The 60,948-nt window shown below is 46.8% G+C and overlaps 2 protein-coding genes across 2 annotated transcripts; one reads left to right on the forward strand and one right to left on the reverse strand.

Annotated features, from left to right (window-relative positions):
* The first annotated feature begins 1,759 nt into the window (after positions 1-1,759).
* LOC125429616 (keratin, type II cytoskeletal cochleal-like) lies at positions 1,760-17,985 on the forward strand. Its single transcript, XM_048490891.1, has 9 exons — positions 1,760-2,230; positions 5,002-5,210; positions 8,490-8,550; positions 10,624-10,719; positions 11,988-12,152; positions 12,626-12,751; positions 16,552-16,772; positions 17,578-17,612; positions 17,714-17,985. Exons 1-9 carry the CDS (start codon positions 1,760-1,762, stop codon positions 17,983-17,985), a joined length of 1,656 nt encoding a protein of 551 aa, XP_048346848.1.
* A 13,752-nt stretch (positions 17,986-31,737) lies between these two features.
* Positions 31,738-59,944, reverse strand: LOC125427917 (keratin, type II cuticular Hb5-like). Its single transcript, XM_048487484.1, has 9 exons — positions 59,591-59,944; positions 54,231-54,439; positions 49,757-49,817; positions 48,014-48,109; positions 40,017-40,181; positions 37,863-37,988; positions 34,531-34,751; positions 33,350-33,381; positions 31,738-32,024 (listed from the first exon to the last, which is right to left on the reverse strand). The coding sequence occupies exons 1-9, from the start codon at positions 59,942-59,944 to the stop codon at positions 31,738-31,740; spliced, it is 1,551 nt and encodes a 516-aa protein (XP_048343441.1).
* Positions 59,945-60,948: the final 1,004 nt, after the last annotated feature.

Below are 60,948 nucleotides of genomic sequence, written 5' to 3' on the forward strand. Positions count from 1 at the left end.
GCAAACATTTTAGGTGATGTGCAGAAAGGGCTTCTGAGTAAATATCTAAAGCAGGAGTAGGGAACCCACGGCTCGAGAGCCGCATGCGACTCTTCTGCCCTTGCACTGTGGCTCCCATCGAAGGCCGAGGCCGCCCCACGGCCCACATCCTTGCCATACGCTGCGAATGGCAGCAGGGCCCGGGCGCACTCAACTGCCCATATCGGCATCGGCTGGCCGCGCACCGCGAGCCTTCTTGCCCGATCCCATTGGAGTGCGCGGGCCGGGTGCTTTACCCGGTGGTCGGGCGAGGTCACGAGCAACCCGGCTTCATCGCTTGCTCCGCCACTGCAGGCAGCAGGGCGGGCGCATCCATGCGCTTCTCAGAATGAGCGGAGTAAAAGGTTAAAAAAAAACCCTATATATATAGTGTTATCTTTATTTTAAATGTCAAACATTATTTGCGGCTCCAAGTGTTTTCCTTTCCCGTGGAAAACGGGTCCATATGGCTCTTTGAGTGGGTGCTGCGTGGTTTCCTGGCTGTATGGCCGTGTTCTAGCAGCATTCTCTCCTGACGTTTCGCCTGCATCTGTGGCTGGCATCTTCAGAGGATCTGATGTTGGGAAAGCAAGTGGAGTATATATATCTGTTGGAGTGTCCAGGGTGGGTGGAGAAACATAGTCTAGTGAGTAACAAAGAAGGCAAATCCAGTCCAATAGTTAGAGGAGCATCTGAATAGAAGTATGAGTAACAATGAAGCACTATAGCATGGGAGTGTCAATGGAGTATAGTAAGGTCACTGGTGGGAGCATCTGGAATAGAAAGTATCCTGGCCTTTGTTTCTTTTTTGTCTATGGTCATCCTGTGTTTTGTGTGGTGGAGATGGTTAGACACTGTCTTGACTCTAGTATTTTTGAACACTGGCAGCCAAGTTCTGTTCATTTTCATAGTTTCTTCCTTCCTGTTAAAATTGTCCATGTGCTTATGGATTTCAATTGCTTCTCTGTGTAGTCTGACGTAGTGGCTTTCAGAGTGGTCCAGAATGTCTGTTTTTTCAAATAATATTCTATGTCCAGGTTGGTTTATCATGTGTTCTGCTATTGCTGATTTTTCTGGCTGAAATAGTCTGCAGTGCCTTTCGTGTTCTTTGATACGTGTCTGTGCGCTGCGTTTGGTGTTTGGCTCTTTGAGTGTTAAAGGTTCCCTACCCCTGATCTAAAGGGTTGGGCTCCCTCTTTCAGTCAGCATAATTGATTTCCAGTTCTAACCCCGTGCTTTCACAAACATCAGGCATTCTCAGGGCCAAAGCACCAACTTCATAAACAACATGTTGCTTTTTTCCCACGCATAAAATGAAACAATCGCCCCTTGCCTGGCTTGAAACATGCTGGGCACATCAAAAGGATCCCTTTTTTTTGCTTTTCTCTTTTAATCATCACTATTAAAAAGGGAGGTTTGCAGGCATGGCTTTTATGGAACTGGATTTCCCGGCCGTTAAATTAGAAGCTACAGTAGAAATGCTTTTAAGTATAGCCCTAGTTTCTATTCAGCAAAACGGGTCAGCGAGAGAGTGTTACCCAATACCCCAAGCTAATAAATAGAATTTGAATAGCTGTTCGGCCAATCAGAGAGCCGAGAGCCATTCATCCCACGAATAAAAAGGTGAAAGTGCTAATTCTGGTTTCAGAGAGAAGCAACCACCCGTGGACCCTTTCCTGCCTGCTCCTGCATTGAGTGTCTGAAGCCACGTTATCGTCATTTCTACTCTCCATTAGCCACAATGTCTACCCGATCCTACCATGTCAATCCTAGGGGTGGTACTTCAGTCAAGAATTATAGCTCAAGCTCGGCTGTGGTACCGAGGAACGTGAAACGCTACAGCGCTGTCAGCACCATCTCATACAAAGGGGGCAACAACGCTGGCCCCCAAGGCTTTGGTTTTGGAAGCAGGAGTCTCTGTGGGGTCGCCTCCTGCAGGCCCAAAATCGCCATCGGCAGCTATCGCCCTTCGAGATATGGATATGGTTTGGGAGCTGCTGGTCTCGGACACAGCTATGGATCTTCTGCCTTTGGATATCGAGTCGGTGGGATCAGTGGGCCCTGCTCACCTGCCATCGCACCTGTCACTGTCAATCCTCACCTTCTCCAGCCGCTCCACCTGGATATTGACCCCAGTGTCCAAATGGTGAAACAACAGGAGAAAGAGCAACTGAAGACCCTCAACAACAAATTTGCAACTTTTATTGATAAGGTGAGTTGTGAGATCACAGAGTTCGATTGTTTGTAAACATTTGAAATAGTTGTAGGGTTATAATATTTCTAACATCCTCCAGTGGGAAGAGAATGATAATATGTCTCAGCTTGAAGAGCAAGAGAGCTCTAAATGTGTCCTCCTCTGAGGCAGAGACTTGCTACCGTGAAACTCACTAAGTTATACTTCTAAGTTATACTTCTAGCTGTATTATTACAGAGTTTCTCATGTGCTTTTTAGAACTTAAGACATATGAGGGGTCCTTACCTAAGCTAGAGTATCGCACTCAATATAGTCTATTCTGATTAGTACAGGTTCTCAGAAGGGGAAAGGATTTTCTCACATCTGCTACCTGAGATTTTTTAATCATAGGCCCTTTCTGCACGGGCCAATAACAGCGCCCTAGGGACAGCAAAAACGCTGTCCCCGGGGAGCTGTTCACATGGGGGGTGCAGCTGCATCGCAGCCACGCCGCCCTCGCTCCCCCCCAGCAGTGTGAAGCCGCTGTTTTGGGAATGTTTTGGGAAACAGCAGCTTCAAACCGCTGCCGTGCAAACGGCAGCAGCTGGAAGGCACCATTTCCCCCCCTTTCCCAAATGCCTTACCGTGTCCTCCGGCCTCCGGTGTGTCGCACAGGCCAGGGGACACACACACCCTGCACTGTGACTTCCGAGCTGTCGCGCAGGGCAGGGGGAGCATGTCCCCTAGCCTGTGCGATGTGCCGGAGGCCAGAGGACACGGTAAGGTGTTTGTGGGACGGCGCAGCCTGCGCAGAGGCTGTGCCGTCTTTCCCACCGCAACGTGCCGTCTTTCCCACCGTTCATGTGAACGGTCCCGGGAGGGTTGGGTCGGCGTCATGTACGCCGACCCAACCCCCAGCATGGCCGTGCGGAAACGGCCACAGATACTAGAGGAGAGCCTTGGCTATTGCAAGATTTAAGAATATAGAACATTCTAAAAGGGTTTGTTCTTGTGATCTGGTTATGGTTGAAGATTTAAGAATATAGGGCATTATAAAAGGGTTTGTTCTTGTGATCTGGTTATGGTTGAAACACTTGACCGTTCTCTGTTTGTATGCGCTAAATATGATAAGATACGCATGAAATACATGAATTCCATTTCCTTGCAATGCTCTCAGTGGCAAGAGTGTTACAAGATACCCAACGTCCTGAACAGCTCTGATGTGCTCTTTTGTGAAACGGTTGCAAATTTTATACTGGAAATTAGTAATTTTAATTTTCAATCTTGTTTTTTTAATCTTGTTTTACTTTGAAATGTTGTCCTGTTTTGTATGCCAATAAAGGCTTCTTGTTGTTGTTGTTGTAGGAATCACAGATACCTGAAATTAAACTGTGATTTTCCGCATCCCCTACATTTTGCTGAGCAGTGACTCTACCTTTCTAATTTCTAATGCTGTCTCATGGGGGCAAGATAACAAGTGTATACATCCCAGCAATAGCTGAAATCACTCGTAGTCCCAGATTTTGTGGGGGGGGGGGAAGGGTTGATGGTGAATTTGTTAACTGGAAGCAGCAATTGACTGCCACGGTTTTTAGCAATTGGTTTGTTTTTCTAGTAAACTTATTCTACGAAAATAGCGTATTCTTAGGAACCAAAGTACTGGGGGAAAATTTTATTCTTCCACTGACCAAAAGCTGTCTGGAACTGTATTATAACAATACAAGGCTGAGAATGGTTAAGGAACGGAACTTGGGATATTTATAATATCTGTGCTGCTGCTGATGAGTGGGCTTCAAGTCTGACTCCCAATTACTAAAATGTTCAGGACTCGGGAATTTTTCACACACTAGAGAAGATATTAGAGCCTACCCCACAGAGAGAAATCTGCCATTCTGCCAGCCAGATTGGTATGTTGGGGCACATAATTGAGAGCAACTATAGTGCAGTATAGAAACTGATAAATGCAGGGTGTCCCCTTTGTATCCCATGTGAAATATTACGAGGTTGCTAAAACACCACCCTGAGAAATGATGGATGGCCATCTATAAACCTGTACTGCAGATTACAGACCATCACACTATAGATCAGTGGTGGCGAACCTATGGCACGGGTGCCAGAGGTGGCACTCAGAGCCCTCTCTGTGGGCACGAGCAAACAGAGTGCCCCCCACATCGAGGCTGGCCTGGGCCACTGGGCTTGATTAGTAGCATTAAATCTAAGACCTAGTTTTCGGGAAGCAGTGTAGGTAACCCTGTTAAGTGCTGTTAAACCCCACTGATTTTCATGCAAAGAACTAAAGCATGATCCTTTACCTGGGAGTAAGCTTGGTTGCTGGCAATGGGGCTTACTTCTGAGTAAACCCTTCTAGGGTCATGATTCACCAGTTGGAAGAGTTGCACGGTTGCTTCAAAGCAAAGCCACCGACTACCACCAAGCTTACTCCTGAGTAACGGACGATTCGGAGCCAACCGTTTTTTCTAAACTAAAACCTCAGTATTCAGGTTAAATTACCGTGTGAGCACTTTGCGATAAATAAGTGGGTTTTGGGTTGCAATTTGGGCACTCGGTCTCGAAAAGGTTTGCCATCGCTGCTATAGATCAATAACCTGGCTGTTCCTAGATAACAACAGGAACTATCGTTTTGTAATGAGAGACTGAAACTCTCTTAACAAAAATCTCAGCATATGACCAAGCTATAGTGCCTAGGATTCTTTAGGGGGGCAGAGCAGAGGGCGTGCTCTTGCAGAGGCTCCGCTTTTAATCTGTTTTGATCATCACAAGTGAAATGTTTCTGGTTGTGTGGGAGTTAGGTTCGGTTCTTGGAGCAACAGAACAAGGTGCTGGAGACAAAATGGAACTTACTGCAAGAGCAGAAACGGGTCAGGAGCAACATCGAGCCGCTGTTTGACAGCTTCATCAGTAACCTGAGGAGGCAGCTGGATGGCCACGGGTGTGACCGAAGTAAGCTGGAGACAGATATGACCAACGCAAGGGACGTTTTAGAAGATTACAGGAGAAAGTAAGCAGAGATGTAGGGATGTTTGTTCAACATAGTTGTGTCATGTTCAGTTCTGGGCACCACAATTTAAGAAGGATATTGACGAGCTGGAACATGTCCAGAGGAGGGCAACCAAAATGGTGAAAGGTCTGGAATCCAGGCCCTATGAAGAAAGACTTGGGGAACTGGGGATGTTTAGTCTGGAGGAGCGAAGGTTAAGGGGGGACATGATGGCTATGTTTAAATATTTGAAGGGATGCCATGTCGAAGCAAGCTTGTTTTCTGCTGCCTCAGAGACTAGGACACGGATTCGGGGTGCAGGAAAAGAGATTCCACCTAAACATTAGGAAGAACTTTCTGACTGGGCTGTTCGACAGTGGAATTCACTGCCTCGGAGTGTGGTGGAGTCTCCTTCTTAGGAGGTTTATAAACAGAGGCTTGATGAACATATGTTGGGGGTGCTTTGATTGTGTGTTCCAGCATGGCAGGGGGTTGGACTTGATGGCCCTTGGGGTCTATTCCAACTCTATGATTCTATGCTGCTTCTCTTATGAAATGACATTTCTGTTTGCAGAAGAGGGGGCATCAATTTCTGCTTCTACTGCAGACTCCCTCTGCCTCCTGTGCTGTTTTGAGGGTCCAGTGACAGCCTGGAACAAACTTGCAGGAGGCTGAGGGGGCTCACACGAGCAGGAAGACTTGGTAGACTTTGCAGATGGTTTGATATGATCCCCCTTCTTTTAGAACCCTTGCCCCAATAACCTGCCCCCTTTTATCTGGTGATACCACCCAATGGCTGCTTGGTGAGGAATGATATGGAGAGCCCCAGTGTACTGCAAGTCTTCCACTTGCTTCCAGCCATCACAGATGCAGTAGTAGGTTATGGCTGTACCTTGTTTTGTTGCCAGACCAACCTACTGTGGATCAGGGGGACCCTGTTTGGAACACAGCGGCATCTCTACCACCTCAGCCGACCCTTGGGGTGTCCAGCAGTGCAGTCCCCAAATGGGGTGGCCATTCCTTGCATTGGCTCAGTGCACCCAAGGACTATGTCTGGACTGGTCTCCCTCCACTGCAGCTTGCACAATGCCTGTCATACTCTCCCTTACAGGATTAAGTCAACACAAAGACCTTGTCCTGGAGAGAGATTCCATTTGCTATTGTGGACCCTATACCCTGCTCAAGACAATGGATGTGCTAATGTGCTTACTTGCCCAGTGTTATACTAACTAATGTTTCTTCCTCTGACTAATACCTTTAACGACCACCTTATTTTGCACTGTCATTGTTTCACAGCTAACTTCTCTTTTGAAGACATTCCTGAGCCTGGATCCTCAGGCTGATGTCTCAACCCTTTAGACCAACGCCCAAGCATTAAGGTTGATGTCTGTCTTTTATGCTTCCCAGGAAAGGCAGGAATTTTCTTTGTCTAGGGAGATTAAGGATCACTCTGCATAGCTCTGAAGGTCCATTTTTCCCTATAAGAAGTCCACTCTCCCAACAGACAGTGTTCAGTATCTCTGGACATCTCTCTGTCTGTGATACTCTTCCATAGCGCTGTTCTTCCAGAGCTAAGCACGGGTTGCTCAGTTTTGTTATCAGACCATTCCACTCCAAGATCAGTTGACTATGGGCGTTTTCGCACACACCGTTTGTTGCAGATCCAGCATGTGAGTTCGTTGCTGTTTCCCACATGTTTTCGCACACACTTAAGCCGAAATGTGTCCCGACCCCCCTTCTGTGCCACATTCCAGCCGTTGTTGCACATTTTTCCTGTCGCTCGATACTTCTGCAACTTTCTTGGAAAAACCGGTTTCCCCCCACAATCTGGTGGCTAGGTGCGAAACAAATCTGGAGTAAGCGACAGTCAGGGGTGACGCCCACAGTGTGGCGATTTGATCCAGCCAATGGGAGTAGCGATTGGGCTTGCCTTGCGGTTATGCGCGCGCACATCCCATTGTTCAGCTTGAAGTCTCACTTTCGACTCCCTCCCCTCACCTACAGCGTTGATTTGTGTGCGCCTGATAAAAGCTCGAGCTACCAGAAGTCCCCATGGCACCGTTGCTTTGATACGATTTGCAAGCCACGGTGGCGACTCATTCGGTCGATTTCGCCTCCGTTAACCACGGTAGCTCAACGAAGCCCGATCCGCGAGGAAGCGGGATGGGGAAGCAATTTGGAAGCCCGCCCCCGGACCCGGACCCATGATGGCGCGACAGCCAATCAGAAGCTGGTGCGTTTTGCGCCGCATTCCTGGGCGATGCAGAAACCCGGGAGTTGCGAAGCAGGCAGAAGATGCGTGACTACCTGGCCATGTGTGAATGCCATCAAGCGACGAAACTGCATCAAAAAGGTCAGGAATCAATGCGGTTTGCTTTTATTCTAGAATAAAAAGTGTGTGCGAAAACGCCCTATAACTTTTATTGCCCCTCCCCATATATTCCTCATCTATTCCAGATCAATCCCCTCAATAACTGTTTTTTTTTATCCTAGGACTGTGTGAGTGTTCTTCTGTTGTTATTGCGTGGTTGTGTATCCCTGTTGTCCCATAATAGAAACTGTTAAACTTTCATTCTCTTTCCTGCAAGTTTCTTGAAAAAGCTGACTCTCATATACAAAGGCAATCAAGGTCTCATGTTACCCAGCCTTTAACCAAGCTTAAAGTCTGCTCCTGCTAATTCCCCACTCTAAAAGGGAGAGACGTCCCTCCACTTCAGACAACAGTTTAGGGCGTCAAACTACCTTGAATCAGCACTGTACCCTGTGTCTTCCAGCAGTGGCATAGTGGTTAAGAGAAGGTATACTCTAATCTGGAGGAACCGGGTTTGATTCCCCGCTCTGCTGCTTGAGCTGTGGAGGCTTATTTGGGGAATTCAGATTAGCCTGTGCACTCCAGCACACGCCAGCTGGGTGACCTTGGGCTAGTCACAGTTCTTCTGAGCTCTCTCAGCCTCACCTACCTTACAGGGTATTTGTTATGAGGGGGAAAGGGAAAGGAGTTTGTAAGCCCCTTTGAGTCTCCTTGCAGGAGAGAAAGGAGGGATATAAATCCAACTCTTCTTCTTCTTCCTTTGGTTTTCTTTACTTCAGAGATGATAGGGAGTGAGTGATCAAGATTCCCAAGTCAGATGAAAGAATCTGACTCTTGTCCACCACCATCTTTCAAGTCCTGATGAAAAAAGTGCTGATTATATGAAAGAACAACTACAAAAATGTTCCCAACGACTGAGGCATTGTTGCAAATTCACAATCTTTTTTCTGGACTAAGAATGGTTCCAAACTGATTTGCCTTCTTGCCAGGTATGAAGAGGAGTGCAATCGGCGAACGTGTGCTGAGAATGAATTTGTAACTCTTAAAAAGGTGAGTCACTCAGTGGTGCATAGCTGGTAAACCCAGTCTGATATAGACAGTGTCCATTTACTCACTGCTTTACTAAAAGTTGGACTATTTAAGCCAGGGGTCTTCAAACTATGGCCCTCCAGATGTTCAGAGACTACAATTCCTATGAGCCCTACCACTTGGCCATGCTGGCAGGGGCTGATGGGAATTGTAGTCCATGAACATCTGGAGGGCCATAGTTTGAAGACCCCTGATTTAAGTTCATGTGAAATATAGCTGATGTTGGAATTCCCACCCCTGGCCAATTTTAATATTATTAAAGCTGGATTGGATGCTATCAGTGGCGAAGCTACAAGGGGACAGGGGTGCGCCGTGCACCGGGCGCATGCCTGGGGGTGCAGAAAATTGCTCCCATGCTCTTCCCCCTTTCCCCCGCCCCCCTCTGCAGTGCCCCCCATGGCACACACACACCCGTGGTGCCCCCCCTTCCCCCCTTTCCACACTTACCTTAGTTCCTTTCCTTTTTGAGAACTTTTTCAGGCTGCAAAAGGCCCGTTTGCAGTAAAAACAGCCTGTGGAACTACAGTTCCCAGGAGACCTTGGGGCTCACAAGGTCTCCTGGGAAGTATAGTTCCCATCAGGGGGAAGGGGGGGCACTGCAGGGGAGCAGAAAATATAGTATGCGCACCGGGCGCAGTTTGGCCCAGCTACGCCTCTGGATGCTATTGAGAAAGTTTGGACCCTGCTGTTCCAAGATGCAGAGGTTGTAGGGAGTCCCAGAGAAGCAATCAACTCTGTAGCCAATGTACACACTGCGGCCAAATTTCACCCCATGTTGGTTCACGGACAGAGGTGGTAGAAGCACAGAAACTGTGAGTTCCTGTTAGACCAGAGTTCAAATGGAAGAAGAGGAGTTTGGATGTATACCCTGCCTTTTGTTTCTGCCAGAAGTCTCAAAGTGGCTTTTAAACTTCTTCCCTTCCTGTCCCCACAGTGGAACCTTCTGAGGTAGGTGGGGCTGAGAGAGTTCTGAGGGAACTACGACTAGCCCAAGATCACTCAGCAGGCCTCGTGTGTTGGAGCAGGGAAACAAATCCAGTTGACCAGATAAGAGTCCACCACTCATGTGGAGGAAACAAACCCAGTTCTCTGGATTAGAGTCCACCGCTCTTAATCACTACATCCTGCTGTGGCAAGTGTCCTCAGGAGGGCTAAGGCAAACTGTGAAGACAGGCAGAAAAGAGAGGAGGAAAGTTATAAAGGCACATACCTGGGAAACTTTTAAAGAGCCATGGGTGTGTGTAAAGTTCCTCCAAGTCACAGCCCGCCCACGGTGACTCCAGCAAGGGGCTTTCAAGACACGTGAGAAGCAAAGATGGTTTACCATTTTCCTCTACAGAGTTTAACTTGGCGTTTTCCTTCCAAGTACTGACCCTGCTTGGCTTCCGAGATCTGGCAAGATCAGATAATATTAAGCCACCTTCCCCCCCAAAGAGCCACAGGGACAAGGAAATAATTATTCATACACATTGGGAAACGTGGTGGGTTGTTAGAACAGTTTCTGCCCTTCATATAGCTGGTGGCAGATCACATTTTGGAAACTCTCCTATGTTAAAAAGTATCTTCCTTCCAAATAGAACATCTGCCCAGCAAGCAGGGAAAGGGTGGGATGACTTTGCTGTGCTAAGTTTCTTCTGACATGGGGTCTTTTTTAAAAGGCAAAGGTGTATTCAGTGATGGAATTTATCATCTGCAGTTTATTTATTTTATTTATCATTGAATTTATATACTGCCCCTTCCCCGAAGGGCTCTGGGCGGTGAACATCAGAACAAAACCACAAACAAATGGAGCAGAAAAAAATTATAAATTATAAATAAATAACATAGGCTCCATAGACCATAGTTAAGCATACAGCTTATTCTATCACCTCAGAACTATGCCACTTCATATGTCAAAGAGTTAGTAGAGCTATCTGACTATCATGGCCCCCTTTCTGGTATGGACAAAGAAATAGAATTCTCCGATTGCTGCTGTTAAATAATAAGTAGAAGTGCCCTGACTTACCATTTGTTTTTTGTTTGTTTTTAAATTAGGATGTTGACTGTATATATATGAACAAAGCAGATTTGGAAGCCAAAGTAGAGAGCTTAATTGAGGAAATCACCTTCTTGAGATGTCTGTACGAGGCGGTAATGTCATTTCTCATTCTGCAAGTAGTCATACATTTCATTTTTTTTTTAAAAAAAAATCCATGCTGCTCTTTAAAACCGGGAAAGAAAATAAGGTACTAATGAGAATGTGCCTATATGGTTACAGAAGCGCGTTGATTTTTGACCTGTGAGATGTCACTTGCAAAGTCCACATCAATCGAGTAAAAAATAAAGGGCAGATGTTACTGGTGATTTCTGGATGGACATAATATCCCGGGGGAAAACCGGGATCATACATACCGGAAAGTTTGCATCTTGGTTTCTCCCTCCGCAGGGCAGCCCTTCAGCGCATTCAGGCAGGGAGGAAGAACTCCAGGTGGTTATGACCGGCCCCAGTTTAGTTTCATTTTCCTCGCCAACGTTACCGCGCATGCGTGGACTGTCCCGTTTTTCCGATATTCCGATTGTCTGCAGGTGGTGAGGTGGGATATATAAACCAGTCCATCTCCCATGGTGTTTTAAAAAAAGAACCGCCAATTTTTTGAAACCCTGGGATAAGGGAAATCTCCTGGGGTGGGCTTGAGTTAGACAACCATGAGGAGATCCGCGATGAGGAAGTCAGGGATGTGCCTCCTTGAAGCGGAAAGATGTTTCACCTCCTCTTATCCCAGGATATATGCCATCGTATTGTCAGCGAGGAAAACACCATTCAAACCTTATTGTGTGTGTCAAATGCCTGTCAAGTTGCAACCAACTCGTGGTATCACCTTAGGGCCGTGGTGGCGAACCTTTGGCACTCCAGATGTTATGGACTACAATTCCCATCAGTCCCTGCCAGCATGCCCAATTGGCTGGCGGGGCTGATGGGAATTGTAGTCCATAACATCTGGAGTGCCAAAGGTTCGCCACCACTGCCTTAGGGTTTTCATGGCAAGTAAGCAAAGGTGGTTTGCCATTGTCTTCCTCTACAAGGTCTTCCTTTTACCAACCCTGCATAGTTTTTGAGATCTGACAAGATCAGGCTATTATTATACAATTTCACATCCTTCAAACCTCTATGCTTATCACAGAACCAAATTACCCATCTACCACTTTTTTATTCAGCCCTTCCTTTAAGATGCTCTCAGAAGCTCCCATATCCTCTCCCCTCCAATTTGATCCATGTAATAAATTTACAAGGCTATATAGGCCACTTTATAGAATAGCGGGGAGTTGAACCTAGACTGCTGAGTCCAACAGTTTAATCGCTGTGCTGCAGTAGCCAAACTTTCAGCAAATGAACAACAAATCTTATTTGCTTTTTTCAGGAATTGCAAGAGCTCCATGCCTGCATCTCGGACACTTCTGTGGTTGTGCAAATGGACAATAGTCGAGGCCTAGATTTGGATGACATTATTGCTGACGTCAGAGCCCAGTATGAAGACATTGCAAACAGAAGCCGCTATGAGGCAGAGTCGTGGTACCAGTGCAAGGTGAGAATTCCTTGCAAGAAAAGCATAACTAATCGTTGTAAGATCTGTGGAATACTGATCTCATCCAGAAAGCAATGGGTTAAAAATGGAGGAGAACTCTGGGAGCATAAATGTTGTCTAACATAAAAGAAAAAAGAGGAACAGGAAACTGGGACCGGTATCAACATTGTTGAAGTTGGGACTGGCACAATAATAGCAAAGGAGAGGGGAAAAAATCTTCAATTGAGCTAGTCAGATTGATACCAGCTGAAGATAATGTCTTAAACTACTGACTGTGTATATTCATTGAAAACAAAACCCTGGATCAGTGTATCCCCACAAAAGATGTATTCTCATCACAGTGCTGTATAGTTGCATTGCCCTGATCACATTAGACCAATTTCAGCAATTTCTACATTATCTGGGCTAAAAAGTAGCGTTGATGATTAGAAGACTGACTATCACAAACATTAATTCAACATTTTCTTTTCAAGTATGAGGAAATGAGGGTGACAGCTGGAAAGCACTCTGATAACCTACGCGACACGAAAAATGAGATCATGGAGTTGAACCGTGTGATTCAGAGACTGAAAGCCGAAATCGACAGCACCAAAGGCCAGGTAACTTTGCCCAAACTGAATGATTGAATGTGGGTAACTAATGGGAAATCCTCAAAAACTCAGGGAATCTTATTTCCCATTCTATCCTTTTCTCCATGCTATTTCCTGTTTCCATGTCCTTGGCAGTGACTACAGCCTCTCCCCTTTCTCTGCTTCCTTCTCTAACACTACCTTAACTAAGTCTTCAGCTTTCTCTTCTTCACTCCCCCACCAGTCCCTGAAGACTCTCCCCTTTTCTCCCCCCCTTTTCTCTCCCCCTTTCATTTGATTGGCAGTAACTGATGGATGGAAGACTGGCAATATTGTCTAGCAACGCCCACATGGCTGCCAAGATCTCACAATGTCTCATATGGTAATCTCTGGTTGATTCCCCACTCAAGATTAGATGCGTGCTTGTCACTCCAAATATACAGGTTTCCTGCAGAACTCCCCACTACACCAGCGCTGAATGCACATTCACCCCGTTTCTATGCCCCCCCCCCCAGCACACGTTATTTTAGAACCTGGAACAAAGTAGACCTTTTCAAAGTAGACCTTTTCGAAAAAAATGCGTGGTCAATCTCGAGTGGTGGGGAAGTTGGGGGGGGGGGAATCCGGATTCGAGCTACCCGCCCTTGCGAGTGACATGGAGCCTCCCATCCGATGCGCGCGCAGCCCTTTATTTTATTTTATTTTTATTTCACATAGCGGAAATCCACGTGGATACGTGGCGACATGGGGCTGGTTTAGAATGATTTTCTGTGTGAAAGGCAACACAAAGGAATGTTACACGTCGTATCCATGTGGATACGAGGAAGCAAAGCAGCACAGAAACGGGGCATTGCTTTAAATGCCTGTTTCCCCGTTTCCGCGTGCAGTACTTCTGTGCATGCTCGCGCAGACGAAGTGTAAAAGATAAAAAAAATTCCCACCCCAGCACAACGCAGCAGCCAATCAGGAAGCCCCTGACCAGATCGCACGGCAGATCCACGAAAAGTGGGGAATGTTGCCTGGCTGCTGCATTGCCAGGAGCAGGGGTCGTTTGGGGGCCACAGGCTGCAGTGGGGACCATGAAACCGAGCTGAAAAGGTCCTGAATCAAACCAAACCGGTTTGTATCCACTTTCATTTTTCCAGTGGGAAATCGGCCTGTGCGGACTTTCATTCTTAAAGCTAAAGATGTTTCTACAAATTTGGGTGGTTTGACCTCCTCCTGAGTGTTTTTTTTTTCAAGATTTTAAAATGATTTTTTTCAATTTCCATTTTTTTCTGTAAACCAGGTGTTCCCCACAAGTTTAAAGAAAAATACCCCCTCTCTATCTGTACTCTGGGACAGATTTACACTGTAATTATTCCATATATGTACATTTGGTATACCACTTGGGGTTCATCATGATGAACATTAGAGATTAGGAATTCTACCCTTTCCAATCTGTTATTTTTGTAATGTTCTGGCTGCCTGCAATCTATCCATAAAGTCTTTTAGGCCTTATCAAATTAACAATATTTTCCCCACAGCATAGTACATGTTAGCATAATAAGGCCAACAACAACCTGGACATTTGGCTAATCAACAGAGGTGAGGATTAAAATATCTGAGTCTAATTTTTTCATTGGATTTTGAATTTATCTGACCTTTTTGATTTATTAGGTTCTTGTCTTATCTGGAGCTATGTATAAAATACACCTTTATTTTTTTAAAATAAAACAGTCAAGTTTGGGTCAAGATAATATTAGGAAGACTGAACATTTAAAACAAATGTATGACCTGACATAAACCCAACTCCTACAATCTCTTTTGAGGTGATGTGAAGATTATACCTCATTAGTAAAAATCATATGAACTTTTGTTAATGCATCCCAGCATACTGACAGCAGGTATTCACTGCATTTGCCATGTCAGGCAAAATATTTTTTTGAAAAAAACACATACTTTGTGGTGAATTCCAACATTTTAAAAACTGTCCCCACTTGTCATTAAACACCATTCAGCATCTGAAATTACTGTATATACTCGAGTATAAGTCGACCCGAATATAAGTCGAAGCACCTAATGTTACCACAAAAAACTGGGAAAACTTATTGACTCGAGTATAAGTCTAGGGTGGGAAATGCAGCAGCTACTGGTAAATTTCAAAAATAAAAATAGATACGGTTGGGTGCTATTTGGGGGTCTCTGCCACTGACCCCCCATCTCACCAATCCCATCTCTGTCATCAACCTCTCCATCCCGCAGCTTGTCCAGCTCACCCAGGTCGACTGGCTGTCACCTGCCGAGAGTCAGGGGCTGGCTGCTGCTGAGAAGAAGGCAGAGGCAGAGAAAGAGGCTGAAAGGGGGAAGGCAGAGAAGAAGGCAGAGGAGAGCAAAGCAGAGGAGGCTGAGAAAGCGGCAGAAAGGGGGAGGCAGAGAAGCAGGCAGGAGAGGGCAAAGACAGGAGAGGGGAAACGCCAACAAGAATTAAGTGGGACCCTCACTTGCGTATAAGTCGAGGGGGGGCTTTTTCAGCACAAAAATGTGCTGAAAATGTAGACTTATACGTGAGTATATAAGGTAACAGTACAACATGATTCTCTGTTAACTGAACTTGAGCACTTGGAATATCATTGTAATGCTGTAACTGGATTTCAAGCAGTAGGTAGCATTTATATAAGATATGACTATGACTAGAAACATGTAACCCAGTCATGTGCCAGTCACAGTTCTGCATATTTAGACTGGAGATAGGGAGATTTCCAACTCCCTCCTCCCCCCAGCAGGTGATGGGGAAGTGGGTTTTCCAGATCCTGGTTGGGAAACTCCTGGAGATTTGGGGGTGGAGCCAAGGCCATCGCCAGCATGGTATAGTAGTTAAAACTGGTGGGCTCCACTCTGGAGAGCCAGGTTTGATTCCCCACTCCTCCACACGGGTGGTGGACTCTTATCTGGTGAACTGGATTTGTTTCCCTGCTCCTACACATGATTCCTGATGAGTGACCTTGGACTAGTCACATTGAACTCTCTCAGCCCCACCTACCTCACATGGGTTATGTTGTGGAGAGAGGAAGGGAAAGGAGTTTGTAAGCTATCTTGAGTTTCCATACAGGAGAGAAAGGTGGGATATAAGGAGCAGCAGTGGCGTAGGAGGTTAAGAGCTCGTGTATCTAATCTGGAGGAAACGAGTTTTCCCCCGCTCTGCCGCCTGAGCTGTGGAGGCTTATCTGGGGAATTCAGATTAGCCTGTGCACTCCCACACACGCCAGCTGGGTGACCTTGGGCTAGTCACAGCTTCTCGGAGCTCTCTCAGCCCCACCCACCTCACAGGGTGTTTGTTGTGAGGGGGGAAGGGCAAGGAGATTGTCAGCCCCTTTGAGTCTCCTGCAGGAGCGAAAGGGAGGATATAAATCCAAACTCTTCTTCTTCTTCTTCTTCTTCTTCTTCTTCTTCTTCTTCTTCTTCTTCTTCTTCTTCTTCTTCTTCTTCTTCTTCTTCTTCTTCTTCTTCTTCTTCTTCTTCTTCTTCTTCTTCTTCTTCTTCTTCTTCTTCTATAAATCCAAACTACTACTGCTGCTGCTACTCTCCTGCTCCTCCTCCTCCTCCTGCTCCTCCTCCTTCTTCGACAGAGACCTCAGTGGGTTACAATGTCATAGAGTCTACCCTCCAAAGCATCCATTTTCCCAGGGAAACTGGTCTCTGTAGCCTGGAAATGAGACGCAATTCTGAAGGATCCAGAGGTCCCCCAGTGGCTGGCATCCCTAGGTGAATATCATGCTGTCAAATGTAGCCATGGTAGTTTACATTGTTGAGTCCATGTCAGAAAAGGCCTCTGGGTTTCACCTCTGCAGCGCAACAAACTGGAAGCAGCTGTAGCTGAAGCTGAGGAACGTGGAGAGATGGCTCTCAAGGACGCTAAACACAAGGTGACAGAGCTGGAAGATGCCCTAATCAAGGCCAAGGCAGACATGGCTCGACAGCTGCGGGAGTACCAGGACCTGATGAATGTTAAGCTGGCCTTGGATATTGAGATTGCCACATACAGGAAGCTGCTGGAAGGAGAAGAGAGCAGGTGGGCACATTGAGAACCTCTGGCGGTTTCTGCACGGGCTGAAAGCAACGGCTTCAGCCTGGTAAAACACCGTTTTGGCAGGGACCCTTCGCACAGGCGCCACTGCCAAATCGATGCAGCAGCGCTCTGTACCTGCCCAAACGGTGTATTCAAAACTCACTTGGGGAGCGAGTTTTCCTGCAAATGCCGGCTTCCATCCGCTGCCATGCGAATGGCAGGGGGTGGAAGCCGGCGTTTTCCCCTCCCCTCCCTGGCCCCAAACGCCTCGTTACCTTCTGCTGGCAGCCTCCTCGCTCTATTGTCGCTCTGAGGAGGGAAGGGGACACGCCCTGGTCTCCGGTAAGCCTTCAGCCGCCGCTGTGGCCATGGGGGCGGTCCCCTTCCCCTCCTCAGAGTTTACGATAGAGCCTACGGCTGCCAGCAGAAGGTAACGAGGCTGCTTGGGGCCAGGGAGGGGAATACGCTGCTACAGCGGAGCTTGCTCCCTCACAGAAGGCAAGATCCCACGCAACGTATTTGTGCGAATGGCCCCAGAGCCTGCTTCGGCATGATTAATGCCGATGCAGGGTCTCTCCCTTGGCTGTGCGGAAACCGACTCTGAGAAATTGTTTCACCATATGCGTAAGAGCAGCCTGCTGTTCATATTACTGCCGCCATTTCAAATCACAATGTGAAGCAGCCACCACGAGATGACCTGTTTGTATGGCATGCCTCCCTATATGGACAGCAGTAACCATTTCAGTTTTCACAACTAAATGTACAGGACTCAATGTAAACCCAAGACTTTTCTCTTTCATTCGAACAGGTTGTGTGGAGAAGGTGTCTGTCCCGTGAATATTTGTAAGTCCTTGCATCCATTTTGCCTCGGTTATGAAATTCATGGCAATTTTTCTGATTGGGGTTTTGGCTGGTGAACCGATATTATTTTCTTGTCATTGCAGCAGTATGTCGGACCCAGGGAGGAGCTGTGTGTGATCCAGATCCCTGTATCGGAGGGGGGTATGGTTCTAGCAGCAGGACCATTGTGAGAGGCGGAGGAATTGTTAGCAGTGGAGGAGGAGTGTGCGGTCCCAATATCGGAAGAAGCATTGTGGCAAATGGGGAAGAATTGGGAGGCCCTTGCCTGCCCGCAGGAGCGTACAGCACTGGAAGCGTGAAAGGCTCAAATGTCAAGTTTGTGTCGACTTCCACATCTTTTAGAACAAAATATTGAAAAGAGGGTTCTAAGGGGGGAAACTGCTTCAGCAGAAACAGTCACAGCACTTCTCATGCTACTTTCTGTTTACAGGTGTGCACACCGGAGTATAAAATGTATGCAGCTTCTGTCAAAGCCAAGTAATAATGTGCTTATATTATTAACTTTGCTTTCCAACTACCTGTACGTGGGGACTCAAACCTTTCCCCGCTGAAACTCACTTATAGGAGCAGCAGTGGCGTAGGAGGTTAAGAGCTCGTGTATCTAATCTGGAGGAACCGGGTTCTATTCCCAGCTCTGCCGCCTGAGCTGTGGAGGCTTATCTGGGGAATTCAGATTAGCCTGTGCACTCCCACACACGCCAGCTGGGTGACCTTGGGCTAGTCACAGCTTCTCGGAGCTCTCTCAGCCCCACCCACCTCACAGGGTGTTTGTTGTGAGGGGGGAAGGGCAAGGAGATTGTCAGCCCCTTTGAGTCTCCTGCAGGAGAGAAAGGGGGGATATAAATCCAAACTCCTCCTCCTCCTCCTCATCTTCTTCTTCTTCTTCCTCTTCTTCTTCTTCTTCTTCCCAACTGAGTGTGTATTAGAATATATCTGACAGTCCCTCACAACTCCACATTGGAGACCAAGACTGACAGGGAGGTGCAAGATTTTTTTCCCCATTTCTACAATTTAAAATGTTATTATTGAAAAATCCTTGATACGCTTCCAAGCATCCCTCCTACTCTCTGGAACCCAGATTGAAAACCAGGCTGTTTATAAGAAAGGGATTGACTGTGTGTGGAGTGTTTAGAAGGGATGTTTTTAACTCATTCAGATTTCTCCCTGATTTTGCAGTGGGCTGTGTCTAAAGTGGGACGGATAGAACAAGGTTCGGGGTATATTTGTACAAAGAAAACGCTGCAAAAAAAAATCTTGATGTGATAGTATGCATGATAGTATCAAGCTTCATTTTAGTGGTGTTTTAGCAATGCGTCTACACTGATTTAACATCACACACAAAAAGAATGTTAAAGTAATTACATATTAAAATGGTTTTTCTGCAGTGTTTTATCTATGTATGTGAGTACATCGGTAACATCCAGAACAATTAAGGACTAGAATGGGGGAATTTTCTCATCTCTAATGTTCCCCTTGATGAATTCCAAGTAATATGACATTGTACGTAAATGGGCTAACTACAGGTGTGAAAATCTGTAGCCTGGAAATCTGTAGCCTGGAATCTGTCATTTTTCAATCCCCACAATACTAACTAACTAGTAGCACTGATTTGCAACTGTAAAAATGCAAACTAAGTTCAAGAAGAGGTAGTTACCCTCATGGATGGTTTTCTGTCACTGTTCCTGTGGTTAAGTTCTTTATTTTCTAATAAATCTGTACAGCAGGTAGCCTGTAGTCTGGTGAATTTCTGCTCTTTGAAAACATGTTAACTTAAAAACAGTTAAATAATCTTATACACTGTTATTCTTAGGGGCTACTACAAACCCAGTGCCCTATTCCCATTGCTGAAACTCAGTCTTTGAATATCTTTGAAATGCTTGTGGCCAAAGAACTCTAAGCAGACACGATCCTATCAGGAAAAAGTGAAACTATAAACATGAGAGTAAATAAGACAGAGGGGTCTGCCTGTACTGTACTGTAAGTATATGTTTAGGGTTAGGTATCATGATTTCTCGGGAGCTTTGAGCTGTAGTGAAATAACTTATAATTTGTACTAGCAGTAAAACCCGTGGAACAAAAAACACACATGGGTGCCAGAAAGGTTGGCGAGTTAAGGGTGGCCACCAAGGGGGTAACTCCTCCTGCCCCCCCTTGCCCTGGCCTCACCAGAAACCGTAGGGGGCTCCTTGTCCTCCCCCCCATAGTGGCCATACTCCCCACACCAGGGTTTTCCACCAAAAGCCAGCCAGAGCATATCTAGCTAAAATGGTACCTGGGGTTCACCCTGGGAGCTGCCCCCCCACACACACACACAGTGGTGAGACAGACCCAGGAAGAAAGCTTTTCTGCTCCCAGGGCATGCAGAGACTCTGAAGCTGAGTCCAAAAGGGCTTAGATAGGAGAGGTGGGGGGGGTGATCTAGTATTCTGGGCTGAGAAACTTGACATGCGAGATCACAGCCACGGTCTCCCAGCCTCTCTTGTCCCAGCCAAAAGGGCTTAGACAGGAGAGCTGGGTGGGGGAGGGTGATTTTTCCATCTGTTCTTTCCCAGCCTGAAGGGGCTCAGACAGCAGAGCTATTGGGTGGGGGGGTGATCTTGCAGGCTGGGGCCGAGAAGCCCAGCCTGCAAGATCACTCTTGCTCTCCCCCCCCATCTCTCCTGTCCCAGATATCATTAAGTATGGAGCAGGTGGCGATTGGTTAGAAGGGTGTCATCGCCACACATTCCATCCTTACTGAATTATAACTTAGGATTTGCCTGTATTTGGGAAGTGATAGTTTGAGGCCTTGTTTTAAGAACACAGGCCCTAGTTTGCCTTGTTAGAACAGGGTGGGGAACCCCGCGGCTCTTGGAGTCAAGATGCTCTTCTGCTCCCGCGGTGACCATGGCTCCACGATTTGCCGAGCTGCTGGTCCCATTCTTGTTGCCTTGCAGGCAGCAGGGCAGGCGCACCAACTGCCCGCAGCCGGCTGGACCGCGCTGCGGGTTTCCCCTCTCGCCTGCCCCATTGGAGCTGGCTGGTAAGCTTTTCCGGTGGTTTGGCGCAGGGTCGCAGCCGGGCTGGGTCTCATCTCTTTGCCTCTTGCAGGCAGCAGGGCATTTGGGATTTATCCATGTCAGCTTTCTCAGAATGAGCGGAGTAAAAGGTAAAAAACCCCAATATATACAGTGTTATCTTTTATTTTGTACCGTCAAAAATTATTTGCGGCGTTCGAAAGGGTTTCTTTTCCCATGGAAAACGGGTCCAAATGGCTCTTTGAGTGTTAAAGGTTCCCTACCCCTGTTCTAGAACAAGGCCAAGAGACTGTTGTATAAGGCGTTTTAGTTTCTCATTTTATTAAAGGTGTTTTAAGCCATTCTTTGTTCTGCCAGCCTTTATCAGTGGATCTAGAAATATCCCAAGCTCCAGTTCCATTCTTACTTCGGGCCAAACTACACATTTTGTTCTTTAGCAAATTGGGTCCTAGTTCCCTACAGGGACATTCAGAGCACAGGCTGCTTCAAGGCTATGCAGTTAACTGCACATCTTCTTCACCCGTCCCGCACTCCCAATTCAAAGTGGGTTCTACAAGCTTTAAAAATGGCTGCAGGGAAAAAAATGAGTCAGGAGTGGCATTAGGGTTCCCAAGCAATGCCTGGCAATTGGTGGGAAAGTTGTGGTGACGGGGCAACATCCCAGATTAAAAAGTTAAAAGGAAAATAAAGTCCCACCTACTTATAGGAAGTTCTTCCTATAAAGTTCCTGGAAATTCTTAAGAGTTACCTGCAAGTGACAAATCGTTTTCCCAGGTGCCGACTAATGAAAGGCAATCTTCTGGGGATTTCTGTTGCCGCACTGTGCACCAACCTTTGGGCAGACAGAAACAGATGGGCTAAAAGGGGGACAGCAGTTTGTCAGGACATGGGGACATCATGGAGAGCAAGGGAAGAGGGAGGCACCCTGAAGTTGCAGTGGCAGGCGGGTGAGCAAATGAACAACTGCAGGAATGGAACATTCGGGGGGAAAGTAGTCATCCTGGGAGGGGGGAGGGCGTGCTGTGGAGGCTCCAGGCTGGTGATGATGGGCAAATATGGGGCATGAGCAGACCAGTATTGAGGGGACACTGGAGTGTGGGCACTGCACCATCCCCAGTCCAGTGCCATTAGGCAGCAGAAGCGCCAGTTTGCAGCCAGTGCCTGGACCAGTGATGGCGAACCTTTTCGAGACCGAGTGCCCAAATTGCAACCCAAAACCCACTTAGTTATCGCAAAGTGCCAACACGGCCATTTAACCCGAGTACTGATGTTTTAGTTTAGCAAAAACGATTGCCTCCAAGGCACGCGTTACTCAGGAGTCAGCTTGGCGGTAGTCGGTGGCTCTGCTTTGAAGCAACCCTGCAACTCTTCCAATGGGTGAATCATGACCCTAGGAGGGTTTACTCAGAAGCAAGCCCCATTGCCAGCAGCTGAGCTTACTCCCAGGTAAAGGATCGCGCTTTAGTTGTTTGCATGAAAATCAGTGGGGTTTAACAGCACTTAACAGGGGTTCCATCCACACATACAGAATAATGCACTTTCAATCCACTTTCACAATTGTTTGCAAGTGAATTTTGCTATTCCGCACAGTAAAATCCAGCTGCAAAGTTCATTAAAACTGGATTGAAAGTGCATTATTCTGCATGTACGCAAGGGGCCACGGTTACCTACACTGCTTCCCCAAAACTAGGTCTTAGGTTTAATGCTAAAAATTGAGCCCAGTGGCCCAGGCCAGGCTATATATGGGGGGGGGGGGCACTCTGTTTGTGCGTGCCCACAGAAAGAGCTCTGAGTGCCACCTCTGGCACCCATGCCATAGGTTCGCCACCACTGGCCTAGACAATCAAGGGTGGCTGTGGGAGGCAGAAGTGATGTTATCTGCTGTAGATTGCGATACATGTCATAGATTACTACACATGCTTCCCAACATCGCCTGGCAACCCAAGTGACAAAGGGTAGCTCTAGCAATTGCCAGAAACTCAGAGTCACTTCCAAGTATCTCTAAACATTTCCAGGAACATTATGTTAACAACTTCCTGGAAACAGACCACATCACAAACCCACCCTGGGCGTGTGTGTTCTTACATGCACGTTGAATGATGACTTGCATGTAAAAATGTCCTTCTCTTTGTGTCATCAGCCCAAGTTATAAAGTACAGTCTATTCCGGGACTTTGGGGACACCTGGTGTCATGTTCTGGCCGTCCAAAACAAAGACCAAAAGAATAAGAAGTTGTTGAAACATCTTTAATCTAAGGAGCTACTCCAACAGATTCATACAAGCACTTTCTTCTAAATGAACTGCCTACTGGAACATGTGATGTTAGGGAAGGTCTTCAAATTAACACACTAGACTAATATGAGGGAATATCTTAAAAGTATAAGTTCTATTCACAACACCTGTTAAGGCTGCCTCTGAGCAAGAACAAATGGCAGAGCTTCTAATTCTTTAGGTCCCCAACCCATCCCTGTTGCATACATGCTTTTGGAGTGTGGAAGAGTCTAGGCTCAACTCCGCACAGCATAATTATACCGGGTTACATTAGGTATTTAAAAACCCAGGTCTATTTTATCCTGGTTTCTCCCTTCGCATGGGTGCCTGTTTCCATGAAGGAACTGAATTAAGACCAGGAAGAAATACTCCGATTTCTTTCACACGAACCCACTTTTTTTGTTTTTACAATGCAGATGCGGCACGCATGCTTGAACATCCCCGGTGTGCTGCATTCTGATTGGCTCTTCCCCCACTCCCAAAGGCAATGCTTCTGATTGGCAGATCCACAGCAACTGCAGGAAAAACCAAGCAGGGCACACATACCCCTTTTCTCCCGCTTTGGAAAGGAGCCAGTGCAGTGAGCAACACGGCAAGCATGTTGTGCTGTGCGAAGTAAAAACTTTTGACCAATACTGGGCAGAGCACTACGTCCTATCCACATGGAAAGGGATGCAAGAAACTACAACGTGAGACACTCCCCCCTCCCCCTGATATATCAAATAACATTTGACTGGTCTTTGGGGCTGCCACGGAGAGAGCGTCCTGCCAGGCAGGCGTTTCCCCACCCCTCCACCCCAGGACCGCACTGGGAACAGGATGTGAGACTGCAGTCCCAGAATAAAGCGACCTGCAGTTCTTCTTTTAAAAAACGTAAGACTTTATTGAGGACTGATGCATGCGAGGGAGAGACGAACGCTGGGGAATCTAGCAAGAATCAAACCTGACATCCCTGCTGCCCTTGGGCCGCCTTGGAGAGCTGTGGCTGCATTTTAGCTTTCGTTTCCGGGAAGGCTGAAAGGGGAGGGGGGGATGAGCCACGGGGCCCATCCTGACACATGAGCCTGGAGCTGTGGGGCTAGGCCAGTGATGGCGAACCTTTTCGAGACCGAGTGCCCAAATTGCAACCCAAAACCCACTTATTTATCGCAAAGTGCCAGCCCGGCCATTCAACCCGAATACTGAGGTTTTAGTGTAGAAAAAAACGTTTCGAGATGTGCGTTACTCGGGAGTAAGCTTGGTGGTAGTCGGTGGCTTTGCTTTGAAGCAACGGTGGAACTCTTCCAATGGGTGAATCACGACCCTAGGAGGGTTTACTCAGAAGCAAGCCCCATTGCCAGCAACAGAGCTTACTCCTAGGTAAAGGATCACGCTTTAGTTCTTCGCATGAAAATCAGTTTAACAGCATTTAACAGGGTTATCTACACTGCTTCCCCAAAACTAGGTTTAATGCAGTGGCGTAGTGGCTAAGAACAGTGGCTAAGAGCAGGTGCACTCTGATCTGGAGGAACCGGGTTTGATTCCCCGCTCTGCCACTTGAGCTGTGGAGGCTTATCTGGGGAATTCAGATTAGCCCGTGCACTCCCACACACGCCAGCTGGGTGACCTTGGGCTAGTCACAGCTTCTCGGAGCTCTCTCAGCCCCACCCACCTCACAGGGTGTTTGTTGTGAGGGGGGAAGGGCAAGGAGATTGTCAGCCCCTTTGAGTCTCCTACAGGAGAGAAAGGGGGGATATAAATCCAAACTCTTCTTCTTCTTCCTCTTCTTTAATGCTAATAATCGAACCCAGCAGCCCAGGCCAGCCTAGATGTGTGGGGGGGGGGGGGCGACTCTGTTTGTGTGTGCCCACAGAGAGGGCTCTGAGTGCCACCTCTGGCACCCGTGCCATAGGTTCGCCATCACTGGGCTAGGCTTTCCTGGCTGTGGCTTGGCTAGCGAGCCGTGCTCGTCGAGAGCGAGTGGGAACAGTGGGGGCTCATGCTGTCCCGCATGGGCTCACTTGCCTGGTTCCTGGAAGAGCTGTCAAAGGGGAGACAACTTGCTTCGGGAACATTTTGGAAAAGGAGGGCTGCACCTCAGCAGAAGTGAAACTGACATGATGTAAGGCTTGTAAGTGAAACTGACATGATGTAAGGCTTGTAAGTGAAACTGACATGACGTAAGGATCAGGCAGCAGGGTGGGGAAAAACCAATCGGTTTGGCTCCCATGGTTCCTACAAAAGATTATTCAGTGTGGGATTTGGGGGAAAGATTGGGATTTTAGAGGTTTTTGAAAAACCAGGATGAAGGAAATATCACAGGAAATATCACCCGTTTTAGGATCGGGAAACGTGTGAACTTCTTGGCCAATCTGGGATATTTCCCGTGCTCAACCCAGGATATTTGGACGGTGAGGAATCAACCTGGGTAGGATTTTAACCACCGTCTGTTTTCTTAAAACGGAAATAAACATTATTACAGATTTAAGATAAGGCACATAAGCATAAGCATAAGCATAAGCATTTTTATTGTCATTGTGCACGCACAACGAAATTTACAGCAGCATTCCTCGATGCACACAATTTCAGACTCATACATCATCCTCACTTCCCCTTCCTCCACCCATCCCTACACAGCCCCAAATACATCAATATGAAGCAGCGGAGTTTAGCATAGCCACAGCTCTAGAGTAGAAGCTGTCTCTAAGCCTCTTTTGTCCTAGTTCCTGAGGGCCCCAGATCGTCTGCCAGATGGTAAACAGTTTGAAAAGAGAGGTGCTTGGATGAGACGGGTCCCTCAGGAATATTTTAGTTTTTTTATTTAGGCTTCGAATTATAGATTTCTTCCAAGGAGGGAAGAGGGCAATGATAATCCTCTTTGTGCAGTAGTGATCACCCCTTTGAGCGCCTTCCTATTCACCACTGTGCAACTGGAGAACCATACACAGATGCAGTAGGTTAAGATTAATTTCTATAGCATTGAAGGGTAAAGGACACTAGAAGTTTTCCATCTAGTTGTTAAGGCTTCCTTAAAAGTCTCTAGAAAGTACAGTCTTTGTATTAAGCATAAGCATAAGCATAAGCATTTTTATTGTCATTGTGCACGCACAATGAAATTTACAGCAGCATTCCTCGATGCACACAATTTCAGACTCACATCATCCTCACTTTCCCCTTCCTCCACCCATCCCTACACAGCCCCAAATACATCAATATGAAGCAGCGGAGTTTAGCATAGCCACAGCTCTAGAGTAGAAGCTGCCCTAAGCCTTTGTCCTAGTTCTGAGGGCCCCGTATCGTCTGCCAGATGGTAACAGTTTGAAAAGAGAGTGCTGGATGAGACGGTCCTCAGGAATATTTTAGTTTTTTTATTTAGGCTTCGGGAATTATAGATTTCTTCCAAGGAGGGAAGAGGGCAGCCGATAATCCTTTGTGCAGTAGTGATCACCCTTTGGAGCGCCTTCCTATTCGCCACTGTGCAACTGGAGAACCATACACAGATGCAGTAGGTTAAGATTAATTTCTATAGCATTGAAGGGTAAAGGACACCAGAAGTTTTCCATCTAGTTGTTGCTTCCTTAAAAGTCTCAGAAAGTACAGTCTTTGCATACATGGAAAATAGCTGCCATACCAAGTGAGTACAGATTTAAGCGGGGGGGGGGGTGGATAAAATATAAGTCCAGCTAAGTTACAATCCAAGCTAAATTGATGGAGCAAACATGTCCCAAACTCCCTTCTGCTTCCTTGGGAGAGGAGTTTGGGTCCCCACAGATATTTCAACATCAGAGATGCAACATTCATAAGCATATATCATACAAATCGCACATCAAGCTCAATTACTCATTCGGGTTTTTAACACACACTAGTATATTACACATTCATTTTGTTTGTTACAACCTGACCTCAAAACTCAACTTAATATATACAAGAACTCAGTTTCCAACAATGCCAGTCTCAATTGTCATTAATCAACGGCTTCTCCAAACACAGTTCAGTTCCTTATTTCAATAATTCAAGCCGAAATATAAGCCAAAATATATTCATTCAGAAAAGTCCATTCAGAAAGGTTGGGTTGATATTGGCAAACCCCGCTTCGTACGTAAAGCTGCGTATTTCGTTATCTTCCTCAGTGCCTCAACCTCACTCGTCTGATATTGGAGACCTCCTATGGGTAATATACTCTCTGTGCGTAGAGCTGTCTCTTTCCCACAGAATCTCACCTATGGTCACCCCACAGATATTCCCAGCACCTGGGCAAAGTATTTGAACACAGAACAGAGGACCGTCCCACTTTTAAAAACCTTTCTGCCTGCTTTGATGGTAGCCTCCCCCAATCTGGAATTAGGGTTCCTGTCCTGGTGGGAGATACTCCAGACTCTTTCCCAATCAGGTTACCTGGCATGTACTACCTGCTCCATACTTCAGACCAGGTTTTACAACAGTCATCACTCCTTCCCATTTGGAAGTTAGGGCAAATGGGCTATCTCAGAAAGGAAACCTATTTCCCATGTCCCCTGAACCTCAGCGTATTTTATTGCCCTTCTTCTTGGGCAAATAAACCATTTTCGTGGTTTTGGGGATTATTTGATGCACTCAAAAGCATCCAATCTCTGAACCCACAACAGACGAAGTCTTATTTTTCTCTTTACTTTTTCTCCCAGGATGTTTTGCAGCACTAAGGCCCTTTCCGCACGGGCCAAAAACGGCGGCCTGGGGACGGCAAAAACGCAGTCCCCAGGCCGCCGTTCGCACAGGCGGCACTGCTGAAACGCAGCAGCGCCGACCTGGCTCCCCTTCCCCTCCCTCAGGGCGGTGTCAGGCCGCCCTCAAAAACACCCGTTTAACGGGTAATTTTTGAGTAAACAGCGTGTTCCTGGCGGCGCGGTGCGAACAGCACCACTGGGAACATACGCAGCTTCCGGTTCTCTTCCACTACTGCTAGTTAGTCAGCCAAATTGCTGTCCTTCCTAAGATTCCCCTCGCTGTCCTCTGACCCCTGGAGGTCGGAGGGCAGCATGGGCGGGGCTTAGGAGGACAGCAGGGTGACGACAGCGACGAGGTAAGTGGAAGAGGGACGGAGAAGAGGCGGCTCCATGTGGAGCCGCCTCTCCTGCGCCGGCCTCTGCTGGGGCCGCTTGCACGCTTGCATGCGAACAACCTCCACCCCCACGCCGGCAGAATTCTTGCCGGTGTGAGGGCGCGTAGAGGCCCGTGCAGAAAAGGCCTCTGTGACATGTTGTTTGGCCCTTAGAAGAGCTGATGAAATTTGATCATAACCTGTAATATTATGCAAGAATCACTAAGCAGTGGGATTTCTAAGGTTGCAGCAGATAATTATTTTAGCCAAGCAAACATTCCTCCATTCCAGCTTAAAATATAGTACTAGTCCCTCATAAGCAGCCATAATGTATTAGTAGGCCACCATCCCATTTCATGTCTTGGTTCAGTTTGGTATCAGTTGCAGTGGAGAAAAGCAATAAAATGGGGCAGGTATAGAATTACCCTTTGCCTGGTCACAGCAGGCAATCTCCTGCCCCCACTATCAGTGCCCCGTTCTCAATAATATGAGAAGCAGAAGAAAAATGGGAGGGGGGCATGGTGCTGGGGATGATGCTCTAAAAATTTCTCTCAATTTTTCCCACAGAGAGCACGGAGACTGAGGGGATTCCTGGAGCCTCACCTGGAAGTGATATCACATCCTCCATGCTGTTCTAGGAATTTCTCCACCTCTATGGTAAAAAAACCATAGAGCTTGTGAAAAAGTTCCACAGCATCACCCAGAAGTGATGTTACATTCCCCTGAAACCCCACCTTCCCCAGGCACTGCCCTCCCCAAATCTCCCATCATTGGCTGGTGCAGGACGGTCAACCCAATGGAGACAGAAGAGATTTCAGAACTGATTCAAGGCCCAAGAACCCATCCGACTAAGTGTTTACCACACACTCCACATCCTTGTCACTAGGGTTGCAGTTGGACCCTCTGTTTTGCAGACCGATTCTCCTTACTTCTTCTAACCATTGGATAGCTTGTGAAGTGGCATCAGTCTCTTCTGGTGCACTTCACTTAATGTCATCATTATGTATAATTCCCCACTTAGCCACAGGTTATATGATCACCAGTGCTGCAAAAAGGAGAGACAGGTGGATTTCTGTGTAAACTTGAAAGGTTTGCACATAAATCCGAAATTAATTCCCCAAAATAAATAGAAACAACACCTGTGTCCTTTAAGAAAGGCATACCCACTGATCTCTCAGTGGCCATGTTTAGGTGAGTTGCTAAGCAACCACAACAACATTGCCAAGCCTTCCAAGTCTTTGTTTCTGAAAAGAAAAGCCATGGGTGAGGGACATAGGGGTAAACTGGGAGGTCAAACCTGCCCCAAAGAAGGTCTCCATTCCCCTGCCATCATGTCCATGATAGAGGAATTAGGAGCCCTGGAAGGCGCCATGCAACTTTTGCAACAATTTGGCCAGACTTTTCCTGGAGAGAGGCTGCTAGAGAAAGACCCGTTCCGCACATGCAGAATAATGCACTTTCAATCCACTTTCACAATTGTTTGCAAGTGGATTTTGCTATTCCACGCAGTAAAATCCAGCTGCAAAGTGCATTGAAAGGGGCCAAAGACATAACACTGCAGACGGGGCAGGGAGAAGGTAATGGCAGGTTGGCATGAAGCAGAGAATGAAATGGGAAAAGGGGAATGAGGGCTGAGGTTATGAGGGCTGCTAGGGGAAAGGACATAGCAAGAAAGGGGAAATGGGTCAAAATGAGATGCTCTCCACAAGTTCAGGTAAGTCTATGTTTGTCCATGACTGGGCAGCTTGCTCACAACCTTTTCACCCTAACTCATTCCAAGGGACCCATAAAGCATTATTGTGATGACAGTGAGACTTACCAAGAGGGCAGAGACTGTACATTGCCAGATGGATGCCGCTTCTTCCGGATAATCTTCCTTTTTCATGATTTGCTTCCAGAGCCCTTTTGCTATTGTCTACTGTTGTTCATTGAACTCCAGGGAACCCCCCCCCCCATTTCATTCTCTCCAGCCTCCTTCCCACATCATAGAGCCGTGGTGGTGAATCTTTGGCACTCCAGATGTTATGGACTACAATTCCCATCAGCCCCTTCCAGCATGGCCAATTAGAGCCCTACGGGGATGGGGTGGTATAATAAATTGAAAAATAAATAAATAAATAAATAAATAAATAAATAAATAAATAAATAACATCTGGAGTGCCAAAGGTTCGCCACCACTGTCATAGAGGCACCCAAATCCTTCCCTGTGTTTATGAGGCAAAAATCACTATTCAAAAAATCCCCACTTGCTTGGATCCCCTGGAAATTTCTGCTGACCAGAGGGCTTTCCATTCCTTCCCACTGAAGCCCTAAATAACCACCCAAAAGCTGCTTCTATTGGGCAGGGGACATCGGGAACAGCATGAGGGTGAGTTCATACAGGAGAAACAGGCAACATCCCCTTTCTATCCACTGCTAGTAAAGTCAGAGCCAATTAGCAAAGCAAAACAGAATGGGGCAGTGGTTGGAGAGTCAATCTAAGTTCTAGGGAATCCGGATTGATATCTCCACTGTGTCATGAACTTTGCTAACTAATCTTGCGTCAATGCTCTTTCTCTCAACTTAACCAACCTCACAGGAGTGTTGTGAGGGAAAATAAAATAAAGGAGAACCATGTATGCCACTGTCACGTCCTTAGAAGAAGGGTGGCATAAAATAGGAAAATGTCATGACCATGTTGTAGATTCTGCTCGGGGCAGTTCTTTCATTAGAAGCTGGAGAACTTTCTAATTTAGAAGAAGAAAACCAACAGAAGGGAACAGAGGCCCTTTCCCCACTTACCTTAAGCCCCGTGCTACTCGAGGAGAGTAGCGCGGGGTCCCTCGGCACTCCCCACTGAGAGGGTATGACAAAGAAGTCGCCTGACGCTGCGCTGCTGTCGCCAGCCCCTCAGCTGAGGGTATTCCTGGCTCTTTCAAAGGGCTTTGATGACCCTTTGATGACCGGCCTTTGATGACCTTTGATGATCAAGGTCGGGGGACGCCTGGCGCTACGCTAGGATGCCGCCAAGGCTGGGAATTGCTAGTGCCAAGAGCAACCCTCGGAAAAGGGTAAGTGGGGAAAGGGCCAGCATTACTTTAGTCAGAAATACTGTTTTCAATGACAGGTTGAACCCATCCAAGATGCATTTAATTACAAAGCCTCAAAACTGTGTCAGTTACCTCAGTGAACAGGATTTTTCCCCTATGCTTTTCAGGAATCAGTGACTTCCACAGCCTGTGCCAATTCTCGCAGGAGACAGGACTAGGGCTACCAACTTTCAAAATGTTCTTTTTAGCCATTTGATTCTCAATGAATATCGGATTATGCTATTTGCCTGCATGCCATGAAGTTTCAATTGCCCATTTCTACAGATTAAGCCTCTGTTAAAGTGACAAGAAATTGTTCTCCTGGCCAGCTGGCAAATGTAGATTGGGCAAGGATGCTGTGGGAAGAAGCTGTTTCATCATCTGTAGCTATTACAACTTTGGGTTTCTAATATTCCTAGAGTACCGCAGGAAGGAGACATGCTTCTAAGGCGCCTCACTTCTGAGGTAAAGTCAGAGCGTGGCCTCGTGGGCCAATGGTTTGAACATCCTAACTTTATAACAGAATCTAGACAGTCATTTCAGTCAAAACATTTCCTCAGCAGATCATTTTTATTTTGTGGGTTTGTTCTGACTCTCACGTTCCACAGTTTCAATAATCGACCTCTGCTTGTTGTTTGACAGAGAATGGAGACATATTTGCTTTTTACCACACAACAACTTTCTTGTTCTCGCCGTCATGGAGGCCCGCCTGAGTATACAGAGGACACAAAGCGCAGGGTGGTGGTACGCGTACTTCCCCTAGTCAAATCAGGTTGAGTGCCATGGTCGTCTAGGTGAGAGGAGCTGCTGTCATCTCTGCAGCTTGTATGGACACTCTTTGAGGTAGGGCTACCAGCACAAGTGGCGCTAGAACTGCCCCCAGCCCCTACACCTCTGTGGCTGTTTCCACATGAAAAAGGACGTGCTGATCCATGGCGGGAGGTGCCATCACACACTATAGCCCCTTCACTTCTCTGGACACCTGGCAAGAAAAAGAACCGCACATTTTGCATTTAATTGGGGGGGGTGAAGCATGGAACACCAGATAGAGCGTCCCCTACTTTTAGAGGTATTAACAGTGCTTTGGGAAAGCACTTAAAGAAGTGACAAACTCATGTATGTTAGATCAATCCAGGGCTATTAGTCAAAACAGTGGGCAAGATTGGAACCTCCGTGTTCAGAGGCAGGATATCTGAAAATTCATGGATAGAAGAAGAAGAAGAAGAAGAGTTTGGATTTGTATCCCCCCTTTCTCTCCTGCAGGAGACTCAAAGGGGCTTACAATCTCCTTGCCCTTCCCCCCTCGCAACAAACACCCTGTGAGGTAGGTGGGGCTGAGAGAGCTCTGAGAAGCTGTGACTAGCCCAAGGTCACCCAGCTGGCGTGTGTGGGAGTGTACAGGCTAATCTGAATTCCCCAGATAAGCTTCCACAGCTCAGGTGGCAGAGCTGGGAATCAAACCCGGTTCCTCCAGATTAGATACACGAGCTCTTAACCTCCTATGCCATGCCTTTTTCTTTTAGGCCCGCTTTACAATTTATGAGCTTTTGGCATCTGCTGGAAGTAGGGTATCAGATTTGCTAGTTCTTATGCCCTGGAGCTAGAAAAGTAGGTTTGTCCTAGCTTTTCACTCTCTGTTGCTTGTGGAATGAATGGACAGAGATCAGGGCAATCATTCAGTTAAAGAAATCTTTGCTGATGTACAGTGGCTTAATTTCATATGGGCATAAAAGCAACAGTCTGAAGCACAATTCGTTCTTTACATTTGGATTCAAGCAGACATGAGTTACAAAAAGCATCAGAGAAAATATTCCTTCATATGAGACAGCAGGAGGAATTGCTTTACTCCGGTGTTGCTTGCTCCCTGCCATTTAAAAAAAGTATCTGCATTTTAAACATTTATTTCAAAAGGATGAGCCATTTAATTGGAGTTTCAGCTTAAAACTTTAACTGATTCAGTGACTTTGAGTTTTAGCACTAGGGTCCCTTCTGCACATGCAGAATAATGCGCTTCCAATCCACTTTCAATGCCTTCGAAGCTGAATTTTACTGTACAGAATAGCAAAATCCACTTTCAAACAATTGTGAAGGTGGATTGAATGTGCATTATTCTGCATGTGCAGAAGGGGCCTAGAACAGACATGGATGCAATTCCAAGAATTCGTCGTCTGGCATCAACTACCACCCTACTATATGGATATGCCCCAGTAAATCCTATTGTATTGCTAGTAGCATTTCTTAATGTAAAAACTACTTATTTTATTCATTAAAAGCATTTATACCCTTTCATATTCCTAAACTACTTACGGAGGTTCACTGCACACTCTCCTTCGCTCAACCTAGTTGAAAACAAATGAAAGAAAATATTAGATCTCTTTTTATGACAACATCAACTGACACAAAGTACCTGTTAGAGGTAATGTGCACTGTCCTAATTCATCCCTGGATACATCTATCCCTTTTCAAATGTTATCTGGGGATGGAAGGAACCAGAGGACAGGGACTGTAGTAGCAAGATCTGTCCCAACCTACATGGATGCAGAGGCCAGTGTTGAAGCAGGAGAAGGGATCACCTGGTTCACCAGTGGATGTGAGGAACTACAGCTGAATTTACACCCCACTATGCTCTGGCACAAGGAGTCTCGGGGCTTTTTCGCACACACGGTTTGTTCTGGAATAAATATATGTGGTCGACATGGATTGTGCTATTTGTTCGCACAAAGTGTGACTGATTGTGCTATTTGTTCACACACACTTGAGCCGCAATGTGCTTCGACCCCTAATCTGACTGAGTTATTGAGCTCTGGAGCTCTCTGTTATTATACACATTTTAGATTTTGTCACCAGATAAGTTGATGAGCAGAGCAATCTTATGCATGACTGACCGCCATGAACTGGGGGAGGCAAGTGAGACAGAGGCCCTTTCCCCACTTTCCTTTGACCACCCATTGCTGCGTGCTGTTTTCATCGGTTTCGGTTTTCATCGATTTTTTCAGTGAAACATTTGTCTCGGTTTTCATCGATTTGCAGTAAGGTGCAGCGGTTTGTGGAGAAAATTCACCCGGACAAAGCTGTTGCAGGCCATGTCTGCAACTTGTTTAATAACAATGTCTTGCCCCATTTCAGACAAATCTTAAAGAGGTGTCAGAAACAAACCACTTTGGACAGCTTTCTGGTGCGACATTGGTCCACTGGCTCTGAAGCTGGACCTAGTGTTATTGTTTGTTACTGTTTTCAGCATTAAACACTATGTTTATTCACCAAAAAATGTGTTTTTGGTATGTTTTTTGGAGTGCCTAGAACGGATTAATTGGATTTACAGTGATTCCTATGGAAAAGTTTGTCTTGGTTTTCATCGGTTTCGGTTTTCATCTATTCTTTTCGGACGGATTGCCAATGAAAACCGAGGTTCCACTGTACTGTCATACGCATCATTGGAAAGCATTACCTTCTGAAAGGATTTCTTAACAAGCCTCAGCTGCACTCACCTGCATTCCTCTCCTTCCAGCAACTTCCGGTAGGTGGCGATCTCAATATCCAGGGCCAGTTTGATGCTCATCAGCTCCTGGTACTCCCGGAGTTGGCAGGCCATGTCCTGCTTGGCCTTGTGCAGGGCATCCTCCAGACTAGCCAGCTTACGTTTGGCATCTTTCACAGTGATCTCCCCACGCTCCTCGGCTTCAACAACCTCTTCTTCCAGTTTGCAACGCTGTAAACACACAGAGAATTTCCCCGAGTGCCTTTCTCGGGATGGCAGGGTCTGATTCAAACCAATCTAAACTCCATTTTAACACAGGGATGAGCACTGGAGACAGCAATTGACAAGTAATATTCTCCTGCAATGTACCATCAGTGTGCTTTGGAGTCTCTGTCCATGAACAGAAAGACACTAATGCAAGTGGGAGCAATCTTTGCTGATTTCCTCGAACTTCCCAGCAGACCCCCATTTTGGACTTCATGGAAGCTTCTCCCTGCCCTTTGTTTGAGGAGCGGAAAGTACAGCAGTGGGGAAGAGTAGGGATGCCAGCACACTAAAGCTCAACTCCTGATTACAGAAAATGTTACCCTGGAGAAAATAAATGCTTCAGAGGGTGAGCTGTATGTCTTCCTCAGGCTCATAGGCGTAGCTAGGAAAAATGGAGCCTGGTGCAAAATCTGAGTCTTGCTGCCCCCCATGTTTGTTTATGTTTGTTTGTATTTTTTAGTGTTTTTGAGTTTTGGCCTGCAGGGGGCGCAGGTTTTAGGCTAGCAGTATCAAACTTTCAGGGTATCTTTAGGAGACTCTCCTGATGATACCAGCCAGGTTTGGTGAAGTTTGGTTCAGGGGGTCCAAAGTTATGGACTCTCAAATGTGTAGCCCCCATCTCCTATTAGCTCCCCTTGGAAACAATGGGGTTGGGGGCACCCCCTTTGGGAGTCCATAACTTTGGACCCCCTGAACCAAAGCTCACCTAACTTGGGTGGTATCATCAGGAGAGTCCTCGAAAACTCCCAAAATTTTTGGTGCTGCTAGCTTAAAAACACGCTTCCTGCAGGCCAAAAACTGAAAAACACTAAAAAATACAAAAAACAAATCTGAAATTTTTGCTGCCCCCTCCCAGGCGTGCACCCGGTGCAATGTGCACCCCCTGGTCCCCTTGTAGCTACACCTCTCCTCAGGCTCCATACTCAAATCTTCATGAGTTTCCCAGCCAGAATATGGAAACCCTACTGTCCCTCCCATTCCCTATCAGTGACTGGGGAGGTGTGATCTGGCAACCCTAGAAAAGAACTATTCTTGGAGCAGTATAGAGCTTGCAGTCCATAAAACACCTTGTTTGTGTCACATCCACATAGAAATATCTTTGAAGGTCAGAGCTAAGCTTGGTTTTTTGTTCTGCTTTGGTGGAGATTTTAAGGATTAATAGGCCAAAAATACATTCATCAGCCTACAGCTTCAAATAGTTCCAAGAATAGTCAAGTCAACAACGAAAATAATGAAGACGATGCTGATGATGCTTGAAAATCTTCATAAGAACATAAGAACAAGCCTGCTGGATCAGACCAGAGTCCATCTAGTCCGGCACTCTGCTACTCGCAGTGGCCCACCAGGTGCCTTCGGGAGCTCACGTGCAGGATGTGAAAGCAATGGCCTTCTGGTCTGTGACTGATAGCACTGACCGTTGTAGCGTGTATGTGAAGTTTGGATTTTTTGCCCCTATGTGCATCACTTTGCATTTTGCTACATTGAACTGCATTTGCCATTTCTTAGCCCAATCACCTAATTTATTAAGGTCCACTTGGAGCTCTTTGCAATCCTTTGTGGTTCTCACCACCCTACATAATTTGGTATCATCTGCAAACTTGGCCACCACGCTACCCACCCCTACTTCCAGGTCATTTATGAATAAGTTAAAGAGCACTGGTCCCCAGTAATACGGATCCTTGGGGGACACCACTCCCTACATCTCTCCATTGTGAGAACTTCCCATTTATACCCACCCTTTGTTTCCTGTTCCTCAACCAGATTTTAATCCATAGGAGGACTTCCCCTCTTATTCCTTCATTGCTGAGTTTTCTCAACAGTCTCTGGTGAGGAACTTTGTCTAAAGCCTTTTAGAAATCCAAGTAGACAATGTCCACTGGTTCCCCTTTATCAACATGCCTGTTTACACCCGCAAAGAACTCTAGTAAGTTTGTAAGGCAGGACTTGCCTCTGCAAAAGCCATGCTGACTCTTCCTCAGCAGGTCTTGCTTTTCTACATGTTTAATAATTTTATCTTTAATGGTAGATTCTACTGATTTACCACTTCCTCCACCTGTATAGGATTTAACATTAGAATGAATAACCTGGGGAATCTGCCATATGTGCTTCTGCTATATTGTTTTGCCACAAGCGAGAACATAGAGGATGAGAAGATGACTGGATGAACAAATGACTGATTGAATCAATGAATGAATGAACAAATGACCCAGCGATTCTTGCCAAAATCAAAGATCTTATGAGTCAGCTGCTATCAAAAACCATGTAAGTAAGGCCAGGGCCGAAATGAGGGGGAATGATGCTCGGGGAACGTGTGTGCCCTGCGCCTCTGCCACACCCCGCCACTCCCCCGCACTGGTGTGTGCCTGGGGCACGCCCCCCCATGTCCCCTCGGCACTACGCCACTGAGTAAGGCCAGTGATATTGTACCTTCCAAACTGGTTCATCATCCTGCTGAAGAAGATGGTATTCACTGAGTCCATGCCCATGACTTCTGAATCCAAACATAACTAGAATACGATGGAATAGAGTCTTGAGGAAATGGCTTTCATGTAGCATGGCCAGCTCTGGATTGAGAAATACCCTGAGATTTTGGGGGTGGAGCCTGAGGGGGCGTGGTTTGAGGAGGTACTTCCATGGGATATGGTGCCATAGAGCCCACCTTCCAAAGCATCCATAGAGTCCACTTACAGGTGAACTGATTTCTGTCACTTGGAGATCAGTTGCAACCCCTGGAGATCAGTTGTAACCTCCAGCTTCCACCAGGAGGTTGGCAGCCTTAGGGCACTTTTGCAGATGCAGAATAAGGCACTTTCAATTCACTTTTAATCCACTTTGCAGCTGGATTTTACTGTGCAAAATAGCAAAATCCACATGCAAACAATTGTGAAAGTGGATTGAAAGTGCCTTATTCTGCATGTGCATAAGTGCCCTTACTTTCATTACTTTGTTGGTGCCTGTGAATCTGCTCTGGTGCTACTTTCAAAATATGTAGCAGGGTTGGTAAGAAATGCTCTTGACATTTTGGTTTGCTGCCCAGCCTCCCTGTCATTCCAAAGGCCAAGTCGTTGATCTTACCTGAGTTTTGATACTTGCAATTTCCGACTCCAGCGTGTGAGCAACACGAGTCAGAGCCTGGAGCTCTTCTTTGACATTACGCAGGTTGTCACAGTGTCTGGCTGCCACTGTCTTCAGCTCTTGAAACTACCATAAAAAGCAAAACAGATTGTTCAGCAAATAAAGGGGTCAGAGTTCTTTATCTACCTTTTTCCCACCTTTTCTCAAAGGGCACCTGACATACATAGTTCTCCTTTGTAACAACCTAGGAAAATAGCTATATCTCATTTTCCAGCACAGACCCAGGTGTGCTGAACAGCAAGGCCCACTGAAGTCCATATTTGCAAAAAAAAACCAATTACTTTTCCCCACCAATGAAATTGCTGAAGAGAGCTGTGTGAGATTCTTTGTTCTGCTGTGAATTTTCTCCATTGCTGTCAAAGGGGAATTTCTGGTGGAGGGCTGTGCGGTGCATATTTCTGAAGGTACAGTCACAAAACTTTCAGGGTCTCTTCAGGAGAGTCTCTGGATGACACCATTCAGGCTTGGGGAACTTTGCTTCAGAGGGTTCAATGCTATGGGCCCCAAAAAGGGTAGGGCCCATCTCCCACTGCCCCCTGAAGCAGAGTTCTGGTCCTACAGCCTTTGTGCTGGTTTCCATCAGTGACCCTGAGCCTGACTCCACAGGGACCATCCTTTCCTGCTGGTCCACTGCTGCCAGCTGGGAGTGGAGCACCATGCCCCCATCTGGCTTCTCCTCTGAATCCCTGGTCTTGGCTGAGCCTGGCTGGGCAATAAGAAGAAGAAGAAGAAGAAGAAGAAGAAGAAGAAGAAGAAGAAGAAGAAGAAGAAGAAGAAGAAGAAGAAGAAGAAGAAGAAGAAGAAGAAGAAGAAGAAGAAGAAGAAGAAGAAGAAGCACAGCACAAGAAGAAGAAGTAAGAAGAAGAAGAAGAAGAGGAGGAGGGAGTTTGGAGTTTGATATCCCCCCTTTCTCTCCTGCCAGGAGACTCAAAGAGACTTTGACAATCTCCTTGCCCTTCCCCTCACAACAAACACCCTGTGAAGTGGGTGGGAGCTAGAGAGCTCCGAGAAGCTGTGACTAGCCCAAGGTCACCCAGCTGGCGTGTGTGGGAGTGCACAGGCTAATCTGAATTCCCCAGATAAGCCTCCACAGCTCAGGCGGCAGAGCGGGGAATCAAACCCGGTTCCTCCAGATTAGATACACGAGCTCTTAACCTCCTACGCCACTGCTGCTCCTAACAGGAAATGACAGGAGTATCTGAATTCTTGGGTGAAGTCCTTTGACCAAGGCTCTAACCCAGAAACACCCCCCCCCCCACGACACCTGAGGGCACCTGCCAACACTTTTCCTGGTGACTACCAAGTGTTTTTAGAAAGCGAGGTGGCGCTTGTGCCCAGCAAAAATGTTGATTCAACCCTGGAGATCTGATTGGATGGGCAAATTCTGTCCAACAGAGCTTCAGTCTGAAATATTGAAGAGCTAATATGACAGTTTTGTATAACCTCAATAGGCAAGTACAAAACTATTTCAATGTGAAATATGCCATACCTCTGATACTCCTGGGGTATTTTAGAAGGTGTTTATAAGGAGCTCACTGTTATTTATTGCATTTTATGGAAATTTAATTAATTTATAGTATTAATTAGTATATACAATCTATAGATCTTGGGGAAGGCTATGCCTTTTTAGTAAATAGGCTATGAATAACGAATATCTTAATCCTGTCTTTTAAATGTAGTTTTACTATACCTGTTCACAATCCCGTGTACAATGGAACGGACAAAAAGTTTTCATCTACGTTATTTTTATAAATGAAGTGTGATTTTAGAATGTAAAACTACTCATAGACGCCATGTACAACTCTTTTAAATTTAGTGATGGTCTATACTCACGCTTTTGTATCTTATGCCAATAAAGGTCTATTGTATTGTATTGTATTGTATAACCTCACTTCCTCACTTCCTGAATATTAAGGTTGGCTCCTCCTCCTGTGGCAGCCATTTTGTCACTGGCTCCGCCTCCTGCAACAGCCATTCTGTTGTTGCGCTCACCACTCTGTCAGAATCAAAAGGCTCCAGAAGGTTGGGGGCCCCAACACTAAACTGCTGGTTCCCACAAAGTTGTGACAAGGATCAATCTGTTCAGTCGGTTACCTGGCACTGGAACCATGCCTCAGCCTCAGCTCGGCTTCGGGATGCAACACCTCCGTACTGATGCCGGAACTGCTCGATGGTGTGGCCCATATCCAAGCCTCGGCTGTTGTCCATTTGCACCATAACGCACGTGCTGGAAATAGAATCCTGGAGCTCACAAATTTCCTGCAAAAGTGCCACAAGGGAAGATCATCGTTGTGCGGTGCCACACCAAAATAAGGAGGGGACAAGAGTTTGGATTTACCCCCAGCCTTTCTCTTCTGTGAGGAGACTCAAGGTGGCTTACAAACTCCTTTCCCTTCCTCTCCCCACAACAGACACCTGGTGAGGAAGACGGGACTGAGAGAGTTCTGAGGGAACTGTGACTAGCTCAAGGTCACCCAGTGTCAGGAGGCCTGTATTTGGGGGTTTTGCTTGTGCTGCACTGTGTATCGTTGGAGGGTGGTTGGTAGGGGTTAATACTGTTTCTAACGGTCTCTTTCTAGCTACTGAAGAATGTATGCTGAGGCCAGGTGGCGGCAAGGTCACTGGCTACTCATCCTACTGTTATCTCTATGCACTTACTTTTGGCGGTCTTTCCCAGGCTGGGGGCGTAAAAGTGAGGGAACTAGCCAGTTTTTTTATGTGATTGCTGTTTGAGAGTGGGAATCTCAGTCTTAGCTTTCGGAGTCAATGTTTGGTAGACTCCGGATTCAATAAAGTTTTTGCCTGATATTTTCCCCTTAACAAGAGTCTTTGTGGATTTTATTGGGGTTCTGACACCCAGTGGAAATGTAGGAGTGGGGAAACAAATTTGGTTCGCTAGATAAGAGTCTGCTGCTGATGTGGAGGAGTGGGGAATCAAACTCTGTTCTCCAGATTACAGTCCACCTGCTCTGAATAATTACACCACACTGGCTTCCAGGCCATTTATTCTAAGCGAACAATCAATGCAGTTTAGACCAGCAACTTATGGCTTCAGAGTCAAATGTACTAGACAAAATAGGAGGTTAAGAGCTCGTGTATCTAATCTGGAGGAACCGGGTTTGATTCCCAGCTCTGCCGCCTGAGCTGTGGAGGCTTATCTGGGGAATTCAGATTAGCCTGTACACTCCCACACATGCCAGCTGGGTGACCTTGGGCTAGTCACAGCTTCTCGGAGCTCTCTCAGCCCCACCCACCTCACAGGGCGTTTGTTGTGAGGGGGAAAGGGCAAGGAGATTGTCAGCCCCTTTGAGTCTCCTGCAGGAGAGAGAGGGAGGATATAAATCCAAACTCTTCTTCTTCTTTAGAAGGGAAAATGAAATCTCCCATTTTGTGATGGGTCCCATGTTCCATGCCAACTGTTTTTGAGGTGGTACTAAATTCCAGAAATACTCACAGGCTCAATAGGGTTGATGACCACTACTCTACACAGTGACTCCTCCTAAAGTATGCCTCATCAGGACACATTCAACAATCCAGGCTTGCCTAGGTCCCCATGAGTGGCTTCTTCTGGGAACAGTGAGAGATTGGCCATTGAATGCACTAATGTGACATTTCTATTTAGAAAATTGGATGCTCGTGATGCAGAGTGCTTGGTGCCCAACACAGAGGCCCCCTGGTATGAAAGGAGAATATTTGTGTCAGAATCCCAAAGACTGAGACAAACTCTTGTGTAAAACAGTAGTTTAATCAACAGCTTGTGGATCTTTCCTGGACAAAGCCAGAACTGATTTATGCGCGCAAGATCCAGTAATTGAAACGGCTTGCACTCCCCCATCCTGGGAAAGCGTGCCTAAAACAATGGCAAAGGAGATAACAGTGAAGATGCCCAGCCACTGACGTGGGGAATGAAATCATTCTTAAGAAACAGAGCAGAGACAGACAGTATTGCAATTAACCCATTCCACCCCCCCCCCATTATACAGAAAGCAGCAAAAGCAACCCTAATATGAGCAGGCCTCCTGACATTCCACTCCCTCTAGGGCCCTCCCCCGGCTTGCTTAGACAGGAATGATGGAAGGCTTTAATGAGGCGAGGGGCTTTCACATTCTCGGCAAACACCCATTCATTCTGTTCAGGTAAACACCCCATCCAGGAGACCAAATTCTGCAAGCGGTTTCGATAGAAGTGAGAATCCAGAATGGCAGAGATTTCGAAGTGCTTGTCTCTATTAATCAACACTGGAGGCAGAGTCTTCCTCTCAGGATGCCAGACATCCGGAGAAGTCGTCTTCTTGAGCAGGCTGCAATGGAACACAGGGTGGATTTTTTTGCAATGTCTTAGGCAATTCAAGTTCAGCAGTGACCCGATTAATAACACGAATGATTTTAAATGGTCCAATATATTTGGCACTTAATTTCGACGGTCTATGTATGTCCTGAAGATTTTTGGTGGACAAATAAACCATGTCGCCCACCACTAGAGGGAAGTCGCGTCTATGTTTATTAGCCTGGCCCTTGTAAGAGTCTCTCGCTTTCCGCAGCACCTACAGAATGAAAGGCCATTGCTCAGCAACAGACTGCATCCAGTCCTTAACCTCCGACCCTGCAGCACTCCCCACACACAGGGTAGGCAGAGGGGGAGCAGATCTGCCATTCACCACTTCGAAAGGATTTTTACCAGTACTACTGTGCACAGAGTTGTTGTATGCGTACTCCACATAGGGCAACAACTCCACTCAATTATCCTGCTGATAATTGACAAAACACCAGAGATATTGTTCCAAAGTTTGGTTGGACCTCTCCAACTCTCCATCGGATTGGGGTGGTAGGCCGAAGACATCCCCTGTTCAATACCCAAAAGCTTCATAAAGGCTCTGCAGAATTTAGATACAAACTGACTGCCCCGGTCGGAGATTATTTTCTGGGTGGCAGAGTGCAGTCTATAAATATGCTGCATAAACAAATCTGCAAGCTTCTGGGCTGTGGGAATGGGAGCGCAAGGGATAAAATGTGCCTGCTTGGAAAACAGATCCACCACCGTCCACATCACAATCTTTCCATGGCTCGGGGGTAAATCAGTAATAAAGTCCATGGAGATAACCTTCCAGGGTCCATCAGGCAACACAATGTCCTGCAGGAGACCCTGGGACTTAGCCGGAATAGTCTTAGCCATGGCACACACGGGGCAGCCTTTAATATAATCCTCAATGTCCTTGCGCATGGATCTCCACCAAAACTGCTGCCTCAGGAGATGCAGCGTTTTTACGAAGCCAAAGTTACCTGCAGACTTGGAATCATGCCCCTGGAGCAGGATTTGAGAGCACAGCAGGGGTGGAACATAGATCAGTGAGCCACGACACCAAACACCATCATGCAGTTGCAAGCCATCTCTACCCTCCTCTTGAGGAACTGGAGATTTGCCTGCTTCCAAGAAGGCGGAAAGGAGGTGGGATGGAGGAGCGACGGAGGGCGGCGGCTCCACCTTCGATTGTGAGTGGGTGACTGCCATCCCCAAATGGGTGGGAGACAGGATAGTGCGGGAAAGTGGTAACTCCACCTTACGATCCGGCCCATCTGGCAAGCGGGACAAAGCATCAGCCAAGCGGTTGGTTTTGTCCGGGAAAAAATGCACAGTAAACCGAAACCGTGAGAAAAAGTCAGCCCATCGAATCTGCTTGGCAGAGAGGCGACTGGGGGAGCAAAGCGCAGCCAGGTTTTTATGATCAGTTCAGACCTCAAAGGGATGCTCCACTCCCTCTAAGAAGTGCCTCCACACAGAAAGAGCTGTCTTAATAGCACAAATCTCTTTATCACCAGTGTAATTCAGCCCCTGAAAACTTGTGAGACAGGTAAGCGCAGGATTGTGGGCGCCCATCCTCCCCCTTCTGCAGAAGAGCAGCCCCTAACACTTTGTCCGAGGCATCCACATGAACCACAAAGGGTAGGGACGGGTTGGGGTGAGCAAGAACAGGTTCGGAGGTAAACGCAGCTTTCAGAGAATCAAAGGCACCTTGACAGGCAGGGCTCCAAACCAAAGGAATGCCAGGATGGGAAGCGGCAGGCCCCAACCCTTTAGTGCACAGCAGATCAGTTAAAGGCAGAGACAGGGAGGAAAAATGTGGAATGAAGTCACAGTAGAAATTAGCAAAGCCCAAAAACAACTGTAGCTGTTTACAGGTCCGAGGAGGGGGCCAGGTGACCACATCCGCAATTTTAGCCAGACCCATCTCCAGCCCTGCTGCTGATACTCTGTAACCTAGAAAGTCCAGCTGGGGCTTGTGAAACTCACACTTGGAAAGTTTGACGAAGAGTTTGAAAGGAGACGTTGCAAAACCTCATGCACCAATGCAACAAGGGGTTTTTCATCTTGGGAGTAAATCAGCACATCGTCCAAATAAACAACAACACCTTTAAACAGCAAGTCATCTAAAATCCCATTGATCAGACTTTGAAACACAGCGGGAGCCCCTGAGAGCCCAAAAGGCATAATTAAATATTCAAACTGTCCATAGCGAATATTGAAAGCGGTTAGATGTTCATGGCCCTCTGCCATACGCACTCTGTAATAAGCTTCACACAAATCCAACTTAGTAAACAGGTTGGCCAACAAGTCCTTGATTAAGGGCAACCAGTACTTATTCGAAGTGGAAACAGCATTGAGACCCCTGTAATCCGTACACAGTCTCAGAGTCCCGACTTTCTTTTTCACAAACAGTACAGGTGCAGCAAAACTACTGCTGGCTCTCTGTATGAACCCGCATGCCAAATTCTTTCTCAGGAAATCGCGTAAGGCCGCATCCTCGCCTGGACTCATGGGATACAGCCGCCCCTTTGGGAATTTGGCACCGGGAATCAGCTCAATTTTACAATCCGTGTAACGATGAGGAGGTAAAGAATCACACTCGGTCTCTTCAAAAACTTGCCACAAGTCCCGATAAGGCGGAGGAATGGACAGATCCAAAGCCCCCCCCCCCCGCTGGCATCACGGAACACGCCAGACCATCACTGGATTGTGACAGGTGCTCAGGGGGTTCGGAACTCATATGATCCCCACAAGGCAGATTGGTAAAAGTTAAAATCCGTTGCAACCATTTCACCGAGGAGTCGTGATCGATGAGCCAGGACAGTCCCAGAATGACTGGATATTGAGAAATGGGCACAATCACGAAACTGCGGCGCTCCCAGTGCCCCTTGCAATTTACCAACTGATCCATCTGATCAAATAGGATGGTTTCATGAAGAAGGATTGGTGTGAGCTTCAGGAGAGCTGCTACTGAAAAGCCTTCGGGGATAAGATTAAAACAATGAGGAACATCCCGGTTAATCGACCACAGAGGTGGAGCACAGCTGGATCTTAGGACCCCCAGGACCGCTGGAGATTACAAGGGGAAGAACAATGGCCTCACTCACCCGCTTAGTCTTGACAGCTTCCCAAGGGGTGGGCGGCTTCAGCCCGGGGGGCCATCGAATGGGCTACTCCCTTTGACGGCTTGGACGGTTTGGCAACTGGTGTCGAAGTAGCTGGAACGGCCTGACGTTTGGCTGGAAAAGCGGCCGCCATATGCCCCTCGGCCACACAATACAGGCAGAGGCCGAGCTGCCGCCGGTGGGCGTTCTCATCGGCGGAAAACTGGCGTTTCGGTGGTGTGGGACGAAGGGTTTATGAACTAGCAGGGAGCCCCCGATGAGGGGGGGAGTGGCGAATGCCCCGGGGCTGCCCTGAGAGTGGCAGCTTCATGCATACAGGCATCTGCTGTCACGGCAAGTACGATCCACTCCATCAAGGGGACTGTCCTGAACTAAGGCCTAATTAAACAGATTTGAGATGGAGAGTCTTCTTAAAGGCAAAGATCTTCACCGGATCGTCCCAATCAGGGATTCTGCTGGCCATGGTGCGGAATTTTTCAACAAATTCCACGTAAGGCATCTTGCCTTGCCGCATCTCCATCAGTTCTTGTTTGGCCTGCTCGCCCACGAATGGCCTCTCAAACCGGCAGCGTAAGGCCATCATGGAATCTTGGAAATTGCGTAGCCCAGTCACTGCCCATTGGAAGAGCCCCACGTACCAGTTGGCAGCAGCTCCATCCAGCATGGATCCCACGTCATACACGCGTTCAATGTCAGTCGGATACTGGCGCCCGTATTGCAGCATGTGGGTATTTACTTGAACCAGAAAGGCAGGGAGCAACTCCTGGGTCCCATCAAATCTCATGGTCATCTGGGCTCGAGGCAGGAACGGTGGGGCACCCCTGTAAGGGCCTAGAATCATAGGAGGCGCGCCGGGCAACCACCAACCAGGAGGGTGAAGTGGCAGGATCATTGGCGGGGGTGCCAGTTGCCCTGGCGGGATGGGAACCCCCGCTGGAACTCCCACAGGAGGCACAGGTTCTGGGGGCGCAGGTGCTGGGGCAGGCGGTGCCGGAGGAGGGGGTGCTGGAGCAGGCGACGCCGGGGCTGGTGGAGCTAGAGGAACCCTACAGGCTGTGGCACAGGTTGACCGGGGATCCCTTGCCCTTGACGAGCCTGGGCAAGGGCCGCACGCAGATGCTCCATGTCTTGCTCCATGTAACATAGGGCCCGGCGGTACTTGTCTCTCTCAGCCTGCCCGGTTCCCTCCGAGGTCCAAAGCAAGCACCAAACTTCGGCTTCCGATGCAGAGATGTCTCCAGAAGGGTGATCCCCAAACAAAACGTTGCCGGCAAAAGGTGCAGTAGCCCATGAAGCACTGCCAGAGTCCGGGATTTGGGAGCCCTGGCCCTGGCGACGGCACACGGTTACCCCTTGTTCACAGTCTAACAGGGCAGTCAGAAATGGATTTACAGAGTCCAGATAGCCTCCCGAAGCCCAATCTCCAGAGCCAGGTGGGGGACGTTCCCCATCGGGAGGGTCGGAGGCAGAGACAGATGTTCCTGTCAAGTCCACGGGAATAGGGTGCCCATTATTTTCAGAAACGGCTCCTGCCGCCATTGCACCCTCCGGAGGTTCCCCTGCGGAGAACATTGTTGCAAGAAAAGTGCTTGGAAAAGTTGCAAAATTAGTGAGGCAAAATCCGAGCTATGCACCGCAGCATGGAATTCAGCCTAAGGGCAGTTCTGGCTAAATGTCAGAATCCCAAAGACTGAGACAAACTCTTGTGTAAAACAGCAGTTTAATCAACAGCTTGTGGATCTTCCCTGGGCAAAGCCAGAACTGATTTATGCGCGCAAAGATCCAGTAATTGAAACGGCTTGCACCCCCCCCATCCTGGGAAAGCGTGCCTAAAACAATGGCAAAGGAGATAACAGTGAAGATGCCCAGCCACTGAAGTTGAGCAGCACCTGGGGAATGAAATCATTCGTAAGAAACAGTGCAGAGACAGACAATTAACCCATTCCACCACCACCCATTATACAGAAAGCAGCAAAAGCAACCCCAATATGAGCAGGCCTCTTGACAGTTTGCTGGTTTCTTACAAGAAGTCCCTCCAGTCACTCAGGTTGTAAGACTGCAACCAGGGTCGTTTCCTCATGGCAAAATAATACTTGTGTACCACCAGTTTTGTTTAACCTGGATCTATTTTATCCCGGGGGGGCCATCTGCCTGGCTGCCCATTTTTTGAAGGGATCCAGTGAAGACCAGGAGGAAATGTTCCAAACAAGCCCGGGACTTCTGTATTTACATTGCAGGCAGATCTGTGCATGCCAGGCAGGTGTCACACGTTCTGATTGGCTGTTGATTTTGAGTGGCAGCTTGAATGAACATAAGGCGGGGAGATCAGGCGGCTGGGCAGGAAAAATAAACTGGGTCTGCTCCCGAATGGTGTTGACATGGTAGCAGGCACTAGCAGGATTGCCCTGAGATTTTTAAAAAGAACCTTCGAACTGGCTATTTTTGAAAATCCCAGGCTAAGGGAACTATCACAGGGCAACACTGGGGCAGGCCTGCTTTAGCACCAGGAATCGTGCAGACTTCTTGGCTGCACAGGGATATTTTTCTTGCTCAACCCAGGATATTTTAACCGTGCGTAAATGGCCCAGGAGAACCAGCAGCATTTGTTATTTAAAACCTTTTTGCAAGAACAGACATCTTTGTAATAGCTTAAAATCTTATCACCTGTTCATATATACATTTCAAGAAGCTGATTTGCTTGATGTGACTTTCCACCTTGGCTTCCAGCTCTGCTTTGTGAGTAAAAACACAATCCAAATCCTGCATGAAAACCCAAACCATTGTGATCAGTAACACATTATTATTCACAGGACAAGGAAACTGCTAAAAGAGGCAAAGGAGATAAAAGTACGTACAGAGACAACAGGAGATACAGTATAACTATGACCATCGTTTACCTTAATCACAGCAAATTTTGGAAGTCCTTTCTGATGAAAAATATGAGAGGAATTTCAAGGGAAGCCAAAAACATTTTAATAAGGTTGTGGGTTTGTGTAGAGTGCTATCATGTCACGATCAATCTATGGCAACTCCAGCAAGGGCTTGTAAGTCAAGTGGGTTCCATCTTCCATGCCAGCTGTTTTTGTGGTGGTACCAACTAACTGTTATCAAAATTCCAGAAATACCCACTGGACTGACAGTGTTGAGGGGACCTAGGGGTGAGGAATCTTCTGCAGAGCCTTCCTTGGAGGTTTCCCTTCCAAATACAGACCCTGTATCGGCTTCCAAGATCTGAAGGGATCAGGCTGTACCATACCACCTTCCCTCCTCCAGGGAGGTTTAGCACATTACAATAGCCTTATACTTTACTACATGTGTGAGGAGAACATGCTACATGCGATTCTCCCAATACACACTATTGCTGTTCCTTCAGATAAAATGGCTGTCATACATATTGGAGGGAATCACATATGATGTGTTCTCCTGGTGCACACGATGAAGGCCTTGAATGGAAAAACTGAGGCAAACTCAGAAGTTCCTCTTTAGGTGAAGGAAAGCCCAAAAAGGGCAGTGACACTTTTCACAAGGATTATGTATAATGCCGCCAGGAACATGAAGTTGGTGGGGTGTACTTTTTTTTTTTTTTTGGATATAATATGGGAAAAACTCAAATACCCGGAAAGAAAAATAAACCCCTTTCCCAATAGTGGAGTGAAAAGGTCTACTATCTGGACACAAAATCAGCCTAACAAATCTTGTAGTGCAGTGATGGCGAACCTTTCCGAGAGCGAGGGCCCAAATTGCAACCCAAAACCCACTTATTTATCGCAAAGTGCCGACACGGCAATTTAACCTGAATACTGAGGTTTTTGTTTAGAAAAAAAGGTTGGCTCCGAGGCGTGCGTTACTCGGGAGTAAGCTTGGTGGTAGTCGGTGGCTTTGCTTTGAAGAAACCATGCAACTCTTCCAACTGGTGAATCACGACCCTAGGAGGGTTTACTCATAAGCAAGCCCCATTGCCAGCAACCAAGCTTACTCCCAGGTAAAGGATCACGCTTCAGTTCTTCGCATGAAAATCAGTGGGGTTTAACAGCGCTTAACAGGGTTACCTACACTGTTTCCCCAAAACTAGGTCTTAGGTTTAATGCTAATAATCGAGCCCAGCAGCCCAGGCCAGCCTAGATGTGTGTGTGGGGGCACTCTGTTTGCATGTGCCCACAGAGAGGGCTCTGAGTGCCACCTCTGGCACCCGTGCCATAGGTTCGCCACCACTGTTGTAGTGCATCCTAAACAGTTATACCCTTCTACACCCACTGAAGTCAATAACATTTATTACTTTGTTTAGATTTGCATTGATAATCTGTGGGGGAAAGTTCTTTCTTTCTTTCTTTCTCTTTCTTTCTTTCTTTCTTTCTTTCAACAAAATCAATACCTTTAAGCAAAAGCATCAAAAATAAAACCACTCACCTTTTTAAGTAATACAAACTCATTTTCAGTCGATGCCCGCTTATTACATTCCTCCTCATACCTGTTCGGGTAAGGGGAAAGATTTTTATTAATCCATACAAGACATCAAATAAGCATCATATATGAGGTGTGATTCCCATTTGCTTTAAAACAAAAAGCTAAAACTCTTTTACCACAATAAAAACACAACATTCTTTGTTTCTGAATATATTGTGTAAATTAAACATGTTTGCATATATCGAAATCCTCATTTGGGATCGTTCATTATGCTCTGCCAGGGAAGGAACAGATGTGCAGAGCACAGAAGTTCCATAGTGTCACTACAGGATAGTTTCTCTCATAAGAACATAAGAACATAAGAACAAGCCAGCTGGATCAGACCAAAGTCCATCTAGTCCAGCTCTCTGCTACTCGCAGTGGCCCACCAGGTGCCTTTGGGAGCTCACGTGCAGGATGTGAAAGCAATGGCCTTCTGCGGCTGTTGCTCCCGAGCACCTGGTCTGTTAAGGTATTTGCAATCTCAGATCAAGGAGGATCAAGATTGGTAGCCATAAATCGACTTCTCCTCCATAAATCTGTCCAAGCCCCTTTTAAAGCTATCCAGGTGAGATCCAGGAAATCTCCCACTAGTATCAGCCTTTTCATTAGTATCAGCCTTGTCTAGTATCGCCTACACATTCAGAAACTTATCATCACAGTCATAGAGGCAAGAAGCTCCCGCTTCTCTTTTTCACTGAAGTTCACCATGCCCCCACCCCCAAGATACTGCCCACAGGATTCATATGACCTCCAAAAACAAGATAGCAGAAAAACAGGATATCACTATTTTAAATACATTGACAAATAGGAACTCCAGGATTAATGAGGGGCATAATATAGGGACGTAAATTGGAATGGAGCAATTAGCAGATATCATTGCCGCTCTCAGTTGGATTCCACGCAGCACAAATATAACATCTTCAGGACATTATATATAGCATTTTAGGGAAGACCTTCACACAGGTCTCTTCCTCAAAACGACTCAGGCCCATCATATATCTCCCAATCCATGTTTTACAAACATCACTGAACTAGCTATCTTTTTGCATAGTCCTGGGTTTGAGGCACTCCCATGCAAACACAGCAGGCAGGAAATGCTTTATTTTCCTCCCTTCTACCAGTTCATAAGAACATAAGAACATAAGAACAAGCCAGCTGGATCAGACCAAAGTCCATCTAGTCCAGCTCTCTGCTACTCGCAGTGGCCCACCAGGTGCCTTTGGGAGCTCACATGTAGGATGTGAACGCAATGGCCTTCTGCGGCTGTTGCTCCCGATCACCTGGTCTGTTAAGGCATTTGCAATCTCAGATCAAGGAGGATCAAGATTGGTAGCCATAAATCAACTTCTCCTCCATAAATCTGTCCAAGCCCCTTTTAAAGCTATCCAGGTTAGTGGCCATCACCACCTCCTGTGGCAGCATATTCCAAACACCAATCACACGTTGCGTGAAGAAGTGTTTCCTTTTATTAGTCCTAATTCTTCCCCCCAGCATTTCAATGAATGTCCCCTGGTTCTAGTATTGTGAGAAAGAGAGAAAAATGTCTCTCTGTCAATATTTTCTACCCCATGCATAATTTTGTAGACTTCAATCATATCCCCCCTCAGCCGCCTCCTCTCCAAACTAAAGAGTCCCAAACGCTGCAGCCTCTCCTCATAGGGAAGGTGCTCCAGTCCCTCAATCATCCTTGTTGCCCTTCTCTGCACTTTTTTCTATCTCCTCAATATCCTTTTTGAGATGCAGCGACCAGAACTGGACACAGTACTCCAAGTGCGGTCGCACCACTGCTTATATAAGGGCATGACAATCTTTGCAGTTTTATTATCAATTCCTTTTCTAATGATCCCCAGCATAGAGTTTGCCTTTTTCACAGCTGCCATGCATTGAGTTGACATTCCCATGGAACTATCAACTAAGACGCCTAAATCCCTTTCCTGGTCTGTGACTGATAGCACTGACCCCTGTAGCGTGTATGTGAAGTTTGGATTTTTTGCCCCTATGTGCATCACTTTACATTTTGCTACATTGAACTGCATTTGCCATTTCTGAGCCCACTCATCTGATTTATCAAGGTCCGCTTGGAGCTCTTCGCAATCCTTTGTGGTTCTCACCACCCTACATAATTTGGTATCATCTGCAAACTTGGCCACCACGCTACCCACCCCTATTTCCAGGTCATTTATGAATAGGTTAAAGAGCACTGGTCCCAAAACGGATCCTTGGGGGACACCACTCCCGACATCTCTCCATTGTGAGAATTTCCCATTTACACCCACTCTTTGTTTCCTGTTTCTCAACCAGTTTTTAATCCATAGGAGGACTTCCCCTCTTATTCCTTCATTGCTGAGTTTTCTCAACAGTCTCTGGTGAGGAACTTTGTCAAAAGCCTTTTGGAAATCCAAGTAGACAATGTCCACCGGTTCACCCCTGTCCACATGCCTGTTTACACCCTCAAAGAACTCTAGTAAGTTTGTAAGACAGGATTTGCCTCTGCAAAAGCCATGCTGACTCTTTCTCAGCAGGTCTTGCTTTTCTACATGTTTTTTAATTTTATCTTTAATGATAGATTCTACTAATTTACCAGGAACAGATGTCAAACTGACTGGCCTGTAATTTCCCGGGTCCCCCCCCTAGATCCTTTCTTAAAGATTGGTGTGACATTGGCCATCTTCCAGTCTTCAGGGATGGAGCCTGATTTCAGGGATAAGTTGCTTATTAAAGTGAGAAGATCAGCAATTTCATGCTTGAGCTCTTTAAGAACTCTTGGGTGAATGCAATCTGGGCCAGGGGATTTGGTAACATTTAGTTTATCAATGGCTGCCAGAACTTCTTCCTTGTCTACCACTATCTTCGCTAGTTCCTCGGATTCGCCTCCTAAGAAGCTTGGTTCAGGTGCAGGAATGTTCCTCACCTCCTCTTGGGTGAAGACAGATGCAAAGAATTCATTCAGCTTCTCCGCAATCTCCCTGCCATCTTTTAGCACACCCTTTGTTCCTTTGTCATCTAACGGGCCTACCGCTTCCCTTGCTGGCTTCCTGCTTTTGATGTACTTGAAGAACTGTTTGTTGCTGGTCTTGATGTTCATAGCCATGCGTTCCTCATAATTTTTTTTTGCCTCCCTTACAGCTAACTTGCTTCTCTTTTGCCACCATTTGTGTTCCCTCTCATATTCTTCAACAGCCAAACTGGACTTCCATTTTCTAAAAGACATTTTCTTTTTTCTGATAATTTCCTCAACCTCTCTTGTTAACCATGGTGGCTTTCTTTTGGACTGGGTGCTGCCTTTTCTAACCTGTGGAACACATTCCAGCTGAGCTTTTATTACTGTGTTTTTAAATAACCTCCAAGCATCCTGGACAGTTTTGACTCTCTTGATTTTCCCTTTCAGCTTCCTGTGCACTATCCCCCTCATCTTTGAGAAATTTCCCTTTCTGAAGGCGAATGTAACTACATTAGTAGTTGCCACTTGTTCGCATGCTGAGATACTGAATCTGACAGCATTGTGGTCGCTGTTCCCTATCGGCTCAACAACACTGACTTCCTGCACCAGGTCCTGGGTCCCACATAGAATTAGATCTAGGATCACCTCTCCCCTAGTTGGTTCCACAACCATCTGCTCTAAACCACAGTCATTTAGCAAAGTTCACATCAGTCATTTAGCAAAGTTCACATCAGTTCCACCTGCATCTGACATTTCAGGAACAATCTGCCCACCTGCCGTTCTGTGCAGTTTGCCCAGCACATTGTGGGCAGATTCTCTGAGCACCCGCCATTTCGTAAATCCCCCAAGCATGTTTTCTCCCCTCGGCAGTGACCACCATTTCATTCATAGATTTACAGCAACACAATCAATATTGTTGAAGGCTTTCATGGCTCGATTCAACTGGTTGTGGTGGGTTTTCTGGGCTGTGTGGCCGTGGTCTGGTGGATCTTGTTCCTAATGTTTCGCCTGTATCTGTGGCCGGCATCTTCAGAGGTGTATCACAAAGGGAAATCTGTTACACACTGGATCCCTTGTTACACAGGGGGAAGTCTGTGTGCAACAGACTTCCCTCTGTGATACACCTCTGAAGATGCCAGCCACAGATGCAGGCAAAACATTAGGAACAAGATCCACCAGACCACGGCCACACAGCCCGGAAAACCCACCACAACAATCAATATTGCCTGGCCATTGCAGGGAAGTCCCTTTCTCTCTCTCTCTGGTTAAAAAAATTCTGTGTGTTGAATATGCAAAGCTATACAGGTGTAGCCAACTGTATTGTGGGACAGTTGGTATTGCTGCCGGGGTACATTTCTGTATGCCTTCTCCAGGTTAGAATCCACCACTCTTAACCAAGCCATTATTGATAATCATAGCATTGTACAAAACTTGACAATTCCTTTACATAGCATGCTGTTAAAGATACATATATCAAGTTTCCGTAGAGTTCACCTTCTTTTGTGGCCTTCCATGGCTTGTTCTAAAGAGTCACGTTCGGCCTTCAGCTTGGCTTTTTCTGATTCCACACATTCCATCTCCTTCTTCAGCATGCTGACATGTTCATTGAAGAGGGGCTCCATCTTACTCTTGCAATGTTTCTTTTCTTGTATGAAGTCCCATTTGGTCTTCAGCATCACATTTTGTTGCTCCAGTAGCCGGACCTGAAGCCCAAAAGGAAAGCATTCATCAGATCCAGTTTTGGGTTACCAGTTATGATGTAGATTAGCAGAGTTGGAAAAAAGAATGCAGAGTCAATCTGAAAAAAAAAAAACTTTACTCAGTATAAAGGGAGAAAAAAGGTTACTTTCGGAGGAAAAACAAGAAAACTCCTTTCTTTTTACACTAACTGTGAGCTAGTTTACTCTAATCTCACATTACTCAAATGCCGTGGTGGTGAAGCTATGGCGCTCCAGATGTTCATGGACTACATCTGGAGTGCCATAGGTTTGCCACCACTGCTCTAATGACCGCAATGATCACTACTGCTACTGCTATATGCTCCTACTGCTAGCTCAACAAAACATTAGGTTAACCTTTTCTTAATTCTAGCTATGTGACTATTCTGCATGTATAAAATACTGGGCCAGCTCTCCAATAGCTCGTCAATAGACTGGTTACAAACACTCTGACCTCACTAATTAATTAGCACGAACATTTAACTCTTTCATGTCTGAACTGTGTGGCAGACACTTGCCAAATGCGAACAAGTTAGCTTTAGGATTGCCAGGTTCCCCCCTTGCCACCAAAGGGGGTGGGCAGGGACGGAGCGAGGGGGGGAAGTGTCCGGCGCACCTTCTGTCCCTGCCACGCCCCCATCCTGCCCTGGAACACCACACCCCAGAACACCGTCACCTCACCCCCGCAGTGGGATGCGCTTAGTGCAGGGGTAGGGAACCTGCGGCTCTCCAGATGTTCAGGAACTACAATTCCCATCAGCCTCTATCAGCATGGCCAATTGGCCATGCTGGTAGGGGCTGATGGGAATTGTAGTTCCTGAACATCTGGAGAGCCGCAGGTTCCCTACCCCTGGCCTAGTGCATCGTGCGCACCCCTGCCTCCAAAATGGTCTGGTGGATCTTGTTCCTAATGTTTCACCTGTTTCCAAAGTGGGAAAATTCCAGAGATTTACGGAAGGACCCTGGGGAGTACATAGCCCTCAGTGAGGTATGATGTCACAGTGTCCATCCTCCATAGCAGCCATTTTCTCCTGGAGAACTGATATCTGTATCCTGGAGAGGAGCTGTAATTGTAAGGGGGTGGGGGGGTGCCCAGATCCTACCTGGAGGCTGACATCCATAGTTAGCCTGTGGGACAAAACCTAACTCATCAAATCTGAAGCAAACAATAGAGGGACCTTTAATGTATTACAGAAGAGGCACAAGAGATTCAATCTCAGGCTTTGCTACAATGTTTACAAATGCCATCTGGTGCCAAAGCCAATCACATGGGTCTTTTCCTGCCAGGATTGGGGCAGTGACTCTGTGGGGAGGATCTGACTATTGATGCTGCAAACAGGATATGATGTCTTTCATAGCTATCACTAGGGATCATTTCAGAGGTGTTGGTCTGCTGTAGTAGTAGTAGTAGTAGTAGTAGTAGTAGTAGTAGTAGTAGAAGAAGAAGAAGAAGAAGAAGAAGAAGAAGAAGAAGAAGAAGAAGAAGAAGAAGAAGAAGAGTAGTTTTGGATTTATATCCCCCTTTCTCTCCTGTAGGAGACTCAAAGGAGCTTACAATCTCCTTGCCCTTCCCCCCTCACAACAAACACCCTGTGAGTTAGGTGGGGCTGAGAGAGCTCCGAAAAGCTGTGACTAGCCCAAGGTCACCCAGCTGGCATGTGTGGGAGTGCACAGGCTAATCTGAATTCCCCAGATAAGCCTCCACAGCTCAGGCGGCAGAGCGGGGAACCAAACCCAGTTCCTCCAGATTAGAATGCACTTACTCTTAACCACTATGCCACTGCTCCTCCTCTTCCCCAATCTGATCATCCCAAACTCCAAGAGTTTGGATTTATACTCGACCTTTATCTTCTGTAAAGAGTCTCAAAGTGATTTACAAACTCCTTTTCCTTCCTTTCCCCACAACAGTCGCCTTGTGAGGAAGGTGGTGCTAAGTGAGTTCTGGGGAAACTGTGACTGGCCCAAGGTCACCCAATAGACTTCACGTGTAGGAGCAGAGAAATCCAGTTTGCCAGGTAGCAGTCGGCTGTCCGTGTGGAGAATCAAACCTGGTTCTCCAGATCAGAGTCCACCTTCTCTTAACCACGACACCAAGCTGTTAGAAGAGCAAGATTTAAGTGCAATAGCACTTTTTGAGATCAACCTCCACAACCCGACTGGGGGCTCAGACCTGGGTCTCCCAGGTTCTAGTCCAACACTTTGCACACTGTGTTAAGGATTCACTCATGTGCTCCTGCAAATTGGTGAAAGACTGTAAGGGATCTTCTGCATGGAAAGACCATTCTCCAGCACTGCAGTTGCACTTCACAAACAATTTTTCACTATGGATGTAGGTAGAACAGTATATTCCATTACAAAACAAAAATCCATACATCTATTCAAACTGAGACAATGCATGGGTATCTACTTTATCATAACTGACAATAGCATTCCAATACATCTGCACAGAGGATACACAGTGGTGCCCTTTAGCATTTGTACGTTGACATGGGAGATGATTTACTATCTCACACTGCTATAATAGCTTAGATTCAATGATGCCCAAATGGAAACATATACATAGTTCGTGCAGTTCAACTTGGGCAAGATCTTATGCGATACCTAGTACATGCATCCCTACATATTTATTTTAGTGCCCAGAAAATGGTTTCACAAAATCTTGAGCAAGCAGGAATACATTAAATTAATGCAAGCAGCTACTGCAGCCTTTTCTTGCATTTCCACTTGAGCAAGAGCTGTAGCACAAGCAGAACATTTGAGCTGGATCCGACCCAATATTCATAAGTCTGCAGCAATGTGGGTGGAGCTAATGGTGTGGTCCTTCCCATAGAATCCCCACTACATCAAAAGGAAGGGTGCAGATTAGTTGGAAGAGGTCATCACAGTTGGCCCCACCCATTTGTTTCCATCCATCCATCCATCCATCCATCCATCCATCCATCCATCCATCCATCCATCCATCCATCCATCCATCCATCCATCCATCCATCCATCCATCCATCCATCCATCCATCCATCCATCCATCCATCCATCATCCATCTATCTATCTATCTATCTATCTATCTATCTATCTATCTATCTATCTATCTATCTATCTATCTATCTATCTATCTATCTATCTATCTATCTATCTATCTATCTATCTATCTATCTATCTATCTATCTATCTATCTATCTATCCATCTATCCATCTATCTATCTATCTATTTATTTATTTGTTACATTTATATACCGCCCTCCCTGAAGGCTCAGGACGGTTTCCATCAACAATAAAAGTTTAAAACATCGTATATATAATTTATCTAAAATACATAAAATACTAAACTACAGATGGCTTCAGCTCTTCTATTCCTCTTTTTATGTACCCACGGGAGGCCAGATGTTTTTTTAATGGCAAGTTGACATCATCCCAGCTGGCCAAACGCCTGGCGGAACAGGTCCATTTTACAGGCCCTGCGGAAACTTTGTAAGTCCCTGAGGCCCTGATCTCACCTGGAAGCCTGTTCCACCAGGTAGGGGCCAGAGCCGTAAAAGCCCTGGCCCTTGTAGAGGCCAGCCGGATTGCCTTGGGGCCAGGGATCACCAGGGATCACCAGGAATCACCAGGGATCACCAGGGATCGCCTCCGACGAGCGGAGGGGCCTAGAAGGGCGGTATAGGGAGAGACGATCCCTCAGATAAGCAGGGCCAAGGCCGCGAATGGCTTTGAAGGTCAATACCAAAACTTTAAACATGACCCAGTACTCAATCGGCAGCCAGTGCAGTTGGTATAGGACCAGGGTAATCCGGTCCCTTGCTGTTGCTCCGGAGAAGAGTCTGGCTGCCGCATTCTGTACGAGTTTCAATTTCCGGATCATGGCCAAAGGTAAGCCCGTGTAGAGCGAGTTACAGTAGTCTAATCTAGAGGTGACCGTGGCATGGATCACAGTGGCCAGATCGGAACGGGAGAGATATGGGGCCAGTTGCCGTGCCTGCTGCAGATGGTAAAAAGCTGCCTGGGCTGTCTGGGTGACCTGGTCCACCAATGATAAGGATGGATCCAGAGTCACCCCCAGGCTCTTGGCGGACGAAGTTAATTTTAATTTGAACATAAGAACATAAGAACATAAGAACATAAGAACTGGCCTGCTGGATCAGGCCAGAGTCCATCTAGTCCAGCACTCTGCTACTCGCAGTGGCCCACCAGGTGCCTTTGGAAGCTCACATGCAGGATGTGAAAGCAATGGCCTTCTGCTGCTGCTGCACTTGAACACCTGGTCTGCTAAGGCATTTGCAATCTGAGATCAAGGCAGATCAAGACTGGTAGCCATAGATCGACTTCTCCTCCATAAATCTATCCAAGCCCTTTTTAAAGCCATCCAGGTTAGTGGCCACCATTATTGGCCTTGAGTACAAAGCCTGTGTTGGATCGCTCAGAATGCTGATGAAAAATGCTGCAGCCAGTCCAGAAAGGGGGATGAGGCATGTTGGTCAACCGTCCACTGCATGCGTGCAGGGAGCCCCACAGTCTTTCAGGTAGGCATCCTACTAAATTCCACAGCTTCGTTGTCTCAACTTGAAACACCCCAATTCATTTTTGCCTTTACCCCATTTAACACAAATTGAACCTATGAGTAGTTTCGTGGCATTTCCTTCTGTGTAGTGCCAGTTCCCGTCTTTAATGTATACCATTCTTAATATTCTTCTTGCACAACATAAAAATGCCATAAAAAGAACAAATGCGTGGTGAATACCAGCAACAAACACGGACAAAACAATCCATAACCATGAGATGCAAAGCCAAAATGAGAAGGGGAACAATCAGGAGGTAAAGAGGAAGGGAAAAGCCCTGAGTCCAAAGAAATAGCTGCCAATTTGGAGTGGCAAAATCCCCAGGAACAGCCCTGACAAAGACCACACAACCCCAGACGGATATTGCCAAAAGTCATTTGTCCGGCCATCATCACTGGCCTTGAGAAGTGCGCAGCCATCAAGTTGCCCCATTTGTTTGGGTTATATGGCTGAGCTTTTATGAGACACATAAAACTTGGCATGAGCATCTTGTGCCAAAAAGCAACCAACCTGACGGACATGTATGCCCCTGACGGACACGTATCACTGCTTCGTTATCAACCACTCCACTCTCCCCGACTCACCTTGTGGATGAAAGTGGCCAGTTTGCTATTGAGGCCCTGGAGCTCATTCTTCGCCTGGCACTTCACCGCAAAGGCCGTGGTGTCAATCTTCAAATCGAGAGGCTGCAGCAGCGACTCGTTGCAAGTCACGGGTGCGATGCACTTCGTACCCGGAACAGCAGCTCCAGCTTTCCTGTAGCTATAGTCAGCGCCATAGCAGCTATGTGCACCACTGACCACACCACTGTGAGGCCTGCTTGCAGGGAGGCTGCGGTCGAGTCTTGGTCCACCAGAGCCGACGCTGCTACTGCTAAAGCCCCCGGCTCCGGCATAACATATTCCAATGCCTACGGGACTGTAGGCACTACTGCCCATATGCGTCTGGCCTGCATTTTGAGGCCAGACCACTGAATAGGAGCTGAAGTTGTTTTGATCCCATCCAGAGCCAGCGTGACAAGAGTGGCAAGACATTTCTTCTCAGAGGAGCGGAACACAAGCAGATAAAAGGGACTGTGAAAAGTGTGTCTTGCGGTGGGAAGGGGGCAGGACGAAGAAGATGCTAAAACTTTGTAGGACACTCGGTCCTTTATATCCCTTTCGGAAAGCTGGGCTTGGCTTCCTCCCGGCAGGGAAATAGCAATTTAGTGGCATTTATGAGCTGGGAGTTTTCGGCAATCAGCTTCTCATGCACCGGACTGAGTAGCCAGGACAGCATGAATAGCCAGGCCAAACACATCTCCCCTTCTGAGTATCCATGTGAAGCAGTTCCTATAAAGCTTTTGGATTGAATGTTCTCCCTGGAACGAGGCCATCAATAGGACATCAGGGCTGAGATGGGAGTCAAGGAGATCACAAGGTCTCCTGTAAAAATGGATGTCTCACCTTTTGTATGTGGACTAATTATAGGATCTGTAGTCTGGCTAATTCACTGTTGAGGAGGAGATTTTGAAACAAGTTCTGCTGAGATTTAGCTAGGATTGCCAATTGGCATCTTGAGAGCTCCCAGAATTGCAACATCTCTATGGCCCGCTCCCCACTCGCCATAAGCCGCGGGGTCACCTCTTGATAAGACACGGGGATCCTGGACGTTCCCCACATCACCAGCGGCCACTGCGCAGCTGCCCAGAATTTGCCGCTCTCCCACCTCCTTGGCGCACGTCAAATTAGGTCCTCTTCAAAGAGCAACATTTTCCAAAACCCCGCGGTTGCCGCGGGGTGGTGGGGAACCTCGGCTGTTTATGCATGGTTGATTCGCTGTGACGCACAGCTTTCCGGCCAATCAGGAAAAAGGATCATCCATTTTGTTTAGGGAGGGTGTCCCCTTCAGAAAGTGCATGACATGAAGCTACATGATGACGTAGACACGAGGCGACATCCTC

Source organism: Sphaerodactylus townsendi, linkage group LG03, assembly GCF_021028975.2.
Source record: "Sphaerodactylus townsendi isolate TG3544 linkage group LG03, MPM_Stown_v2.3, whole genome shotgun sequence".
Classification (NCBI taxonomy): domain Eukaryota; kingdom Metazoa; phylum Chordata; class Lepidosauria; order Squamata; family Sphaerodactylidae; genus Sphaerodactylus; species Sphaerodactylus townsendi.

What these genes read in the sequence shown, in the direction of transcription:
- LOC125427917 (XM_048487484.1), bottom strand. Translation starts at nt 59,944, where the DNA reads ATGGGCAGTAGTGCCTACAGTCCCGTAGGCATTGGAATATGTTATGCC. An exon ending in TGAAATGTATATATGAACAG is followed by an intron (nt 40,182 to 48,013) that starts GTGATAAGATTT and finishes GCACTTTTGCAG; the next exon opens with GAAATTTGTGAGCTCCAGGA. An exon ending in AGGCATGGTTCCAGTGCCAG is followed by an intron (nt 37,989 to 40,016) that starts GTAACCGACTGA and finishes TTTTTATGGTAG; the next exon opens with TTTCAAGAGCTGAAGACAGT.
- LOC125429616 (XM_048490891.1), top strand. Translation starts at nt 1,760, where the DNA reads ATGTCTACCCGATCCTACCATGTCAATCCTAGGGGTGGTACTTCAGTC. An exon ending in TTAGAAGATTACAGGAGAAA is followed by an intron (nt 5,211 to 8,489) that starts GTAAGCAGAGAT and finishes CCTTCTTGCCAG; the next exon opens with GTATGAAGAGGAGTGCAATC. An exon ending in AATTTGTAACTCTTAAAAAG is followed by an intron (nt 8,551 to 10,623) that starts GTGAGTCACTCA and finishes TTTTTAAATTAG; the next exon opens with GATGTTGACTGTATATATAT.